We start from the raw sequence: 63,051 nt of genomic DNA on the forward strand, positions 1-63,051 counted from the left end.
ATTTTGTAACAAAGAAGAAAAAACAAAACACTGGGGAGGTATGGGGCAGGGGCAGGGAGGCATTAATGACCTGTTTTTAGAACTGTTTCTGGAAGCTTCCTCCTCTTCATGAGGGAAAACTCCCCATGCTGCCTTTCCAAGATCGAAGCGGGCACTTTGAATTCAAACTGACTCCTGAGCCAAAGCCACATGGGGCCAGCGCTGACTGTGGCACCCACAGCTGGCTGGCTCCAGCCCCCTGCGCTCTGTACAGCACACTTATAAGTGTCCACACACATGAGGCAAATGAAGCCATGTCACTGACAAGCAGAGCTGTTTGGAACTGACTGTCTCAAAGTCTCCCTAAAGCCGAGGACTGAATTGAATTTATCTGGACTGGACTGAGAACCCTAGCATGGGAGGTCCCAGCATGAGAGGGCACATTGCGGCACTGCACTGCTCACCTATCCTGCCTGGCCCACGTATGTCCTGCTTGGGATACCCTAGAATTGTAAATTATGTTTCAAGGGGTGGCATGCACACCCTGTACTTCTTAGGGGTTTACCTTGACTACCATGGAACTGCCCCGGCCCTGGAGTCTCCAGCTTACCGGCCAGAGTTGTGCTGCCCTGAACTGATGCCTCAGGCCAGAAACAAAAGGTTTACACAGAAATTCAAGGAGGAAGCCACCTGGCTTTCTAAAATAGACCTTTATGGTTAATGAGGTTCATTTTAGCTGGCTAAGCCCACGACCCCTAATAGGGATAACTGCAAGTGAGTTCCACCCTACTGCATGGGATCCTACTGATAATTTTTCTACACACCTCCCTATGACAACACTTCACATGTGTTGTCACAACTCACTGCTAAGAAAGTTAGCCATGTCCTGTGTGACTTCCCGGGGAGAGAGCTCTGGACTTGGTTCCCTCTGGACTTTGCCCCATGCACCCTTCTCTTTGCTGATGTTGCTTGGTATTCCTTCTCTGTAAGAAATCATAGCTGTGACTACGAATGTCTGAGTCATGTGAGTCCATACTAGCAAGTCATTCAACCTTGAGGTGGTTTTGAGGACACCCCAACATATATGCTAACATTCCAATGGCCAAAGCAAGTTCCACAGCCAAATCTAAAGTCAAGGAGCTGGAAAATATACTTTACCATATTAGTGGGAGGAACCGCAAAATCTCATGGCAGACAGGCTACCAAGAGAGACAAAGGTCGGGACCATTAATTCTACCTACCACCATTCGTGTAAATATATGAAGAAATTAGAACAACCCTTGACAAATTGACAGTGTCGAATAAATTATTATTCTACAAAGCCATCCCAGATATTTCTCTTCTATGTTGATTTTTCCTTTCTCTTATCTTTTTTCAACAGTTGTTATTTACCTATATGACAGACCTTAGTTTTTCAAGTTCCTTACAAAAAAGATCGTATCCCCCAACAATGCTGTCAACCATTAAGGTAAAATATCCGACTCACTGAGTTTCTTGCCACCATCTGAGAGCCTTCCCACGGCTAAGTCCAAGGAGAGCTGACTAGTTTGTCAGACAAGGTGTCATGGAGCTACAGTCTCCAACTTTGTCTTCATTCCTCCAATAAATGTTTATCCATGTGCAAGAGGTTTTTCAGATGCTAAACAAACAGTAGAGAACAAAGCAGAAACAACTGAGCTAACATTCTAGTGGTATTGACCAAACCACATATTGATAAAACCCTTCAGGACTAAGGCATTCTAAATTCTAACCAAATCAACAAGAACTCAAGATATAAATCAAATGTTCATATATCATTTACAACAGAGATGTACCTTTCCAGTGATCAACATATCCCCATTAACATATTTAAGATTAAAGTACAGATCCAAGTTTTCCTAAGGATGCAGTATAGTGCTTAAGAGTATCAGCCTCTAGTGTCAACTTGCCTCAGTCAACTTCCAGCTCCACCCCTTACTAACTGGGCCAGTTAACCTTAGGCAAGTTGCTTTCATCTTTTTGAACCACCTCTCAGGAAAACTAAGCGAGTTAAAGGAAAAGATGCAGGCAAACATCTTAAAACAGCGCCTGGCACATAATAAGCCCTTTAAAAAAATGGCAGCTGTTACTAATTATTGTTACTTAAAGACCACTTAGTTCTCAGTAACGCCCAACCACTCAGCTCCATTCTGTGTCCAATGCAGATTCTTATTCCATCAGCTAGCCAAGAAGTATGTATTTTCTTTTTGAATTTTACACATTCCTACGTGTGGTTCAGAATAAGTTTTTCTTTTGATGACCTTTTCTGACCACCCAAGGAGGCAGCAATTGTCTCTCGGTTCTTTGGGTCCCCCCTGAATATAGAGAATGAGGGGCATCTGCTAACCCAGATGCTGTGGTTATCAGTCGCAGTCCTCAGTTCCCAGATGACCCCCCTCACCTCATTTATTCTTCCTTCTTTTCAGCCCTCCTGAATCTTCCACTTTCTTTTCAACTCAGCTATTTATTTTGCTAGGATCACTCAGTCTCTTCTAGCTTTCTTCCCCCACCAGTATCTAACAGAACAGCTCTATGCAGCACAGGCACACTAAGGCAATATACTTCATTTCAAAAAAACTTTTTTTTTTGGAGACAGGGTCTTGCTGTCACCCATGCTGGAATGCAGTGGCAAAATCATAGCTAACTGTAGCCTTAGACTCCTGGGCTCAAGTGATCCTCCCACCTCAGCCTCCCAAGTAGCTAGAACTACAGGCACCTACCACCATACCCAGCTAATTTTTTTAATTTTTGTAGAGACAGCGTCTTGATATGTCGCCCAGGCTGGTCTTGAACTCCTGGCCTCCAGCAATACTTTTGTCTCTGCCTCCCAAAGTGCTGGGATTACAGGCATGAGCACTGCACCTGGCCTAATTTCTTAAATTTGGAATACATAAGCGAAACAAAAAGTATAAACATATTAACAGTTTTGTACTAACCAAATAAAATGTACAGAGATAATCACATGCCTGGCAAAAGGGTACAAGCAATTAGGTGTTTATATAATTAACAACTTTATAAGAAATCAAAATAGCCAGGCACGTTAGCTCACGCCTGTAATCCCAACGCTTTGGGAGACTGAGACAGGCAGATAACCTGGGGTCGGGAGTTCAAGACCAGCCTCGCCAACATGGTGAAATCCCGTCTCTACTAAAAATTACAAAAATTAGTCCAGCATCATGGCAGGCACCTATAATCCCAGCTACTCGGGAGGCCGAGGCAAGAGAATCACTTGAACCTAGGAGGCGGAGGTTGCAGTGAGTCGAGATTATGCCATTCACTCCAGCCTAGGTGACAAAGAGCAAAACTCTATCTCAAAAAAAAAAAAAAAAGAAAAATCAGGCCGGGTGTGGTGGCTCACACCTGTAATCCCTGCACTTTGGGAGGCCGAGGCGGGGGATCACAAGGTCAGGAGTTCGAGACCATCCTGGCCAACATGGTGAAACCCTGTTTCTACTAAAAACAGAAAGAAAAATTAGCCGGGTGTGGTGGTGTATGCCTGTAATCTGAGCTACTCCGGAGGCTGAGGCAGGAGAATTGCTTGAACCCAGGAGGCAGAGGTTGCAGTGAGCCAAGATCTCGCCACTGCACTCGAACCTGGGCGACAGAGCAAGACTCCGTCTCAAAAAAAATAAAATGAAAAAATTTAAAGTGTTTTGTGCTAACCCCAAATGTGTGAAAGACATAGGTATTCACGGGATGATGGGGGCTCCATTCCAGAAAACTTAAAATACTATAAAATCTCTATAAGTACATCTTCATTTTTGGTCAGAATTTTCAATCATATTATTAATGATATTTTGTACGTTTTTCTTCTATTTATTTTCCTTAATTTCATGTGTGGTTGACGCATGCTAGGTTTATTAAACGTTGAATTGAAACAAAGCTTTGCTGCTTTGAATGTGCTGAATATTTCTATCTTAATTTTGATTCTAATGTTTATACTTAGCTTCCTATCACGTGTTAAGACTTTTTTTCAATTTCTCATATTTATAAAAAAAGAATAAAATGAGTTAAAAATTTCTTTAAATAACAAAGTTTTTTCCCCTTTGCCGAACTTTTAGTATCTATAAATAACACGTGTAGATTAGTCTTTCAAAATTTAATCCTCTACACACACAATTAAAAGATGAATTGATTGCATTTGCTGCCCCAACAGCCACTTCCTGTGCTTTACCCACTTGCACCATCCATCCATGTTCCTCCCTTCCATTCTTTGTCTCCATCCCAATCCCAGCAGCAGTATATCCAGCTGCTCTTATTTTTTTTTTTGAGATGCAGTCTCACTGCCACCCAGGCTGGAGTGCAGTAGCACGATTTTGGCTCACTGCAACCTCTGCCTTCCAGGTTCAAGCGATTCTCCTGTGTCAGCCTCCCGAGTAGCAAGGATTACAAACCACCACCACCACCACCCCCGCCCCCCACCACCACTACCCCCAACTAATTTTTGTATTTTTAGTAGAGATCGGGTTTCACCATGTTGCACAGGATGGTCTCGAACTCCTGATCTTAAATGATCCGCCTGCCCTCCGCCTCCCAAAGCGCTGGGATTACAGGCGTAAGCCACCGCGCCCAGCCCAGCTCTTCTTAAAATGAAGTGGCAATTCCAGGTTTGAGGTAATGTAAAAGTTGAAACAGCAGAAACTCAGGGACCTGAGGCAGTGAATGACAAGACCAGGAAGAAAAAGCACCACCATCACCCCGCAGACGCTGCCGTCAGGGCTGGAGTTGAGACAGAGAGAAGCAGCTGGCCAGAGACAGGCTGACAGGTGATAGGGCAGGGTTGGCATTCTCAAAATCCAGGAGTCAGATAAAGGAGAATGGAAGGAAAAGGTCAGCTGATTATAAGATCTTGAGCTCAAAATACTGAGATTAGGATGGGAATAAGCCTGTGGGTAAAATGGTCCACTAACAAATGACACAGAAGACACCTATGGTTAAATGAGCTTATTCTACTGAATGTGAAACTGAATGTTAGTTGCTTTTGTGGTCTGCTGCTATCATTTTCAACTTTCCTGGGCCAGGCCCCCTTTTCCAAGGGTACAACCTGGTTCCCATCTTAGAACTCAATTTCCATTCAGGGGTACTGTTTTTAAGCATACTTAAACGCACACCTGAGTGTGCTTCACCATCCCACACACTCCACAGCCCACCCACTTTCTGGAACTATTCAGCCCTCGGTAGCCTTGTAGCAAACCAGGAATGGCAAATGTTTCCACCACTCCCTTTTCCTCCAATACACCAGCCCCACCTTAAGGATCCTCGCTTTGAGGGGAGGATCAAACATAAGTAATGATAGCCCGAAACACCAACAGCCAACCGTATTTCACTGTTTCACCCAGAGCCAGCCCGGTTTACTTTCAAATATATGCAACTGCATTTAAAACTGTCCAACTCTGCTTAAGGAGTCTTCAGTCATAGCCATAAAATGTAACAGTGCGTGCACAATCAGTGGGTTCTTGGTCTCACCGACTTCAAGAATGAAGCCACGGACCCTCGCAGTGAGTATTACAGTTCTTAAAGATGGCGTGTCCAGAATTTGTTCCTTCTGGTATTTGGACATGTTCAGAGTTTCCTCCTTGTGGTGGATTCGTACTCTAGTTAGCTTCAGGAGTGAAGCTGCAAACCTTCTCGGTGAGTGTTACAACTCTTACAGCAGCGCACCTGGAGTTATTCATCCCTCCCCGTGGCCTCACGGGCCTCACTGGCCTCAACAGTGAAGCTGCAGACCTTTGCGGTGTTACAGTTCTCTAAGGCAGTGCAGCTGGAGTTGTCCGCTCCTTCTAGTAGATTCACAGTCTCATTGGCTTGATGAATGAAGCTGCAGATTTTCACGGGGAGTGTTGCAGTTCATAAACGCAGTATGGACCCAAACAGCTAGCAACAACAGGATTTAGTTGAAAGAACAAACCACCGACACCCCCCTCACCACAGAAACAAACTCCAACAAGTTACGTGCTAGCTCGCTCAGCCTGCTTGTATTCCCTTATCGGGCCCCACTCACATCCTGCTGATTGGTCCATTTTACAGAGAGCTGATTGGCCCATTTTACAGAGAGCTGATTGGTCCGTTTTGACAGGGTGCTAATTGGTGCATGTACAAACCTTGAGCTAGACACAGAGTGCTGACTGGTGCATTTACAATCCTTTAGCTAGACACAAAAGTTCTCCAAGTCCCCACTAGATTAGCTAGACACAGAGCACTGATTGATGTGTTTACAAACTTTGAGCTAGACACAAGAGTGCTGATTGATGTGCATTTACAAACCTTTAGCTAGACATAAAAGTTCTCCAAGTCCCCACCGGACTCAGTAGCCCAGGTGGCTTCCCCTAGTGGATCCTGCGCCCTGGCCAGAATTGCCCACCAGTCCCGCGTGGCGCGCCGCCACTTGCTCAGCCCTTGGGCGGTCCTCAGCCCTTGGGCGGTGGATGGGACCGGGCTCCCTGGAGCAGGGAGCGGCGCCCATCGGGGAGGCTTGGGCCGCCCAGGAGCCCACGGAGAGTAGGGGGCGGGGGCTCGGGCATGGCAGGCTGCAGGTCCCCAGCCCTGCCCTGCGGGCAGGCAGCTGAGGCCCGGCGAGAATTCGAGTGCAGCCTGGGCGGGCCGGCAGTGCTAGGAGACCCAGCGCACCCTCGGCAGCTGTGGGCCCAGGTGCTAAGCTCCTCACTGCCCAGGGCTGGCGGTGCCAGTCGGCTGCTCCGAGGGAGAAATGACAGCGTGCTGGCAGTCCTCACAGCCCTCGCTCGCTCTCGGCGCCTCCTCTGCCTGGGCTCCCACTTTGGCGGCACTTGAGGAGCCCTTCAGCCCACCGCTGCACTGTGGGAGCTCCTTTCTGGGCTGGCCAAGGCTGGAGCCGGCTCCCTCAGCTTGCCGGGTGGTGTGGAGGGAGAGCGGGAATCGGGGCTGCACATGGCGCTTGCGGGCCAGCTGGAGTTCCGGGTGGGCGTGGGCTGGGCGGGTCCCGCACTCCAAGCAGCCGGGCCGGGCAATGAGGGGCTTAGCACCCAGTCCAGCGGCTGCGGAGGGTGTACTGGGTCCCCCAGCAGTGCCAGCCCACCGGCGCTGCACTCGATTTCTCACCGGGCCTTAGCTGCCTTCCTGCGGGCAGAGCTCGGGACCTGCAGCCCGCCATGCCTGAGCCTCCCACCGCCTCCGTGGGCTCCTGTGCGGCCCGAGTCTCCCCGATGAGCGCCGCCTCCTGCTCCAGAGCGCCCAGTCCCATCGACCACCCAAGAGCTGAGGAGCGCGGGTGCACGGCGGCAGACTGGCAGGCAGCTCCATCTGCAGCCCAGGTGCGGGATCCGCTGGGTGAAGCCAGCTGGGCTTCTGAGTCTGGTGGGGACGTGGAGAACCTTTACGTCTAGCTCAGGGATTGTAAATACACCAATCAGCACCCTGTGTCTAGCTCAGGGTTTGTGAGTGCACCAATCGACACAATGTATCTAGCTACTCTGGTGGGGCCTTGGAGAACCTTTATGTCTAGCTCGGGGATTGTAAATACACCAATCGGCACTCTGTATCTAGCTCAAGGTTTGTAAACACACCAATCAGCACCCTGTGTCTAGCTCAGGGTTTGTGAATGCACCAATCGACACTCTGTATCTAGCTACTCTGGTGGGGCCTTGCAGAACCTTTGTGTAGATATTCTGTATCTAACTAATCTGGTGGGGACGTGGGGAACCTTTGTGTCTAGCTCCAGAATTGTAAACGCACCAATCAGCGCCCTGCCAAAACAGACCACTGGGCTCTACCAATCAGCAGGATGTGAGTGGGGCCAGATAAGAGAATAAAAGCAGGCTGCCCGAGTCAACAGTGGTAACCAGCTGGGGTACCCTTCCACACTGTGGAAAATTTGGTCTTTTGCTCTTTGCCGTAAATGTTGTTACTGCTCACTCTTTTGGTCTGCACTGCTTTTACGAGCTGTAACACTGTAACACTCACCATGAAAGTCTGCAGCTTCACTTCTGAAGCCAGCGAGACCATGAGCCCACCGGGAGGAATGAACAACTCCAGACGCGCTACCTTAAGAGCTGTAACACTCGAAGGTCTGTAGCTTCACTCCTGAGCCAGTGAGACCACGAACCCAGAAGGAAAAAACTCCGAACACATCCGAACACCGGAAGGAACAAACTCCAGGCGTGCCACCTTAAGAGCTGTAACACTCACTGCGAGGGTCCGTGGCTTCATTCTTGAAGTCAGTGAGACGAAAAACCCACCAATTCAGGCCATACGAGTGCGGAGCCCGCCCAGCTCGCGCCCACCCAGAACTCGCGCTGGCCCTCAAGGGCTGCGGGCAGCCTCGGTTCCCGCCCGCGCCTCCCTCTCGCTCCACAGGGAGCCAGCTCTGGTCTCTGCCAGTACACAGAGGGGCTCCCACAGTGCAGCGGCGGGCTGAAGGGCTCCTGAAGCGTGGCTAGAGTGGACGCCAAGGCCGAGGAGGCGCTGAGAGGGAGTGAGGGCTGCTAGCACGTTGTCACTTCTCGATAGGTACACCTAAATACTGGTTCATTATTTGACCAAAGGCGGGATTCTACGTCTAGACATGCATACCCACCTACATTCTCTTGTACACAGTACCATGGCCATTTCTAATATGAAATGGAAACTTACACATCAAAACAATAGCTATAAATATGTGGTGGGTGTGGTCTGTTCCTTAACCCTACTAAGGCCTTCATCTGAGGAAGCAGATCTATATTAAAAGAGAGCAGTATTTCCCAAGTAGCCCTTGAGGTTTTTTTTTCTAATTTTGTTTTCTAATTTGGCCTTTGATTTGATTTTGTTTTCTAATTTGGCCTGAGATCATCAGCCAATATGGTCACCATATTGAACAGCACAGATCTAAAAGGATTTCCCGAGTATGGAAAATCTCTGTGGGTGTCTAGGATGGTTAATTTTGTGCATCAACTTGACTGGGCCATGGTGCCCAGTTATTTGGACAAACATTATTCTGGATGTTTCTGTTAAAGTGTTTTTGGATGAGATTTGCATTAAATTGGGAAACGTTGAGTAAAGCAGACTGCCATCCATAATATGGATGGGCCTCATCCAATCAGTTGACGAGCTGAATGCAACAAAAGGCTGACCCTGCCCTGTGCAAGGGGTGATTCCGCCAGTAGACAGCCTTCAGACTTTACATGCAATATTGGCTCTTCTTTGTTCTACAACAGCTTTTGGACTCGAATTACAGCCTTTCCTGAGTCTCCAGCGCACTGGCCTCCCCCCATCAGATTTTGGACTCGCCAAGCTTCCACAAGCACAGGAGCCAATTCCTTAAAATAAATCTGTTTCTATATCCATATATACACATCCTATTCATTCTTTATCTCTGGGCAACCATGACTAGCTAATACAGTCTCTAAATCAAACTGTGGTACCTTCTTTACTAAGGAATTCCTTCTAATAGCTCTATACCCATTGGTTTTCACAACATGAATCAGCGTTTGAAATTTCTGCATATTTTTCTCAGATCTGCTCCAGGCGACTTCCTTTCCCATGGCTAGTTAAATGGGGACTGGAGAAGGGGGAGAAATACTCAAACACATTTTTAAAAGATTACAGCTAATTATGTAGACACACTGGCCCTTAGACCTATTTTACCTGGCATTTTATAATTTCCCTTTCACACAATATAATTTAATTCATATTTGGGGGACAGGAATATTGATCTACACTGTAACTTGTCTAGTTTCTGGAATGATAAAGAAAATAAAACTTCAAGCATATAAAATATGTTTATACTCTAAATTTTTAGTTTTTTCCCTAGTATTTGTATGTCTAGATATAATTACAAAGTCTATGTGATGTGTTTTTTATGTGACGATCCAATACAGTGCGTCCCTGAGCCCTTAAAAAATAAAAAAAATAAAAATACAACTTAAAGAAACAAAAACTCCCTACCGTAGCCGCTACAAGGGAGGCTAAGGCGGGAGGATTGCTTGAGGCCAGGAGTTCGAGGCCAGCCTGGGCAATATAGTAAGACCTCCGTCACAAACACAGAAACTCCCAACCCGGGTTCGAGACCAGCCTGACCAACATGGAGAAACCCCGTCTCTACAAAACATACAAAAATTAGTCAGGCTTGGTGGCACATCCTTGTAATCCCAGCTATTCGGGAGGGTGAGGCGGAGACTCGCTTGAATCCGGGAGGCGGAGGTGGCGGTGAGCCGAGATCGCGCCATTGTACTCCAGCCTGGGCAACAAAAGCGTACTCCAGCCTTGGCAACAAAAGCGAACTCCGTCTCAAAAAAAAAAAAAAAAATCACCTCCCAACCGTATGGACCACGCTGACATCCTGCCATCAGAAAGCAAAGCTTTCCAGCGTCCCCCAAGCGCTAGGGCCGCCTTCTGACTCTTCCGCCCCGCCTCCGCCCCCTGCACTCTCCCAACTGGCGGGAGGAGGGCGCCCTCCCAGCCAATCAACGTCCCACAGGGCCCGCCTCCCGCGCGTCTTTCAAAGGTCTTCTAGGAACCAATCAGCGATTAGAGGCCGAGTCTTCGGCCACCCAAAGGCGGAGTAAGAAACCAGAAGCGGATCTGATTGGTTGCTGGAAGACGCCGCGCCCACCTCACAGAAGGACGAACCAGTGAGCTAAGCTGCGGGGCGCGGGCTCGGCCGGGGCACCGGTGAGTCGCCGGCGCTGCGGAGGGAGTCGGCACTGGTCTCGACGTGGGGCGGCCAGCGATGAAGCCGGTGAGTTGGACGTGCTGGGGCTTGGAGGAGCGAGGCGGCAGGGACGCAAGCGGTCCCGGGGACCCGATCCTGGGCCGGAGGGCAGCCGTAGCCTGGTAGCAGTGCGACTTGCGCCGTAACCGTTCTGCGGGTCGGGGAGGTGACTCTGCCCCGCACGGGCACGAGAGACGAAGGAGCAGGGTCGGTGGCCGACGAAGGAAAGACGGACATTCGCTGTGCACCTGCTGTGGGCTGTCACCTGTCCCCTGCGGGGTCTCATAAGCCTCCCAACCGCCCAGCCAAAGAGGGCCGAGCCTCGTTGTACCGAGGAAACCGAGCCGAGGAGCTTGAGTGTCAGCGATGAGTGGGCGCGATACCCCAGCCCCGAAGGGTGGCCGGGCGCTGCCTGCGCCCACAGGGCCTGGCGAAACCTTGAGTACGAATGCCACGCCGCGGCTTGTGGGCGACACCACCGCTGTCACCATGCCCCAGGGCCACCTGGCAATGCTGCTCTTTTCCCGTGACGTTCAGAATCACAGGGCCTGGGGAAGCAGAAACGTCCAGCTCTGTTAGGATTAATAAACCTGGTGAATGGGCCACACAAATTTGAAATATGAATCATCAAAGTTGCTTTAAAGAAAAAACAGATGCAGGCAAGGATCTGAAGATCCCCCACCTAACCCATATTTCCTACTGCCCGGCTTGACAACCTACTGGAAGCCTTTCCTTTGGGTGCAGTTGATTATAATACTTCAGATAGAGCCAAAGCAACAGAAATCCATAGCCTAGGTCCGGGTGGTGGCTCGCGCCTGTAATCCCAACACTTTGGGACGCCAAGGCGGGCGGATCACTTGAGGCCAGGGGTTGGAGACAAGCCTAGCCAACACGGTGAAACCCCGTCTCTACTAAAAATACAAACATTAGCTGAGCGTGGTAGTGCACGCCTGTAGTCCCAGCTACTCGGAAGGCTGAGCCACGCGAATAGCTTGAACCCAAGAGACAGAGGTTGCAGTGAGCTGATATCACGCCACTGCCCTCCAGCCTGGGCGACAGAGCAAAACCCTATCTCAAGATAAAAGAAAGAAAGAAAAAAAAAAATCCGTAGCCTAAATTAGCCGTCCTGTGATCTTCTAGTACCAAGACCGTTGTAGAATATAGCTTCAGAGCTAGAAAGGGCATTAGGTGGTTACAATTGCTAATCCCCATGTTGCCATGTGGAGGGACATCAGCTTTCCTTCACTCCTGGCCTCTTTCTCCACCTGTCCCCATTGAGTTATCTGATCCCCGAGTTTGGAAGGAACTGAACACCAGTATCTCAACTTTTTCTTTCCTTCTTTCTTGGGATCTACCTGCCTGCCTGCAGAAGGTGCTTTCTGGTCCACTCTCTGGCACACAGGAGCCCCAGACTGTCCATGGCCACCTGTGACTGGGTGGATACATTTGTCTAATTCTGGAGTGAACAAGGGGCAAGCCCACGTGGCAACAGCTTTAAGCTGCATACTCCATTTGATATACAATAATAAAACTCCATTTCCTTATCTTTCAATTGGTTTCAACTAGGGAGTGAGAAAAGGGTATGGGTTTTGTTCTGTTTTGTTTTTGTTTTTCTTTTTCTTTTGATTCCTTAAAATTTCAACAAGGAGTGTAGAAGTCTTCCATGTCAAAATGCTGCAGGATTAAGTTCCAGCTGCTTAGATCAGCATACGAAGTCTATCTCAATCTCTCTAGTCTAGTGATTCATAAAGTTGGAGGCAGGTTATTTCACCTACACCACCCCCACCAAACTACTAGGCCATGTGGGGATGTTTTTTGAGAAAAGGGGTGGGCAAAACTACTTCTTCATCTCCTCTACTCCATCTCTATTTTGATATCACAGTTCCTCAATACACAAGCCCTTGGCTTAACTTCTTTCCTTTCTTTTTTCTTCTTCCTTTTTTTTTTTTTTTTTTTTTTTTTTTTGGCAGAGTCATGCCCTGTTAGCCAGGCTGGAGTGCAGTGGTGTGTTCCTGGCTCACTGCAACCTCTGCCTCCTGGGTTCCAGGGATTCTCCTGCCTCAGCCTCCCGAGTAGCTGGGATTGCAGGCATGTGCCACCATGCCTGGTTAATTTTTGTATTTTTGGTAGAGCCAGGTTTTGCCATGTTAGCCAGGCTGGTCTCAAACTCCTGACCTCAGGTGACCTGCCCACCTTCGCCTCCCAGAGTGCTGAGATTTACAGCCATGAGCCACCGCACCCTCCCTTTCCTATCTTCTTTAAAACCTGCTCTTCTTTCAAAACCCAGCTAAAGTGTTTCCTCTGTGAAGCCTTCTCCAGCTACCTACGTGGTCACTCTCTTCTCTGTTCCACAGTGTATAGTTCTGCTTCCATTTCAGCACTTATATAATACCTTTCTTCTGTAATCTATGCACACATCTGTCTCTCCAGCCATACTGAAGGCAGGCTATTTATCTTATAGATCTTTTGCATTTCCAGTGCTTGGCAAATGAAGGTGGCCAAGAAATATTTGTGAATGAATAAACCTCCTCACTTTATAGTTGAGGAAAATCGAGATCCAGAATCAACTGAAGTGGCTTGTCAGAGAGTATACAGTAAGTGGCAGAACCAAGATCAGAAGCCAGATTTCTTGGTTCCCAATCCAACTCTCTTTCCACTATGCAGTGCTATAATTATTAATAGGAAGGTAAATAGCAGTCATTTATTATTAATATTGCTGATCTCATTGATATTCTGGATTGATGGCTGAATACATTGCAAATATGAATTCAGTGTGTGTTTAGACAAGGATTAGCTATCCTAAAACTACAAAAAAATTCTTTACAGTTATTTAACATAACATTTCTTTTGAAGCCCAGTTCAATACAAACAAGTGAGTTTGACTCATCAGATGAAGAGCCTATTGAAGATGAACAGACTCCAATTCATATATCATGGTATGTTAGCATTTCTGATCAATGATGAGCTAAAATCACAATCTACATCATAAATGTAAATTTAGTTACATCATAATCTTAGTAGAATATAGTTCACATATTGAAAATGTTAAGGGATTATCCCCGTCTGATTATATAATTCTAATCATTAAAGGATCTTCTAACTCCATGATTCATTTACTATCTATAATACAGAATAAGACCCTTTTTTTTTTTTTTTTGGCCCTTCTTTATACATTCTAACTCCATGATTCATTTACTATTTATAATATAGAATAAGACCCTTTTTTTGTTTTTGGCCCTTCTACTAACTTAGTAGAAGGAAGTAAGTAGGAAATAGAGGCAGGATTGAAATAATCTCCCATTTAGTATCAAAATCTACTTATTCTTTTATGACAAAAGAATAATATACCAAATATGAGATGAGATATTTAATCATTTCTCATTAAATCAAATCCTAGGTAATACTTAGAAGTAATGTCACAGTAATGCATCTATCAACAGACTCTGTTTAAGATAAAAGCCACATCAATGCAATAACAAAAAGTTTCTACATAAAATCAGCCTTTTAATCTTGGCAAGTGACTTATGGTTATACCAGATTCTTTACAATGAGCAATCAAATGCTTTCTCTCATCACTGCAAATATAATAGTCTCTCTTCTTAAGAAAGCACTATCCCTACTGTCAGAAGAGAAAGAGTGTCCTAAAGGTCTTTTGTCCTGCCATCAAATAGCATTACTTTCCATTTCCACTTAAAACTCCCATTTAAACACAAAAATTCATCTAATTTTCAAAGTCAGGTGGTATTTAGATGATGCCTCCTGTTTTCCTTTAAATCATCTTCTGACATGCAGACAAGGTGAGCCTCTGTCCCTGAGTACTGCAAAGTGGGAATATGATTTCTTCACATTATTTCTTTTTAACCAAAAACCTGTGGTTTTCATCATATGAAATTATATCTGTTAAGGAAGCTCTATTTAAAAAATCTTAAAACAGTAATGTAGAATAAATGCTGGGGAGAAAATTGTCCAATAGTCATTTTCCAATTCATTTTCCTAAATCACTAATGCAAATTATCTCAGGTAATATACCACAGGATAACATAAGTACACCATATACTACCGGTTGGCAATCTAGGCATTATTATCTTTAAGGTAAATTTAAATTAACTTGGTTTTTTGTTTTCTTGTTTTTTGTAGAGACAGGATTTCACCATGTTGCCCAGGCTGGTCTTGAACTCCTGGACTCAAACAGCCTGCCTGCCTTGACCTCTCTAAGTGCTGGGATCATAGGCATGAGCCACTGCACCCAGCCTAACTTGTCATTTTTAAGACTTAAATAATAACAAAGCAAATAAGTCCCTGTTTTAAAACTTTGTCTTTCTATGTTTTTTTTTGTGACCAACATATTGATACTTAACTGTGAATTCTTACTTTGTGACTACTGTAAAACTTTAACACAACTTTATTTGGTGGCAAGCACCCATATTGATTAAACTGAATTTCCATTTATAACTTTTTAAAAACTTAACTAAACATGATAAATTTTTCTTCTTTTCAGGCTACCTTTGTCACGAGTGAATTGTTCTCAGTTTCTCGGTTTATGTGCTCTTCCAGGTGGGTAACACAATAATGGGCTTCCTATCAATATGTATATATTTTTAAATATATTTTTATTGCAGTAGCTTTTGGGGGGACAGGTGGTGTTTGGTTACATGAATAAGTTCTTTAGTGGCAATTTCTGAAATTTTGGTGCACCCATCACCAGAGCAGTATACAATGTACCCAATGTGAAGTCTTTTATCCTTCATCCCCCTTCCACCTGTCCCCACCAGCCCCCGAAGTCCAATGTATCATTCTTATGCCTTTGTGTCCTCAAAGTTTACCTCCTGTTTATGAGTGAGAACATACGATGTTTGGTTTTCCATTCCTGAGTTACTTCACTTAGAATAATAGTCTCCAGTGACCGGGTGCAGTCACTCACACCCGTAATCCCAGCACTTTGGGAGGCCGAGGCGGGCAGATCACGAGGTCAGAAGATCGAGACTATCCTGGACAACATGGTGAAACCCCGTCTCTACTAAAAATACAAAAATTAGCTGGGCATGGTGACACGTGCCTATAGTCCCAGCTACTTGGGAGGCTGAGGTAGGAGAATTGCTTTGACAGGAGGCAGGGGTTGCAGTGAGCCGAGATCGCACCACTGCACTCCAGCCTGGCAACAGAGCGAGACTCTGTCTCAAAAAAAAAAAAAAAAAGAATAATAGTCTCCAGTTCCACCCGGGTTGCTCTGAATGCCATTTTGTTCCTTTTCATGGCTGAGTAGTATTCCATGGCATGTGTGTGCGTGTGTGTGTGTGTGTATGTATATCTCACATTTTCTTTTTTTATTATACTTCACAACCCCACTTTTTGATGGGGATGTTTGGTTTTTTCTTGTAAATTTGTTTAAGTTCCTTGTAGATTCTGGATATTAGACCTTTGTCAGATGGATAGACGGCAAAAATTTTCTCCCATTCTGTAGGTTGCCTATTCACTCTGATGATAGTTTCTTTTGCTGTGCAGAAGCTCTTTAGTTTAATTAAATCCCATTTGTGAATTTTGGCTTTTGTTGCAATTGCCTTTGGTGTTTTAGTCATGAAGTCTTTGCCCATGCCTATGTCCTGAATGGTATTGCCTAGGTTTTCTTCTACAGTTTTTAGAGTTTTAGGTCTTAGGTTTAAGTCTTTAATCCATCCTAAGTTAATTTGTGTGTAAGGTGTAAGGAAGGGGTCCACTTTCAGTTTTCTACATATGGCTAGCCAGTTTTCCCAACACCATTTATTAAATAGGGAATCCTTTCCTAATTGCTTGTTTTTGTCAGTTTTGTCAAAGATCAGATGGTTATAGATGTATGGTGTTATTTCTGAGGCCTCTGTTCTGTTCTATTGGTCTATATATCTGTTTTGGCATGTGTACCATGCTGTTTTTGTTACTATAGCCTTGTAGTATAGTTTGAAGTCAGGTAGCGTGATGCCTCCAGCATTGTTCTTTTTACTTAGGATTGTCTTGGCTATATGGGCTCTTTTTTTGTTCCATATGAAATTTAAAGTAGTTTTTTCTAATTCTGTGAAGAAAGTCGATGGTAGCTTGATGGGGATAGCATTGAATCTATAAATTACTTTGGGCAGTATGGCCATTTTCATGATATTGATTCTTCCTATCCATGAGCATGGAATGTTTTCCCATTTGTTTGTGTTCTCTCTTATTTCCTTGAGCAGTGGTTTGTAGTTCTCCTTAAAGAAATCCTTCACATACCTTGTAAGTTTTACTCCTAGGTATTTTATTATCTTTGTAGCAATTGTGAATGGGAGTTCACTCATGATTTGGCTCTCCGTTTGTCTGTTATTGGTGTATAGGAATGCTTGTGATTTTTGCACATTGATTTTGTATCCTGAGACTTTGCTGAAGTTGCTTATCAGCTTTGGGCTGAGACAATGAGGTTTCTAAATATACAATCATGTCATCTGTAAAAAGAGACAATTTGACTTCCTCTCTTCCTATTTGAATACTCTTTATTTCTTTCTCTTGCCTGATTCCCCTGGCCAGAACTTCCAATACTCTGTTAAATAGGAGTGGTGAGAGAGGGCATTCTTGTCTTATGACGGTTTTCAAAGGGAATGCTTCCAGCTTTTGCCCATTCAGTATGATATTGGCTGTGGGTTTGTCATAAATAGCTCTTATTATTTTCAGATACGTTCCATCAATACCTAGTTTATTGAGTGTTTTAAGCATGAAGGGGTGTTGCATTTTATCAAAGGCCTTTTCCAGATCTACTGAGATAATCATGTGGTTTTTGTCACTGATTCTGTTTATGTGATGGATTACATTTAATGATTTGCATATGTTGAACCAACCTTGCGTCCCAGGGATGAAGCTGACTTGATCGTGGTGGATAAGCTTTTTAATGTGCTGCTGGATTCAGTTTGCCAGTATTTTACTGAGGATTTTCGCATCGATGTTCATCAAGGATATTGACCTGAAATTTTCCTTTTTGTGATGTCTTTGCCAGGTTTTGGTATCAGGATGATGCTGGCCTCATAAAATGAGTTAGGGAGGATTCCCTCTTTTTCTATTGTTTGGAATAGTTTCAGAAGGAAAGGTACCAGCTCCTCTTTGCACCTCTGGTAGAATTCAGCTGTGAATCCATCTAGTCCTGGGCTTTTTTTGGTTGGTAGGCTATTAATTACTGCTTCAATTTCAGAACTTGTTATTGGTCTATTCACGGATTCGACTTCTTCCTGGTTTAGTCTTGGGAGGGTGTATGTGTCCAGGAATTTATCCATTTCTTCTAGATTTCTAGTTTATTTTTGTAGAGGTGTTTATAGTATTCTCTGATGGTAGTTTGTATTTCTGTGGGATCAGTGGTGATATCCCCTTTATCATTTTTTATTGTGTCTATTTGATTCTTCTCTCTTTTCTTCTTTATTAGTCTGGCTAGTGGTCTATCTATTTTGTTAATCATTTCAAAAAAACCAGCTCCTAGATTCATTGATTTTTTGAATGGCTTTTTATGTCTCTATCTCCTTCAGTTCTGCTCTGATCTTAGTTAGCTCTTTTTTTTTTTCTTGAGACAGAGTCTCGCTCTGTCGTCCAGGCTACAGTGCAATGGCACAATCTCGGCTCACTGCAAGCTCCGCCTCCCGGGTTCATGCCATTCTCCTGCGTCAGCCTCCCTAGTAGCTGGGACTACAGGCACCACCACCACACCCAGCTAATTTTTTTGTATTTTTAGTAGAGACGGGGTTTCACCATGTTAGCCAGGATGGTCTCGATCTCCTGACCTCGTGATCCACCCACCTTGGCCTCCCAAGGCGCTGGGAGTATAGGCATGAGCCACCGCACCCGGCTTGATCTTAGTTATTTCTTGTCTTCTGCTAGCTTTTGAATTTGTTTGCTCTTGCTTCTCTAGTTCTTTCAATTGTGATGTTAGGGTGTCAATTTTAGATCTTTCCCGCTTTCTCATGTGGGCATTTAGTGCTATAAATTTCCCTCTAAACACTGCAGATTCTGGTACATTGTGTCTCTGTTCTCATTGGTTTCAAATAACTTCTTTTTTTCTGCCTTAATTTACCCAGTAGTCAGGGGCAGGTTGTTCAGTTTCCATGTAGTTGTGCAGTTTTGAGTGAGTTTTTTAATCCTGAATTCTAATTTGATTGCACTGTGGTCTGAGGGACTGTTTGTTATGATTTCTGTTCTTTTGCATTTGCTGAGTAGTGTTTTGCTTCCAATTATGTGGTCAATTTTAGAATAAGTGCGATGTGGTGCTGAGAAGAATGTATATTCTGATGATTTGGGGTGGAGAGTTCTGTAGATGTCAATTAGGTCTGCTTGGTCCAGAGCTGAGTTCAAGTTCTGGATATCCTTGTTAATTTTCTGTCTCGCTGATCTGTCTAATATTGACAGTGGGGTGTTAAAGTCTCCCACTATTATTGTGTGGGAGTCTAAGTCTCTTTGTAGGTCTCTAAGAACTTGCTTTATGAACCTGGATGCTTTTATGTTGGGTGCATATGTATTTAGGATAGTTAGCTCTTCTTTTGCATTGATCCCTTTACCATTATGTAATCCCCTTCTTTTTCTTTTTTTATCTTTGTTGGTTTAAAGTCTGTTTTATCAGAAACTAGGATTGCAACCCTTGCTTTTTTTTGCTTTCCATTTGTTTGGTAAATATTTCTCCATCCCTTTATTTTGAGCCTATGTGTGTCTTTGCACGTGAGATGGGTTTCCTGAATACAGCACACCAATGGGTCTTGATTCTATCCAATTTGCCAGTCTGTGTCTTTTAATTGGGGCATTTAGCCCATTTACATTTAAGGTCAGTATTGTTATGTGTGAATTTGATCCTGTCATTATGATGCTAGCTGGTTATTTTGCCCATTAGTTGATGCAGTTTCTTCATAGCGTTGATGGTCTTTGCATTTTTGTACGTTTTTGCAGTGGCTCATACCAGTTGTTCCTTTCCAGGTTTAGTGCTTCCTTCAGGAGCTCTTGTAAGGCAGGCCTGGTGGGGACAAAATCCCTCAGCATGTGCTTGTCTGTAAAGGATTTTATTTCTCCTTCACTTAGGAAGCTTAGTTTGGCTGGATATGAAATTCTGGGTTGAAAATTATTTTCTTTAAGAATGTTGAATATTGGCCCCCACTCTCTTCTGGCTTGTAGGGTTTCTGCAGAGAGATCTGCTGTTAATCTGATGGGCTTCCTTTTGTGGGTAACCTAACCTTTCTCTCTGGCTGCTCTTAACATTTTTTTCCTTCATTTCAATCTTGGTGAATCTGATGATTATGTGTGTTGGGGTTGCTTTTCTCGTGGAGTATCTTTGTGGTGTTCTCTGTATTTCCTGAATTTGAATGTTGGCCTGTCTTTCTAGGTTGGATAAGTTCTCCTGGATAATATCCTGAAGTGTGTTTTCCAACTTGGTTCCATTCTCCCCGTCACTTTCAGGTACACCAGTCAAACATAGGTTTGGTTGATTCACATAGTCCCATATTTTTGGAGGCCTTGTTCATTCCTTTTAATTCTTTTTTCTCTAATTTTGTCTTCACACTTTATTTCATTAAGTTGGTCTCCAATCTCTGATATCCTTTCTTCTGCTTGATCGGTTCAGCTATTGATACTTGTGTATGCATCACGAAGTTCTCCTGCTGTGTTTTTCAGCTCCATCAGGTCATTTATGTTCTTCTCTAAACTGGTTATCATAGTTAGCAGTTCCTCTAACCTTTTGTCAAGTTTCTTAGTTTCCTTGCATTGGGTTAGAACATGCTCCTTTAACTTGGAGGAGTTTGTTATTACCCACCTTCTCGAGCCTACTTCTGTCAGTTCATCAAACTCATTCTCTGTCCAGTTTTGTTCCCTTGCTGGCGAGGAGTTGTGATCCTTTGGAGGAGAAGAGGTGTTCTGGTTTTTGGAATTTTCAGCCTTTTTGCTCTGGTTTTTCTTCAACTTCACGGATTTATCTACGTTTGGTCTTTGATGTTGGTGACTTTTGAATGGGGGTTTCTGTGTGGGCGTCCTTTTCGTTGATGTTGATGCTATTGCTTTCTGTTTGTTAGTTTTCCTTGTAACAGTCAGGCCCCTCTTCTGCAGGTCTGCTGGAGTTTGCTCGAGGTCCACTCCAGACCCTGTTTTCCTGGGTATCACCAGTGGAGGCTGCAGAACAGCAAAGATTGCTGCCTGCTCCTTCCTCTGGAAGTTTAGTCCCAGAGGGGCACCTGCCAGATGCCAGCTGGAGCTCTCCTGTACGAAGTGTCTGTCGACCCCTGCTGGGAGGTGTCTCCCCGTTAGGAGGCATGGGGTTCAGGGACCCACTTGAGGAGGCAGTCTGTCCCTTAGCAAAGCTTGAGCACTGTGCTGGGAGATCTGTTGCTCTCTTCGGAGCCAGCAGGCAGAAATGTTTAAGTCTGCTGAAGCTGTGCCCACAGCCATCCCTTCCGCCAGGTGCTCTCTCCTAGGGAGAAGGGAGTTTATCTATAAGCCCCTGACTGGAGCTGCTGCCTTTCTTTCAGAGATGCCCTGCCCAAAGTGGAGGAATCTAGAGAGGCAGTCTGGCTCCCGTGGCTTTTCCACACTGTGGTGGGTTCCGCACCCAGTTCAAACTTCCGACTGGCTTTGTTTACACTGTGAGGGGAAAACTGCCCACTCAAGCCTCAATAATGGTTAATACCCCTCCCCCCACCAAGCTGGAACATCCCAGGTTGACTTCAGACTGCTGTGCTGGCAGTGAGAATTTCAAGCCAGTGGATCTTAGCTTGTTGGGCTCCGTTGGGGGTGGGATCCACAGAGCAAGACCACTCAGCTCCCTGGCTTCAGCCCCCTTTCCAGGGGAGTGAATGGTTCTGTCTTGCTGGCATTCCAAGTACCACTCAGTTGGAAATGCAGAAATCACCCGTCTTCTTTCTGCATTGGTCTTGCTGGGAGCTGCAGACCAGAGCTGTTCCTATTCAGCCATCTTGCCCGGGAATCCCACATTTTCTTTATCTACTCATTAATTGATGGGCATTTGGGCTGGTTTTAAATTTTTGCAGTTGGAAATTATGTTGCTGTAAACATGTGTGTGCAAGTATCTTTTTCATATAATGACTTCTTTTCCTCTGGGTATATACCTAGTTGTAGGATTGCTGGTCAAATGGTAGTTCTACTTTTAGTTCTTTAAGGCATCTCCACACTGTTTTCCATAGTGGTTGTACTAGTTTACATTTCCACCAGCAGTGTAAAAGTGTTCCCTTTTCACCACATCCGTGCCAACAATATATTTAGAACAAGTATTTGGTCAACTAACACATCATTCTCTATACTGGGCAATAAGTAAATTTCACAGACCATCAGCACTGGGGAACACACTGCGAAGCCCTCATGGTGGACTATAGTTAAAGGAACATAGATCTACCTTTCAGCCCTTCCAGATCTGCAGTCACAGCCCTACACTTGTACTTTGCCAATCTTAATAAAGCTTAAAGCCTGGAGTACAAATGAGGCTGAGGACTACAACCAGGTACTTGTTACAGAAGAAACACAGAATACAGAATCCTTGATTAGGATGAATCCCTGTAATTATATTCCTAGAAATATAAGAAATTGAAATTCATATTCAAAATATAATTGAAACATATAAATGATTATGTGAACTGACTTTATAAAGTAGCTATATAAGTGTTTAAACATACCTGTTACATATGACGAAAAACTGACTTTTTTACTTGCTTTATTATTACTTATAGGTTGTAAATTTAAAGATGTTAGAAGAAATGTCCAAAAAGATACAGGTAGGTGTAATATCACGCAACCACACTCATGGGTTTTTTAAATAAATAGCATTGAAAATCTCTCTGTCAAAAAGAACAAATCAGTTTATTTTTAATATAGCAATAAGTTTTCAATATTGTGTGAAGTTCTAAACTATAGACTTATTCTGATATGTAAAGAGGTATTTGTGAAGACCATCATTTACCTAACCATGGAGTTGCTTTTCACTGATTGTTGTAGTTATATTATACATATAAACTACATTTGAGGTTAGAATGTAGAAGTTGGCATGAAAAAAAGTATGTAAATAGAAAACTGACATATTGCTCCCCCCAGGTCTTTACTGTTCCTTGCAGACTTGACTGTGGTAGTAGAAATTAAACATGAGCTAGGAACTCCAAGTTAGCAGTGAATTTGTGAATCCTGGATGGAAAATTTTGAGAGCCAGCATCTAGATGGAAAAGACAGAATGGGAACTGGTTGTTGCATGCTCAAGGATGTTCATACCATTATAGCCACAAGTCTAATAATCCTCATAATCTGCCCCAATTTGGAATTTACATATTGCATGATACTAACAAATGTGGATTTTCAAAAGATTTTATTCTGATTGGCCTGGAATGTCTCAAACCTACTAGTCCTACCAATATCCTTATAGTATGGCAAATTAAAATGTATATATTGCTTGATTCTAACCAGTATAGATTTTCTGAATCTTAAAAACTTTTCGTGGTTATTCTAGAACATCAGTTTGCTAATGTACTTTTAAAAATTTATTCCTGGTCAGGTGCAGTGGTTCACACCTGTAATCCCAGCATTTTGGTAGGCCGAGGCGGGTTGATCGCTTGAGCTCAGGAGTTCGAGACCAGCCTGGGCAACAAGGCAAAACCCTGTCTCTGCAAAAAATACAAAAATTAACTGGGCATGATGGCGCGTGCTTGTAGTCCCAGCAACTTGGGAGGCTGAGATGGGAGGATCACTTGAGCCCAGGAGGTCAAAGCTGCAGTGAGCTGAGATGGTGCCGAGATCACAAGGTCTTGCTCTGTCACCCAGGCTGGAGTGCAATGAGCTGAGATTGCATTACTGCACTCCAACCTGGTGGCAGAGCAAGACCCTGCCTCAAAAAAAAAAAAAAAAGTATTCCTTACCTACCAAAAAAAGACTTAAAGACAGTAATAGATAGTTGACCCTTGTAGTATTTATAAAACTTTTCTGCTTTAGACACACCCACCATGCTAGGAAATTTCTATTTGGGGAACATTTAGGTCATAAGCAAAATATATGTAATTTAAATCATTGGTTCAAAGTCAGTCTTGTACATTTTGGAATGTCATATTCATTTAGCATTTTCTATAAAAAACAGTTTCCAATTTTTTTCAAAAAACTTTTTTTTTTCTGCAATGAAATCTTAAATGGAATCCAGTACATAAAACAGGTCAATATGTTTGATTGGAGACCTAGAATCTCCCTGCAGCAGTTCCTGAGATACTTTCTTAGCCCTTTCTCAGAAAGTTGGAAAATCACTGGATAATAAAAATTACCAAATGTGTACAAAAGGCAAATAGATGTATAGTACTGTACATCTCAGGGATTAGTTCATGAGAAGGTACTTTGTACTTAAATAGCTACATGTCCTTGGATTTAAGGGACAGGGAGAGGGCTGGAGTTGGGAGCACTTAGATCATCCAGAGTTATTTATTTTAAACCAAATGCTCAATAGTTAATATTGCCATAAAGAAGTCCTAGTGTATAGAATGCCTATAGTATTCATATCATTATAATGAGAATAGCTAGGTCACAGAAGTTTAATACAGGTAATGTTTTATTTACTGGCGACCTAGTCTATAAAATTAAATACACAAGGATGTGTTACAGTGCAGATATGAGGGAGAATACTAGCACTCTGACACCATGGCCATGCTGGAGATTTTATATACAATACTCAGAGTCAAGCAGACAGCTAAGTGATGAAGTAGCAGACATGGTTGATTTTGTGAGAAAAAGAAAAAAAGTGCTATCATCCTTAATTGAACATAGATCTATCATACCTTAATTGATAGCACTTTTTTACTTTTTCTCACAAAATCAACCATATTTGCTACTCAATTTAAAGTGTTTTAAGAGTTATTTTATGCCAGGCATGGTGGCTCATGCCTGTAATCCCAGCACTTTGGGAGGCGGAGGCGGGCAGATCACCTGAGGTCGGGAGTTCAAGACCAGCCTGACCAACATGGTGAAACCCCGTCTCTACTAAAAATACAAAATTAGCTGGGCGTGGTGACACATGATTGTAATCCCAGCTACTTGAGAGGCTGAGGCAGGAGAATCACTTGAACCTGGGAGGCAGAGGTTGCAGTGAGCTGAGATCGTGCCATTGCACTCCGGCCTGGCAACAGAGCAAGACTCCATCTCAAAAAAAAAAAAAAAAAAAAAAAAGAGGGGGGGTTATTTTAAAGCAGTATTCATTGCAAAAAAATTTTTTTTGCAAGAACAGCAATTGACTTATTTTGAAATTCAGTAAAAGGCATTTTGACTTGTAATATGAGGTTTAATTCTAGACACCTTTTGATTCAGACATATCAATAGGCACTTCAGATTTATAGATTGTCATTTGGTATTAGTTTGGCTTAAGAAACTTAACTTCATATTCTCCCTCTTGATGGTATTTAAATGTGTGATGTTTTCTATGTGTGTGTGTCTGTGTATCCTGGTCTATTGGCAGAAGAACTAAAGAGCTGTGGTATACAAGACGTATTTGTTTTCTGCACCAGAGGGGAACTGTCAAAATATAGAGTCCCAAACCTTCTGGATCTCTACCAGCAATGTGGAATTATCACCCATCATCATCCAATCGCAGATGGAGGGACTCCTGACATAGCCAGCTGCTGTGAAATAATGGAAGAGCTTACAACCTGCCTTAAAAATTACCGAAAAACCTTAATACAGTACGTTCTTTTCTCCATACACTATGTGAGAAATGTCTCAGTCAAAATGATTTCTGGAATTATGGTAGCCCTATTCAGTTATTACCTATTTCATAGTTTGTTGTAAGGATTAAAAGGTAATAATGCACTAGAAAAGCACTGGCACAATGTCTGGTACAGGGTAAGTAGTCAAATACGTGCTGTTATTACTTTTCAAGAGTAGGGACAATAAATGAGTAGATTTGGAAATTATTAGAACAAGGTTACAAGCTTTTTTTTTTAATTTCTTTCCTTTAGTCTTAGACCTTTAGTTGCAATTTTGGGACCCTCCTTTCCCCTCCTCACCATCACTGCCTCACTTATTAGCTTTTCAATTGCTTAGTTGCTTTCAATAGCAAGAAAATCAATTTTTTGGCCAGGTGCAGTGGCTCGCGCCTGTAATCCCAGCATTTTGGGAGACTGTAGTGGGTGGCTCACTTGAGCTCAGGAGTTCAAGACCAGCCTGGGCAACATGGCAAAACCCCATCTCTGCAAAAAATATACAAAAGAACATGCCAGGCATGGTGGTACGTGCCTGTAGTCCCAGCTACTCAGGAGGATGAGGTGGGGGAACTGCTTGAGCCTGGGAGACAGAGGTTGCAGTGAGCCAAGATGACAGTACTGCACTCCAGCCTGGGTGACAGGGAGACCCCATCTAAAAAAAAAAAAAAAAAAAGAATAAAGAAAGTCGATTTTTTCAAAATTAGCTACCAAAAAAGTTACCTCTAAGTAATAAGCAATCCTAAAAATATGACTTGAAAATTACATTTGATGATATGACTCTGCTAACAGATTGAAAGAGGGCCTCTTATTGTGTGTCAGTGGCTATAAAAACGCAAGCTGCTGGTGTGAAAGTTTAAAACAAAAGAAGATGGGTTAAGGAAAGGGGACAAAATGAGGAGGAAAGAAAAGCAGCTTGGAGGAAGGCCGGAGAGAGTGGCAATGGGCAGTAGATAGTAGCATGGCAAAGATTTAAAGGGGCGATGTGGATAAAAAACAAGAGATGCTCTGCCAGAAGTGAAACACACAAAGCAACAGAGAGCCAGCCATGGGGAGGAAACTGGCCTTTGCTGTGCATAATGTATATTTCATATTCTAATAACCTGCTTAATCCTTTCTGGAATAAGGTAGGGTATTAAATAGTTTACGACCTCAAAAGCCCCAAGTTCCTTAAGGGCATTGCTTTGAGCTAGAAGTGTAGAAATTATATCAAATAGCCATGAGGTTCTCAGGGCACCTAGTCATAGGACAAGCCCAGCCAACTTCTCCTCTTAAACCTATAGCCCAGGGGCCTCATGCCAACACTGTCAGTTCTGAAGGCAAACCAACTAGTACGAGGGTCTTTGGGGACACACACCTGTTTGTGGCCAAACTGAACTCTGACATACAGAGAAATATAGTTTGCAGAATATGCAGTAAAGAACTAGAAGCCATTCTACATCCTATTGTTTCCCATCTTCCTCTATGGAAAAAGCATAGTCACTTAACCAGTACTAAGTATAAAAGCTAAATTTCAAATAGATCCAGTTGTTGATGTGAAAGTTTCTGATACATATAGGTAAAATAGTATTAGATAGTTAAATGTAGCTGGGGAAAAATATTTTCCAACATAGGGCCCTATTTTTCAAACCATTTTGAGATCTTTTTTTTTTTTCAAATAAATTTTTGAAAGCAGCCTCTACTGAAAAGTTTCCAGAAATCAAACTAGCTCTGTTTAGTGAAGTGAAGCTTAACAAATTCTACTGTAGCTGGTTCTGGCAACCCAAATGCTCTGATGTTTGTGCAGAGTACAAACAGGATAGACAGTAGATGGGTGACTTTGCATATGCTGAATGTTTCAGTCTCCCATAAAATAAAGCATCTGACAACTGGCATTTTTCATTGTCCTAGAGCTTTCGAAGGTGTCCTACAGTGACTAGTTTATTTTCTATCCATTCTGCCATCTTTGAGGACCCACACTTCTAGACAGCTATAGAGCTTATCCTTCAGCAACAGGATCTGGTAAACCTTTTTCACTGTCCTGTTGTCTACCAGTGCTGTCTCACTGGTTCTGCCTGGACATTTGCAGCCCTTTATAAAATTAGTGAACAACACTGCTTGCCTACTGTATTTTGTAGTTTCTTGGGGCTATTGTAACAAAGTACCACAAACCAGGTAGCTGAAAACAACAGAAATTTCTTCTTTCCCATTTCTAGAGGATGTAAGTCCAAAATTAAGATGAGAGCAGAGCCATGCCCCCTGAGACTGAGGAGAGTCCTTCCATGCCTCTTCCTAGCTTCTGGTGGTGGCCATCAATCCATGGCAGGCCTTGGCTTGCAGCCGAATCCCTCCAGTCTGCCTCTGTCATCACACGCTTCCTCGGATGTCTGTGTCTTTGCATGGTGTTGTCCTTGTGTAAGGACACTAGTCATCTAGGATGAGGGCCTGCTCTAATTCATCTTAACTTGAATATACCTGCAAAGACTCAAATTCTGAATAAGGTCCCACTCACAGGTACAGGATAAGGACTTCAGCATGTCTTTTAGGGGGACATAATTCAACCAGTAACACCTACCGTGTACCACACGCCGAGACTACCAAAGGAGGCACAGTCCCCACCTTCGAGGAACCTATAACTAACACTACCATTTAACTGCAATAAGACAGGAGAGGCAGCACACAGGAAAATGATCCTTTCTGTAGGAGCACAAAGGCATTTTAGGAAATGAAATTTGAGGTTTTAAAAGATGAGTAGGAATTCATCAAATAGAAGAAAAAAGATGAAAATAGCAAAAGGTATAAAATAGTATTAATCTTGCAAAAAGACACTGAAGTGTTCTATCTTGATCTTTTTTTTTTTTTTTAATAAGGCAGTTGTCTCTCTCTGTCACCCAGGCTGGAGTGCAGTGGCACTGTCATAGCTCACTGTAGCCTTGAACTGCCGGGCTCAAGCGATCCTCCCACCTCAGGCTCCTGAGTAGCTAGGACTTCAGGTGTGCGCAACCATGCCAGGCTTTTTTTTTTTTTTTTTTTTTTTTTGGAGAGACAGGGTCTCACTTTATTGCCAAAGCTGGTCTTAAACTACTGGACTCAAGCAGTCCTCCCACCTTGGCCTCCCAAAGTGCTGGGATTATAGGCCTGAGCCATCATGCCCAGCCTCTACCTTTATATGGTAGATCCAGATCTCTGAAACAGTTCTATGTCTGGAACACTTTGTGGAAAGCAAGTTCACGAGTAAGACTAGGGGTCAGTACCTATTCAGTCCTCTATTTCACATCCTAAAGCAAAATATATATCTACAGCTTTACCTGCAATACAATACAATTCAGTAATTGATGTCCATAACGATAAGTCATCCACACTAAATTAGGCTCAGTATACCCTCTAAGTACATTAGGAAGCATGTAATACATTTTTTAGGATCTTTGAAAATGACTTAAATGAATAGTTTTGCTACTGAGGATTAATCTCCATTTTTCTGGAAAATCCAGTTATACAAAACTGCTAATTTCTTTACAGTGCTAGATAACAGCAGCTAATGCTCATTTACTTCTTACTCTGCACAAAGCTGTGTTCTAAGTCCTTGGCAAATGCTCACTCATTTGTGAGCCTCATTTAATCCTCACTCTGATGTACATACTATTGCTATCACCATTTTAAAGGTGAAAAGGCTGAGTCCCAGAGAGATTAAATAACTTGCTTAGCTTTACACATCTAATAAGTGGCAGAGCCAGGACTGAAGCCCAGGCAGTGGTGCTCCAGAGCCCATGCTCCAGACTTCGGTGATACCCTATCTCTGGACTCCTTTAGATACATGAACGGTTATTATCTACATGGCATTTGTCCAGTAACCACTCAGATTTTGTTTAGACAGAGGAATAATCAAAGTGACAGTTGGTAAAAGTCTGATTTCTATCTATTGGTAACATGCTCCATTTCTCAGATGTGGATCTTGGAACCTAAAGAGGTCAATAAGAAGACTCCGCCTATCTTGATGCTTAGAGGTGTTCAGAATTCCTCCCAACAAAGAAATAAGCACACCTTGCTCTCAGTTGATTAAATCAAAAATATTTATTAATCTTCGTGTGCAAGGCACTGTGCTAGGCATTAGAGTTGTAAATAGAAGGCAGAAAGAGCAAGTCTTTAGTTGTAACTAGGGATGGAATGAAATGTACAAACTTCAAAACTGTATTTCCCTTTCAGCTGCTATGGAGGACTTGGGAGATCTTGTCTTGGTAAGAAATATATTTCTATTATTTTTTTAACCGCCAAATAGACAAACTTCTGTTTCCAGACCATATGTTCATTTTGTATTAAAATGGAACCAAGCAAAATATAAGTTTGCTAAGACTCAAAGGATTGCTTAAGGCCCTAAACATGGTGTTCCCTGGAAAGCTTGGGTGGGAGTGGGAGGTATTTTCAGCATTGTTCTGGAGGATTCTGGCAAAACATCATTTACAAGTCTTAACACCTGCATTCTTATTTTTTAACATTTTTTGATGTTCTTCCTGTGGAGGTGTTATAATAGAGTAACTTCCAAATAGTTTCCATGGGTAACTATTTATGAATACCAAAGTTAATTACTATATGTTAATTTAAAAAATTTTTTAATGTACTAAGGAAAACAAAAAAGAGTTCGTGAAATGCCACACTGGAGTAGTAGTTATTTTTTTAGTGTTGGATGATATCAAAATTGAAAGCTTTTGTGTTTCAAAGAATACTATCAAAATGACAAGACTACCCATAGAATGGGAAAAAATATTTGCAATCTATATATTTGATAAGGGATTTGTATCCAGAATATAAAAAGAACTCTTACAACTCAGTAATAAAGATAGGCCGGGCGTCGTGGCTCATGCCTGTAATCTCAGCACTTTGGGAGGCCAAGGCAGAAAGATCACCTGAGTTTAGGAGTTTGAGAACAGCATGAGCAACATGGTGAAACCCCATCTCTACAAGAAATACAAAAATTAGCCAGGCATAGTGGTGCATGCCTGTAGTCCCAGCTCCTTGTGGGACTGAGGCTGGAGGACTGCCTGGGCCCAGGAGGTCAAGGCACCAGTGAACCGAGTTTACACCACTGCACTCCAGCCTAGATGACAAAGTGAGATTGTCTCTCTCAAAAGAAAAAATAATAATAATAAACAAACAACATAACTGAAAAATGGGCAAAGTATCCAAATAAACCTTTCTACATGCAAGATACACATATAGTCAGTAAGCACATGAGAAGATGCTCAACATCATCAGTCATCAGGAAATGCAAATCAGAACCACAGTGGATACCACTTGACACCAATTAGGAAGGGTATTATAAAAACATGAAAAATAACAAGTATTGGCAAGGATGTAGAGAAATTCGAACCCTCATACACTGTTGGTGGGAATGTAAAATGGTGCAGCGGCTTTGGAAAATAGTCTAGCAGTAGTTCTTCAAACAAGTAAACATTAACATATGACCCAGCAATTTCACTCCAAAGTATATACCCGAAGACTTATATACAAATGTTTATAGCAGCATTAATCATAATAGCCAAAAAATGGAAACAGCCTAAATGTCCATCAGTTGACGAACGGATAAACACAATGTGGCATATCCATACAATGGAATATTATTTGATCATAAAAAGGAATTAAATACAGACATATGCTACAATATGTATGAACCCTGAACACATTATGCTAAGAGAAGTCAGACACACACAAAAAAATATTGTATGTTTCCGTTTATGTGATTGCTCAGAATAGGCAGATCTACAGAGACAAAGTACACTAGTGGTTGCCTATGGCAGGGGTTGATGGGGAATAGAGGATGACAGCAAAAGGGTACACTTCTTTCTGAGGTGATGAAGTGCTTTAAAATTGACTGTGGTGATGGTTGCACATATCTGTAAATATACTAAATCACTGAATGGATGAACACTTTAAATGGATGAAAGAATGAAGCCAGTGTTAAACTCTAATTCAACCATACTGTCATTTAAGATCATAATTTAACTGTCAAAAACACACACTAAAAGTCTCAGTCTTTTAATTCATTTGGAACAATTACACCAGTCTTCTGTATCAACAGAAGTCTTATTAAATATAAAATGCTGTACCCTGTCACTAGTTATTTAATAACATATTATTTTTCTGTCATGTTCCATTAGTAGCTGCTTGTCTCCTACTATACCTGTCTGACACAATATCACCAGAGCAAGCCATAGACAGCCTGCGAGACCTAAGAGGATCCGGGGCAATACAGACCATCAAGGTGAGGAGGTGGGCGGTGCTTGCTTGGTTGTGGTTGGGGTCGTTGTTACAAATACAGATTCATGTGTAACCAAAAGGTTACATATGAAAATCCAAAAGGGCAGTGAAATGAAAATCCAAAGCACTCTGTTATTCAAATACCACTTGCTTATGCTTTTAGTTTTTAAAAATTTACAAGTAAATATAATCCAGGTAGTCTAAAAAAGCACACAGGATTTCAAACAAGATAATGAAAATTTGAACTTCCTGGTTTACTTTTCCAGGATCTACCTACTTCTCAGTTTTTGCCCCAGTCCGTTTTGGGAATGGATCCTCTCACCTAGGACAATGAGATGGTTATTGTTAATACAAACTTGGTACGTTCTTGGGTAGATTCTTGGCCAAAAAAAATCTATGGAAGATCTTGTTATATCACCAAAACATTTAATAAAGACAGATGAATGACTATAATACAAAAAATGGAAAGCAGTGCTAATTATCCTTTGCCGTAGATAACTGGGGACATCTTCCACATGTACATTCCCCTAACACTTCAAAACACTGCACTAGCAATGCCAAGGATGTTGCATTAATCATGTTACTGAAAAGATTCTGCAGATGTCACTTCATTTTGTAGATCTGTAAAGCTAATGTGCCTTCTTTTCAGCAGCGTGCCCTCTCAGCATTAGAATCCGCTCATCAGAAGAGTGGGCACCAAAGAATCCTGGCCGTTAGGCAGCTCCCTAGACTTGAGAGCCCATCTTCCCAGGGTTGGAGGTCTAATCCAGTGTCATTAACAGTGAATTATCATAATTACTGATAAATTCACCAAGCAACCTGATTCTTAGGGCTTAAATAAGGTCATTAACGGGACAATCCATACAGGATCCACTCCACTGTACAGGTCTGAAACAGACAACTCTCTTTATGTTAAAATCAAACGATGCGGCCAGGCGCGGCGGCTCATGCCTATATCCTAGCACTTTGGGAGGCTGAGCTGGGTGGATCACTTAAGGCCAGGAGTTGGAGACCAGCCTGGCCAACATAACGAAACCTTGTCCCTGCTAAAAATACAAAAATTAGCCAGGGTGGTTGTGTGTGCCTGTAGTCCCAGCTACTTGGGAGCCTGAGGCACAAGAATCACTTGAACCTGGGAGGCAGAGGTTGCAGTGAACCGAGATCACACCACTGCACTCCAGCCTGGGCGACAAAGTGAGACCCTGTCTCAAAAAAAAAAAAAAACAAATGATGCTTCAAATCCAAAAAGTTCACCTCTCTTCTCTTGAAAACAAAATACATGGCCATGGCCAGATGTATATATGAATATCCATATGTTTTACATCTTTAACATTGCAGATAATTAAGTCCATATTACTACAGACTCAGTTTATCACCTCAGCATTCTGTGGCAAACAGGCTTGCTGGTGTTAGCAATGCAGTTTCCACATCTCAATAAGGATATGAAATGAGATGATTGGCAGAGTAAGAATATCTTTTGGGAGGCTATTAAAACTCCAGATAAATTATTTAAAGCTTTTATTTTGCTTATCTGCTGAGATTAGCAATACAGTTTGTTTTTAAAAAATATTGTCTATGAAAATTATCCCTAGTGCATTATGTCATCACAAAAAAGCAGAAGACTAGGGCTTCTATAAATTGAGAAATGGATTTTGTTAAATATACCAGTTACTTGCTACAGAAAGTGCTCTGTCCTTCTTACCAGGGGGGAAAAATGTTAGCAAAAATAATGCCATTATGTACTGTTTTAATCTTATTTGGTCCTGTAAGTAAAGAAAGGATTTTAGACTTAAAACATATCCATCTACATTTCATTTCACCTTCTGATTTTGAGACTTGTAGAACAATAGTTTTTCACACTATATGGCTTTACTAAAAGATAAAACTTCCCCATGATGCAAATGCTTCCTTACCCGAAAAGATGTAGAATTGTGCTTAGCAAGTATTTTTTTTTTATTCCCGATACCTGCTAATATTGTGCCCACACTGATAACTAGTTTTCTACAGTGTATTCCAATGTATCTTTACTTTTTTCAGCAATACAATTATCTTCATGAGTTTCGGGACAAATTAGCTGCACATCTATCATCAAAAGATTCACAATCAAGATCTGTATCAAGATAAAGGAATTCAAATAAGCATATATATGACCATGTCTGAAATGTCAGTTCTCTAGCATAATTTGTATTGAAATGAAACCACCAGTGTTATCAACTTGAATGTAAATGTACATGTGCAGATATTCCTAAAGTTTTATTGACAAAACTCGTTGTGTCTCTTTCATTTCTTATAGGAATAGGAAAATTGGGATAGGAAAATTGGTATGCAATTTTCCTTTTAGAAATGAATTGGTTGTTCTGGTATATTTTACCTGGAGGTAATGCTGAAAACATGCATTTGGAAAAATATTTGAATGCCTATTTTTAATACTTAGTACTGCATTTTTACTTCATTTTACTGTTTGTAACCACTGGGTAGCATGTGACAAAGTAGTAAGTATGAGAATTGGTATGAGTGCCCAAACTTACTTTTAAATGATGTCCCCCTCCCTCTCTATTCCTCCCAAAACTTCTCCGCTTTTTACTTCATAGACCTCCGGAATTGAAAAGGATCCTGTGAGTCTTCCACTCGCCCCCTCCCAGTACTGGATCAGCCCCAAGGGTGTTTATTCACTATGTGCTGGAACATTTTCAGAGACGAGGAATTCACTGGTTCAGACAGCTGCTCCACCTTTTTTCCGCCCTAGGAACTACACGGAATGAGCTTAATCCTTTCACATTTATTTCATAAAGAATTTAGCTACAGATTAACAATTTCCAACTCTCTCACTCTTTCACTTCCCCCTATACTATGAAACCTATCTTTTTTCATCTTTAAATTCAACTTTGAGTTACCCAAAACAGTCATTTGGGCTGTAGACAAGGATCACACACAATGTGTCAAACAAACACACTTGTTTTAACAGTGGTTTCAGTAGGTTTCAGAAATATGTATTCAGTACGTTTAAGGTTGGCTAAGCTATGATGCTTGGTAGGTTAGGTGCATTAAATGCATTTGCAACTTACATTTTCAACTTATGATGTCCGGAGATAATTCCATTGCAAGTTGAGAAGCATATATATTATCATTCTCTCAACATAAATACATAACTTATTCATGAATACTTAGAAAATTGAGAGAAAATATTGGCATGGATTAATCAAATACTTTAATAATCAACTGAATTTTGCAAGTATTTGCATCTCTCAATTCCCACGGCAAGTGCTATTTAAGCCTCTACATTTAAAAAGCTTCAGTAGGCCAGGCGCAGTGGCTCATGCCTGTAATCCCAGCACTTATGGGAGGCTAAGGCAGGCAAATCGCTTGATCTCAGGAGTTCGAGACCAGCCTAGGCAACATGATGAAACCCTGTCTCTACTAAAAATACAAAAATTAACCAGGTGTGGTGGCATGCATCTGTGGTCCCAGCTACTTGGGAGGCTAAGGTTGGAGGATCACTTGAGCCCAGGGAGGTAGAGGCTACAGTGAGCCATGATAACACCAATGCACTCCAGCCTGGAAGACAGTGAGACCCTGTCTCAAAAAAAAATTTAAAAATTTTTAAAAATGCTCGACTAAACTACTTTAATATTAAGTATACGGGAAAACATCAACTATTCTATAACAAAGAAACATGAGATGTCAATTACTAAAATATAATTGTCCAGTTAAACACTCCAGCATTCCAGGGAAAAGTATTTTCTCTACCTAACCTGTGTGATATTCCCCAAAACAATGAGGAAAGAGGGCGGAGAGAGAATCAGAGTCCTGGTCATTCACAAACTAGTGGCATTTGAAATTGAATTAACACACAGACTCAACCATTATGCATAAACTACACAAGGAAACATTTAAGATAGCTTTTATTAAATACAAAAGCAAAATAAGCTCTAAGGAGTAAGGTAGGGCTACTTAAGGGCGTTTTCTGTGGACGGCGGATACAGCACCATTAAGGTTAGCTTAGATTTTAACAAACCATGAGCAGACAGCTAACTACATGTTATGTTTCTCTTAGTAGTTTTAGGGTCTGCCTAGTAATCAAGAAATTTTACTTCTCCAGAATACATGAACATGGGAACCAAAGAAATGTAAATATTTAGAAAAAGCACTACACAATAAAATTATGAGATGCAATCCTTACGCATGTCAAGATGTTCTCCACATCTTCTACAATGTGCATTAACAAAATTAATGCAGATAAGACCTTCACTCCAACCCCAAAGATCTTACATGGTTAATACTATTTTCCAAAATCAGCAGAACAAGCTGCAGTTACTTCTTTTAGACATTTAGCTTTAGAACTTTAAATTTCAAAGTAAAATTGTTGTTAAGAAAGTTAGTCAATATATTTAGCAATAGAACCACTCTTTTACTTTTGATATCATTCTGAGGTATTAATTCAGAACCATCTTCCAAGCTATACTGGTAGCACCACAGACTTACTAGCTGCTGGTCATACTGCAGATCAATGATTGGTTTGAGCAAAGGAGCTTAAAATGATCTAAGGCTAGCATGATTAATAGTTTCCAAAAAGGATGAACATGAGTACTTTTATGAGCAATGCTAGATAAGGTATCCATGTTTTTCTTTCCCCTAAAGAATGTTGTTTTAGAATATTCTTGCCATCAAAATTTCTGATTTACAATCATGATATACAACTGAGAGATGTACATTTATGGATGTTAAATGACATTTATGGATGTTAAATGTACATTTATGGATGTTAAATGACATAAATAAGTAAACTAGACACATACTTTTAAATATAGATCATTATTTGAGTGGGCTTGATACACTGCTAGGATATAACCACACCTAAGGTGAAAGCTCACCCCTACAGGGTATAAGTGATACACAGAAGTCATTATTTATACTATGGCAATATTCCACGAACTCTATTCATAAACATAGAAGGAAAAGAGGTGTTGTACAAAGGAAAGTATTTTGCTGGTTTCAAAGCACATACAACTTTATTTCCTTTCTATGTAAATATTTGACATAGCTTCAAAATATATTGATTTGGTGAGCAGAGAAGAGCTCTATGAGAACTGTTTGCAGGAGTGGTCGTCAAGGTGAAAACACTGAACTGGCTTTAAAAGAGACACATACTGCAAACTGCTGTGTACTTTGTTGCCATGTGAGAGACCATTATCTGGGTACATGAACTTGACTGGTAGGTCTGTCAGTTCATGGTACAATCAGTGAGGCTAGGAAACTATTACTTATACTCGATCCATACTCAAGTCAAAAGTGGATGGTCTTGGTCATTTCCTATCACTTCCCTTTCCCATGAAAAATAATTCAAACTTCAAACAAATTAGCAGTTTGTCCATAGCCTGGGACCAAACCCTCCTCTACCCTGGAATGAGGAGTGAGGAATATCATTAAGCACTGAGAAAAGTGTCAAACATCATTAATAACATTTGGATATGAGTGTTCAAATAATTCCTACACCATACCTCCTTAGTATTAAAGGGCCATACTGCCACGATATAGTATTATTACTCAGTAAAGTAACGGCTAAACAGACATTTATTATGTTAGGGTTTTAATTCAGGACAATCTGTGGTATCCATAGCAACAAAAAGTTGTTGGTATAGATATAACCAGAGTGTTACACAAGATGCAATAAAATAGACACAAACGGGGAAAACAATTTCCTAGAGCTAGAAAGCTTTTAAAGATAAAGCACATAATACCAAAAGTAACTGTAATAAGGAGAAAAAAAAAGAGTACCTAAATGAACAGCTATTGCTGCACAGGAAATGTTTAAGGTAAACTGAATTATAAACCCAGGCTAACCATGCCTCAGCTGAACCCACAGGAATAATAGGCTAGGGCCACCCCAAAGAGATTGATGTGGAAAATAAATCCAGAGCAATGAAAAGAGCCAGTCGGATATTGTCAGATTCAAGTATTTCGTTTCTGCTTTCTCTTGGTAAGTGATCTAATTCATAAAACACTGACATGGTAAAAGTGGGTAGATATTAGGAGAGCAGGTACTCAATCTTTTAATCACTTACATGCCTAGGAACTAACAAACTACCACAAAGATGGGTGAAACTCCCTGTCAATCATCTTTGAGGAATCAGCTGAAGACTACATACCTTATTTGGGAAACATGAGAAAATGGCTTCCACAAATCCCAACCAGTAAACTTACTCCTGGAAAATATTCTGGAATAGATTATTAAAAGGATGTTTGTTAACACTTATGAAGTAGTGTTTGCTAAGAGAGGCAGGGTTCACGAAAATATTTTGACAGGAATACTCAAGTAACAGCCCCAGGAAACCCATCTGGATTATAGAAGACTTGGCCAGGTCTTGCATGATCAAAAGTCCTTGTGAACAAGAAAGAAAACTAAGTGCATGCTGATGTAATCAGGTGGACTGGAAACTAAATGACTGCCTGTGCTCAAAGCATCAATCTTGAGCGCCCAGCAAGTACTCAATAATTTGTTACATGAACTGACCAAGAGTCAGATCCCTCTAGTTCTCCAGACTGTAAAATACAAGGTCTTTAAAGCTTTCCTTGTTATGGAACAGTTTGAGTCTCTTCACTCTTCTGGTTCTAAATCTCTTCCTCAACATACTCACCCCCATTACCCAGAATAGTTAACAGCTACTCTCTCCCAACCATGGGAAAGCACTGAAATAAAGCACTTTTCACTTAGTAGAGAATAAAACAGCATCTAATCCAACAAGTTCATAGAGTAAGATTTCCACAAACGCATCCATAAACTTCCTTGATCATGTGAAATTTCTATATATTGGTTCTCTTTCTTTTGATCCTCTTCTCAAGAAACTTCCGAACCACTTATTTTATTTTCAACTGCCTTAACTTCCTCATCCCAAATAAAGCACAAGATTTATTTATGCTTATGAAAACATGCAAGCCATAATTTACCTGCCTTACAAGCAGCAGCAAAAACTCAAATTTACAAGCCATTTTACCTTAAAACTGACTGTTCCAAAAAAGAAAAATCAAAGTAAAATATTTTAAGTGCCACCATAATTTTTCTTAATTGGTAAGAGAAATGATGATGCTATACCATCCACGTTTATGAATCCTGTCAAATGACAAAAGAGGTTAATGTGCTCGGCATTTAAAAATTTTCCTTTTTAGATCTAGGCATGGTATTTTTCAGAAAAACCATAATGTAGTACGTCACTTTTTAAAAACGACAGCAACATGTCTTTAACATGGATTAAGCAAGTTTAAGAAATACTATTTTTAATCTCAAACAATGCACTGAAAGTGAGTCTTAATTTCAGAGTTTTATTGTATTGCACTAAAGGAACAGCAGGATGGTTATACAATTTTCTCTCATTCAGTTTTGAAAATCTGTAGTACCTGCAAATTCTTAAGAATACCTTTACCACCAGATTAGAACAGTAAGCATAATAACCAATTTCTTAATAAGTAATGTCTTACAAATAAAAACACATTTAAAATAGCTTTAAATGCATTCTTCACAAGTAATTCAGCATATATTTTTATATCATGTTTACTTATGCTTAAGAATTAAAGCAAGTATATTTATTACTCTGATGGAAATATGGGAAATCTCTCATTCATGCAATATACAGGGATAATATTCAAGCGAAGGGAAAATTCCCGCTTTTTATTTTTGTAAATGTATCCATATATAATCATCTACATGACAGATGAGGAAACCCATGAAGTTTCCCACTAGTCAGATATACATTTTCACTTCATCAGAAGCACCTGATATCTACAGCTAATTTATAATTAGATACTGTTTCAATGAAACCAAAATGAGCCCTACAAGTTCCTATAAACAAAAGCTTCCAATGTACTAGGACAGTCAGTAATTAATGCATCATTCAGAGGATTATGGCTGTTCCTTAAGAAGTGCAAGTTCAAACCTGTCAACACCAGAGGTAATCATTTTATATTAATTTATACGTAATACCATTTAAAATCTTTATCCGAGTATAACATATGAAAACATTCTTTCCACAAGCAAAAATGTGGAAACATTTAAAAAATAAGGAGTCATTTTTTAAAGTAACTGATCAGATTCCACAGGCTACTCTTGGACAGGATCTTGCTGGATAGAATCCCTTCATTTGGTGGCTTTTTGCATGCACTTAACTGGACCAATTCTTCTGTGTGTTGTTCTAAGAGCTCACCAAAACATAGATCATGCTGAAAAGAAGAAAAAAGATGTTAATTTGAACATTACTAATTATTAAAAAAAAAACTCAGAGCATGAGAGAGTATGCTTTATATAGCAAACTAGTATCACAGAAAATGACAAGACTAATGACAAGTTCACAGTGATTTTAATTTGCATTTATGGACTTTTGCCTAACATAGGACTTGGCTCAGTGCATATGCTGTAGTTGTCCCCTATTCCCTTCCAATTTTAGCAAGTAGAACGGCACAGCTGAAAGCTTAATGGCGGATCAGAGCTTAGAGAAGCCATCCAAACATCACACACTCTGGAGTCGTGTCTAATAATAGAATGAGTATCTCTGGAGGGCTCACTTCACGCCAGGCCCTGTTAGGTCTTTTATATACATTACCTTGCTTAATCCTCCAAGCAGTCCTAGAAGGCAGGTACCATGTGTATCCCCATTGTATAGAAAGGAATGATCAATCAAGGATCTTTCCCATTACAGAAAGGATCTAAGCAATAGCAACTTTTAGGAAGCGGTTAAAAAAGAAAAGGGGGGAAAACAGTAAAATAAAAGGCAATGACCTTTTGATTTAGGTTTAAGAACTGCCAAGGGCAATTCTACATAGAGTGATATGGGAACGGCATAGGGGCATGATTCAAAAAGCACATATCTCTAAACAGAAATACAAAGGAGTTGAACAAGCTTGATAGACAACCTTAAAACAGAACAAATGTCCTGGTGCTACCATATCCTGCTGAATATTTTCCCACAACTGCACATCTCCAACTTTATCATTTATTCAATCATTCATTTCATTTCTTTCATTCAACAAATATGTTTGAAGTGCCTATCATACACCAGCCCGTTCCAGACATTTGCTATGGAAACTTACGAAATGAAAATTAACAGGAAATTAAAGTGACACATAGAATTTCACTTTTCAGAGCACTTCTTTGTTTCACAGATGAGTAATATCTGCATATGCACTAAAGGATACTCATTTTCACAGTAATAGCCTCTAAAGGCATAAAAATACCAAAAATACCTTTTTCCTAAATTTCAGTCTAACCATTCATCTTTTCTATGACGGAAACTTATGTATGAAGAGAAATATGAATATAAGCCTATCTTAGCAAGTTTTCAAGTAATGAAAAAGAGAAGGGAAGCTTATGCTGTTTTTTTAAAGCTTACAGCTTTTTTGGAAATATTCTGAAAATCAAGGAGAAAGTCCTCTCTAGTTGAGTATGTATTAATAAAAAATGAGAAAGTATTTTATGTAAGTGATTGTAAAAGTATATTCACATAGCTTAAAGAAATATATAATTCTACATTTAACAGTGTCCTTTTCTAGTTTTAACAAGCAGTCATTTCACTGTACCTACAACACACCTACAGCAGTGGTTCTCAACCAGGGCAATTTTGCCCCTCAGGACATCTGGCAATGTCCAGAGACATTTTTGGTTGTCATGAGGGGGGCAGGAGGGTGCTAATGGCAACTAGTGGGTAAAGGCCAGGGATGCTGCTAAACGTCCCATGATATACAGGACAGCTTCCCACAGAAATTCCCACACAGCCCAGAAGCGTCAACAGTGCTGAAGTTGAGACACCCTGACCTAGAGGAACAATGAGTCCATGAGAGTATAAAAGGAAAAAAATCAGGCTGGGCGCGATGGCTCACGCCTGTAATCCCAGTACTTTGGGAGGCCAAGGTGGGCGGATCACCTGAGGTCGGGAGTTCAAGACCCCTGGCCAACATGGTGAAACTCTGTCTCTACTAAAAATACAAAAATTAGCCGGGCGTGGTGGTGCACGCCTGTAATCCCAGCTACTCAGGAGGCTGAGGCAGGAGAATTGCTTGAACCTGGTGGGGCGGAGGTTGCAGTGAGCAGAGATCACGCCACTGCACTCTAGCCTGGGCAACAGAGACTCCGACTCAAAAAAAAAGAACAAAAATCGGAAACTGCACCACCCTGTAAGGTAGAACTACTTCTTTCATTCATACCACTCAAATCAAGCAAATCAGAAAATAAAGGGCAGAGCACACGACTTATGAAGAATGATAAGGAAAAAATGAAACATAATGTCTGGAGAGACCCTGAAGACAAGCAGAAATTTCTGCAAACTCACACATCCCTATCCTTCAATGACATCACTTTGCCATGGAGAATGAGGACCATCCTTTACTGACTGAATGTGTCTGAAAACTTATGAAGCAGCATCCCTGACCAAACCTTCTGCCTCTGATGGCAGGCTGGTTTACTGCCTTGACAAGCACCAGTGTGGGCCACACTGAATGTGTGCGAATTTGCTGGTGTGCACCATGCACACTTAAGACACTAAGTTATTCTTCGAATGGATTTTGAGGTGTGAAAACCATAATGCCTGCAAACTTTTAAAGCAGCAAAGTGAAGGCATATTTCATTTTACCTTTTCAACTTACCCATATAGGTAGTAAAAAAATGCTAGAAGATAAAAAGCTAATTTGCACCATCCTTCCTTCTGACAATATGCTAGAATATCTGCATTCATGATGGTTGTAGGGTCATAGAGTCCTGGGCCACTCATCACTGGTCTACTCATATACCTGGAATAAACACAGTCTATTAGGCATTCAGAAAGGGCAGTAAATGTTCAGATAAGAAAGCAGGTCTTTCTTCTAAAACATCTGTTACGAGAGGTGGTCCATAAAGGGAAGCATTCTTTTACTTATGGGTAAAATGCTTTCCTTTTACCATCTTAATTTTAAAAGTAGAGCCCCTAAATGAGCAGAATGAGATAGCTAAACAAGTTTCTTCTAGTCTCTGCCTTTTCAGAAATCCAAGAAAAATAGGAAGAACTGTAAAAAGAAAATAGGTGTTTTGTTTTTACTTATCTTGGCATAATTTTAGACTTACAGAAAAGATACAAGAACCTTTCACCCAGATATTCCAAATGTCCATTTTTACTATATTTGCTTTCTCCTTCTCTTTCTCATTCTGAGTACTGGGTTTTTTTGGTTTTTTGTTTTGTTTTTTTGTTGTTGTTGTTTTGAGACAGGGTCTTACCCTGTAACCCAGGCTGCAATATAGTGGTGCAATCTTGGCTCACCACAATCTCAGATTCCTGGGCTCAAGCAATCCTTCTGCTTCAGCCTCCCAAGTAGCGGGGACTACAGGCACACGCCACCATGCTTAGCTAATTTTTTTTGTATTTTTTTGTAGAGGGGGGTTTTGCCACGTTGCCCAGTCTGTTCTCCAACTCCTGGGCTCAAGTGATCCACCTGCCTCAAACTCTCAAAGTGCTGGGATTACAGACATGAGCCACTGTACCTGGCCCTGAGTAAATTTTTTTTTTTTTTTGAGACAGAGTCTCGCTCTGTTGCCCAGGCTGGAGTGCAGTGACACGATCTTGGCTAACTGCAAACTCTGCCTCCCAGCCTGAAGCAATTCTCTGCCTCAGCTTCCCAAGTAGCTGAGTTTATAGGCGCCCGCCACCACTACTGGTTAATTTTTGTACTTTTAGTTGAGACAGGGTTTCACCATCTTGGCCAGGCTGGTCTTGAACTCCTGACCTTGTGATCCACCTACTTCGGGCTCCCAAAGTGCTGGGATTACAGGCGTGAGCCACTGCGCCCGGCCAAGTACATTTTTTTCTGAATCATTTCAGAGTCCATTGTAGACCTGATACCATTTTACTTCTAAATATTTCTTCAGTATATGTCTCCTAAAATCAAGGGCAATAAGGTTTTGACATGCCTATTTAAAACAAAAACTTCTAACTCTATATACGGCAGATATTACTATGGAAGTTATAAAATATTATCTTTTACAAATAACCAAAATTAGTCATAAACACAGAAAGAAATTAGACACATACTGTACATTTTGACTTACCTGAAGTTCAAGGACAAGCAAAGCTAATCTAAGTTGATAGAGGTCAGTGGTCTTGGGAGGTGTGGAGGGTAACTGACTTAAGATGGGGCACAAGTGAATGCTCTGGAGGCTACAACTGTTGTGTATCTTGATCTGGGTGGTGGTTTAACAGGTGTATACGTATGTAAAAATTCATTGAGCTATATACTTCAGACTTGTGCACAACACTAAGTTATACTTCACTTTTTTAAAAAAATTCCCTTAAAAATAAAGTAAGCTCTATATGAGGTATTGAAATAGTTTTTGTTCATCCACTTGATTTTTAAAAAAATAAATGCCAACTAATCTTCCATTTTTATGTAGGTGACTAGCATGTAAGATAACCGTATCAACCACAGTATATTTAAGTTTTAATTTAAAAAAATATTAAAAGTGTATCTAAATATTACCTCCAAATATGATATGCCAAGAGGGGCATATTGAGACCCAGTGTAAGCCACTCTGCTGCACAAAGAAACATGACACAGAAGAAAGCGTGGATGAGGTACTCTGGGAGTACAAGCTGGAAGGAAAACACAAGCCAGTTATCAAAATGCCTCAGCATTAAGTCAACTACTAATCTGGAAAGCAGGTGGCAACCAAGTTTCCGTAATGAAAAATCACTGTTTTCTTAGACTCAGAAATAACAGATGCTACTGAGTTTTATTTCCATGTTTAACTTTTTACCAAAAGTAGGATTACAGGCAAACTGACCAGAGCATATAGCTTGCACTAACATAGTAAGATACATGACTTAAAATTCAAAGCTCAAATTCTTAGAGTAACAGATCAAATTATATAAAGTTACCACCCAGATTGTTAAACAATTTGCTAGTCAACTAGAATACTTTTCACCATTCAACAATGATAGAAGTACAAAAATGAGAGATCACATGCAACATATTAAAAATTCCACAGAAACAAAACTCCCCTTTAGAATTTTACATATCAGTGTTTTTAAGCCTTTAACAAAAACCAGAAATGCTACATACACAATATTTAACAAACCACATTGCATTCCCACAGAAGTAATTTTTTAATGGAAAGCCAATCAGCCAATAATCTCAGCACAGTGAGGGGAAGAACACTAATATGCACAAATGTAAAAGATTCGCTTTCTGCAATGTAGGAGGGAAAAGACTGAGTTCTTAACCATGAAATTAAGATTTTCCAGGTTCCCAAGTTCTCATTCTTAGGTGGCCTTTCCGTTTCTTTACTCCTGCTTGCCAACAAAATGCTACAGACACAACAGAAGACCAGTAGAAGCTCAGAACCCAAAAACAAAATAAACCTTTTGGTAGTAGGTAATATTAAGTGAAGAAAAATTAATTCGAGCAAAATGCTTTTTATAAAATGACCAGGAGTTAATGCTTTATGTTAAATTATCTTTCTCATCCTAAAGATTTCAGCCTGAGGACTTTGTTAAATAAAAATACCAAAACCTCTCATTGCAAGTTTCAGCCGAAGTATCTCCTGTAAGTCACAGCTACAAAGCCAGTTTCTCAAATGTTTACTTCATACCAAATGGAAATCATATGAATACTTATCATCATCAGATCACTCCTGAGGGGAAACCATGGCTGTAGATATTGTAATCACACTACATACTCAGGCCCATTTTCTCATACTCCCAAATTACTGTTTCCAATTTAAAGCTGTAGAGGGGACTTTCTAATGAATACTATTTAAAAAAAAAAATCCACGTAAACAACTCATCTACACCACTAACCAAATATTTTCTACAAACTTAAGCAATACAATAACAAAGGATAAACTCTGCATATGTACCTAAACTTCTAAGTAACATTTAAGCCAGCATCTATTTAAGATCAAAGTTCTCTAAACAAGAAAAGGGCCATAGGACTCTGAAACTCAAGGACTATAACCAGGACAAACCAAGAAAAATATACATTTTATTAAGAATTCCACTAGAGTTGCTTTTATAATACTTGTTTAAATTACAGATGTTGTCTTTAAAATATAAGCCTATTTCAGCCCTAAAAAGCCAACTGATACCTAACAAACAAATCCTCATGCAAGGTTTTATCCTACACTTACAGACTGAAGTATGGAAAGAATGATTTTGAAAGCATGACCCCCTCCCGCTCTTAATATTACTTTAATAAAAGTGTTAATAAAGATAATCTACAACTCTACCAGTTCTAATATGAAACAATGCCATTCCCTCCCTTCTCCTCAAAAGGAGTCCAGAAACATTTACTACCCATCTCTCTTAAAAACCAACCCTCTCCAAGTATTCTTTAATGACAAAATTTCCCAAGAGACACAAAAATTATTCAATTTAGGAACCAAGGTTCAAACAGAAACTAGTATCCAGAAAAAAAACCTCAAGCAAATATGGCTGAAATGATAGCATTTAAACATGCAAAATATAATATTCTCTTGTTAAAGTTCACAATTTAAAAAATAGTGATATTTGTCTTCCCCCATACTTTGGCAGAACTGTCAGAACAAATTTAAATAGGGAAAACTGTCAGATGCACTGCTATTCAGCCAATTATTGGCACCCTATCCAAAAGGCAACCTGTGCTGCTATAAAAATGTCCTTCAACCTCCTGCAGCATTAGGATGTCCCAAGCACATGTCTCTTCTCAGTGAGAATTTCTTTCCATTAAGAAAAGCCAGGAATCGCACATTACCTGTTAAAATGAAACCTGTCCCTCCTAAATTTACAATACATTAGGAAAATACAAGAACTTGAGCTTCAAAAATTAGGCTGCCTTGAGTTCAAGTTCTGACTCTATCTTAGCTGTATAACATTCGGCAAAGTGCTTTAACCTGGAAAAGCTTCAGTTTACTCTCCTATTCATGAGATAACAATATACCTACCTCAGGATTGTCATGAGAATTAAATTTAAAAATTCAGGCAAAGTGCTTATCACAGAGCCTAGCACCCAGGAAAATCCTCATCTGATTTCAAATATTTTTACCTTCATCATCATTTGGTTATTTGAAGTAATGAAAAGGCAAACAGCACAGAATACTATTAATAAACAGCTATCAAAAGGAGAAATTTCAGTTTCTTCATTTCCTGGTAACAACTTCAACTACTTAGGTTAAGATGTTTTACAATTAACACTTAATGCTTTCCAAGAGAAGGCAAATTCATCTTCTTATGTCTTGTTTCATAAGAGCAAAGAAACAGCTAATAAGTTAATACTTTTAATTGTACCTACATCAACTCTTACTGTAACAGTTCTCTAAAGACAAACTAGAAATCTCTTCCACCATCCACATTTATCTGGGAAACAATAATAAAGTACCAAACTAACTTTCTAGATGCTTTTCCAAATAAAATCCCTCTAGCACCTAGTGCTAGTACACTAGTATGCTAGACAATTAAAATCTACACAAACTCTCCCCTTCGTTAAGTAATTTTTAAAGCTGAATTACTGTATTTTATTTCTTGAAGACATACCCACTGCTTTCTTATAAACAACCAACCTTTCAATTACTGACCAGTCAGGCAAAATCAAATACACAGGCTAAAGGAGTATCTTCCTAAATGCAGGCAAAAATACAAAAAAACAAACTGGGTACCCTGGTGTGTGCCTGTAATCCCAGCTACCCAGGAGATTGAGGCAGGAGGATCACTTGACCCAGGAGTTTGATACGAGTCTGGGCAATATAGAGAGACCCCCATCTCAAAAGAAAATTTAAAAATACATACATATATATTTTTTCAAAAACCCTAAGCACAATGGAGCTACATTATCACTAAATTCATGATGGCTCAGAACTCAGTGTAATTCAGGCCTGTTTTAGAAACAGAAAGTAGATACACACTAGAAATAACCACATAGACATTTGTATACAAATTGTTATCTACAAAATTATGGCACCCTAAGTCCAAAGAATGGCATTGCTGTGAGATCCCAGAGCCCCCAGAACAGAGCTATCCACCTAACAGGCTCTGAATAAACATCAGCTGAAAGAATGACTCATTTATTCCAGAATATGCAAACCAAAGATAAAACTAGATATGGCAGATAAGTCCATACTAAAGATTTCACTCACATACTACCTCACAATAAGTCACAACCCGAGAATCATCTCACCATCTATTAGTCATTTTATGTTAACCAACTTTCAAGTACTGCACCAAATAATTTCACATAGAAGTGCCTATGGCTATAACATAAAAAAACGCATACGCATTTAACAGCTTTCCCTACTTGACTGGGCCAGCAAGCATATATTTGCATAAAATATGAAATTTCATGAAATCATAAACCTCAACAGGCATATGAACGAGCACACTGAACAAAACGTTACAAATACAAATGCCCTAACCCTCCCCATGAAATGAATATAGCATTAAAACATTTAACTAAAAAGCAGTACACACCTTTAATGCAATTTTGACTCTTTTAATCTTTTTGACCTTTTCAACTGTCTTTGGCCGACAATGTAAAAAGCAGATTGGAAGAATGTTAGTATGACAGCTGACAAGATCACCAGCAGATTAATAATAGAATAGTCAAGCACGACAGGAGAAAGAAGATTTTTTAAATTCTGCCTACTTCAAAAAGTACAAATATATTATGCTACTCAGAATACTGGCCATTTTCAAATTACATCAAGTTAAAAACAAACATATTTTTAAAATCTAAAGATAAATCCTATATTATAACTTACGGGATTCAGTGTATTACACTGGTCTATAGGATTCTTGTAATCGGTCTTCAGCTCATCAAATGCTATAATCTAAAATAAAATTAAAACAGTTAGGACCACTCACTTTAATTAAAAGCAGCAACAAACCTGCCCCATCTTCAAATAATTATTAAAGTTAATAAAACAGGAACAAAAGTACACCAAGATCACAAATACCAATTTACAGTAAACTCATATATGACAAAAAGAACCAGAATGCGATTTAAAGTGAAAACACTCTTATCTCAGTATCACTAAAATTTGGTATTACTGTAATAAATACCTTCAATTTTCAATTTCTTCAATGCCTCTGCTCAAGTTATTTCAACTTATCTCTACTCGAAATAATCTTCTGACTAGAAAAATAATTTCAACTGTTTATCCAAATTCCTCTTTATCCTAAAAAAAAACAAACCTTCCTAGGTCAACTTCTTTCTGCAGGCTTTCCTAACTCCTTTGGGCAGAAGTAATTGCATCCTTCCCCACATCTCCACACAGCATGGGACTCTATAATGCCATCGATATGGCTTGTCTCACACTGGAGTGTGGTATTTACACACAGGTCTGTCTGCCCCTCTACACTCTCAGGGAGAAGGACCATTTTTATTTATCTGTGCATGCTCCTCCTCCCTTGGCACAGTGCTCAGTGGGACACTAGAGATGGACTCGAACTCTTCAATGTGTTGCCATTGGTGCCCAAACACATACATTTCTAAGGATGCTTTTGTCCGCACTCTGGAGGAATGTGGCTTCAACCTCAAGGGTCACTAGAATGTACATTAAGAGTCAAAATAGGGACTCTGCACCACTTTGTGGCATCATTTCAGGTGACAAAGAAAGAAAACAAAGGCAGCAAGTTGATGGGGGAGCCATTTTAGTTGCTAACACTACTCACCCCAGGGACACACAAACTAAGCTACCCTTCCCTTAATGAGTTAGGAATAGTATCTTTATATGTGAAAGTGTTGCTCAATATTATCAGTAATCAGTAAAGTTACATATTTCCATCTTTTAACATGACTGTTTATTTCCCTGTTAAAATTTAGATTCATAAAAAGACGGTTTTTTTAATTTCTAGAGTTCTATAAAATTCACCAACCTGCCCTAATAAAAACTCCAACCAAACAACAATAGAAGGAAAATAATAAAACATTAGAATGTAATCTCTGAAAGAACAAAGATTGTTGTATTTACTATTATGTCCCGGGGCCTAAAATATAAAATAGTGCCTGGCACATAGTTAAGTGTTCAATAAATATTAACTGGAAGGAGGGGGTGAAAAAAATAGCACTAGGGATTAAAAAAAAAAAAGGCAGAACTCACCAGGGGGATTTCCCTTGGCTAATGACACCTAACACAAATGTTAAAAACATAAATGTGTAATTAGAAAATACTAATTTCTGATTACTTATGGACGTTATTAGTCTGCTACTTGACGTCAGCCGTGGTCTATAACCCCAATGCATTTTAGTAATAAAGCTCAAGACAAGGATGATAATCGTAAGTACTTGTCTATAACAAGATCCAACTTAACAGAATACAAAACTTGTCTTTAAAACTGACATTTAATTGGACATTTTCTTCAGGTGACTTCAAGGGAATTTTTTTTTTTTTTTTTTTTTTTTCTTGAGACAGGGTCTTACTCTGTCACCCAGGCTGGAGTGCAGTGGCACAATCTCAGCTCACTGCAACCTCCACCTCCTCAGCTCAAATGATTCTCCTGCCTCAGCCTCCGGAGTAGCTGGGACTACAGGTGCATGCCACCATGCCTGGCTAATTTTTGTAGTTTTTGTAGAGATGGGATTTTACCATGTTGCCCAGGCTGGTCTCAAACTCCTGAGCTCAGGTGATCCACCTGCCTTGGCCTCCCAAAGTGCCGGGATTACAGGAATGAGCCACTGTGCCTAGTCACAGGGATTTTTTAACTATGTTGTTGAATGGGTTTCTCTTTGAGTGCTATAGGCTAGGGTTTTCGAACCTCTTCTGAGAATATTCTTAATGATTTTCAAATCTTTTTGCAGCTATGTGGCTGAGCAAAGACACCCACAAAATTTCCCACAGAAGTATAACAAAAATAAAACAGATAAATCCCTAAAGATGCCCAAGTACACAATTCAGAATACCTTCCAATTTGATACACATCTTTAAGGAATGACTTTTAAGCTTTTAATTTTTCAAACAATCTATGCTCCCGACTCTATTCTCCACAGAGCATCAATGACATGAATTAGGACTAAATTGACAGATATAATCATCAGCATAAAAAACATTCTCTAATACAGTGATTAATGTAAATAAGATTTTTGGAATGTAATTTAAAAATTGTAAAATGAGTCTTCTGAAAGATACTTCAACTACCTGCTAGAGTTTGGTTTAACTCCTCCAAATCTCAGGTTGAAATTTGATCCCCAATGTTGGAGGCGGGATCTAACGGGAGGTGTTTGGGTCATGGGAGCAGATCCCTCATGAATGGTTTGGTGTCATCTTGGAGGGAATAAGTGAGTTCTCCTGCCATTAGGACCCAAGAGAACTGGCTTGTAAACAGCACCTGGCACCTCCCCCTCTTTTTCCTTTGCTTCCTCTCACTATGGGATCTCTACACACTACTCCCCCACCATGAGTGGAAGCAGGCTGAGACTTTCACCAGATGCCCAGTCTTATAGTCAGCAGAATCCTGAGGTAAATAAACCTCTTTTTTCTTTGTAAATTACTCAGCCTCCCGTATTCCTGTATAGCAACACTATAAACACTATAAAGGAATGGACTAAGATACTACCTAAGATGATAAACATAAGGTTATATGGGTAATAGAAAAATTAAAACTATCTATTTATTTAGAATTGTTTCCAAAAGGATACTAACTCTCTGAATGAAGAAATCCCTAAGCATAAAAGCTCTCCACAAATCTGCGGTATAATTTTTTTTTCATTGTATAACACGACTTAAAATTATTTACTTCACCCAGACACGCATTTGTTTAAGCTGAAATTACCCGTTTTTTGAAAGTGCGGTTCAGGTTTTCCTTAAGCCAAACACAACCTGGTTCAAAACGTAAAAATGTGAAAAAGCCAACCCCACCACTCTAAGAATCCCCATCATCCCAGAAAAAAGGAACACCCATCAAGCAGAGTGACTTAAAGCTACATCTACAGATGGAATGGAACCACACACTTTCTTTCTTTCTTTTTTTTTTTTTTTTTTTTTTGAGACGGAGTCTCCGCCCAGGATGGAGTGCAGTGGCGCCATCGCGGCTCACTGCAACCTCTGCCTCCTGGGTTCAAGTGATTCTCCTCCACCTCAGCCTCCCGAGTAGCTGGGATTACAGGCGCCCACCACCATGCCCGGCTAATTTTTTTGTATTTTTAGTAGAGACGGGGTTTCACCATGTTGGCCAGGCTGGTCTCGAACTCCTGACCTCGTGATCCTCCCGCCTCGGCCTCCCAAAGTGCTGGGATTACAGGAGTGAGCCTCCGCGCCCGGCCATGGAACCACACATTTTCATCAGAGGCCTACTAAGGTTGAGCTAGTCTGTATCCCAAATTATCTTAGGTATTGTTCTTCCATCAAAGCAGGGCTGAAGATGCTCTTCAAATTACTGCTCCTACTGACAAGCATTCTGAGGTAGCAGTTATTTCTGACACAGTTAATAGCCTACATAAGTATTCCTGATTACAATAAGCAGTCAGGTCCTAAAATAATTGTAAACATAATCACACTGCTTAGCAAAAAGGAATGGATTTGTGATATACTTCCACTTTCGAGACTTTTTTGCACAAGACGCTGCTGCTGTTTAATCATTCTGCCCCTCCGTATGTTTCATAGAAATCCTTGTTACTGGCATGATGAAACCTGACTTAAAATCTACGTAAGAGTTAACGTGGTCATTCAAATTAAAAGCAACATTCCAGAAGGCACTGGAATATGGGGAAAAGAGAAGCAAGTATGAGATAAATTTTTAATGAATGATTTCCAGAAGGCTCTCAATGCTTTTAATTTTGTGCTAAAGCAACAGAAATTCTTATCTCTGTAGAACTATATCACAGGGAACTTACGACTTTTTCCTTAGAGGGACCAGTAAGGCTGTGCTTCCACCCTGCAATAGTGATGATGATGTGTGTAACAGAAATAAATACTGCCCCAGAAAAGCTTAAGGTTTCTGAGCATCTCAAAATCAAATGAAAACTGCCTCTACTAAATCAAGCAATCCTGAATATAAGGGTGGCTTGGAAAGCTGCCTGTTGAAACTCCAGCGGTCAAAGTATGATTTGGGGGGGAAACGCGCACATGCAATCAACAAAGTAATCAACTGAACTTGCATCAAAGTTCACCAGGAAACAACAATCTGGAAAAAGAGAAAAAAAGTGATTTGATCTGAAGAGCACCCAACAAGTGCTGAAAAGTAGAGTTGGAAATTCACCCTAAGTAGGTTACATTTTGGCCACAGTTCTGTGGAAACCCTAAAAGAAAGCCAATCTATATTAACAAAAATTCGGAAAACTTCATTCACACTACGCCCGTCCCACCGCGCCGTCGACATCCTCCCCGGGGATGCAGGGCCGCGGGCCGGTAGAGGTCGGTGCGAACGCAGCGCGGAACCGCGGGCGCCCGCCTGGACCGCGGCCGCCCCACCCAGTCGGGGAGGAGTAGCGGTGCGCGCGGCCTGTGCCGAGACAACGCGGGCGCATCCACCTGGCGACTGCGCGCCCCGGCTCCTCCAGTACCCGCGGCCCCTAGACCCCTCGCCGCGCGGCCCGTGCCAGCCGGGCCGCATCCCCGACGCGCAAAGCCCCGGCGGCCGTGGCGGCCCGGACCGCGGGCCCGGGGCGAAAAGAAGCTGTGTTGCCGCCTCGCCCTCCTTTCCCCAGCCCCAGCTACTCACGTGCCAAATGGCGAAGAAGATGAGCGCGGCAGTGAGCAGCAGCGCCAGCATGTAGCAGAAGGCCGCGAACGTGAACGCCATGGCTGGGGAGGAGGAGCGGGGAGCGGCGCCGTTGCCAGCGGAGAAAGGCGGCGCAGGGCCCTCTGGGTAAAACCATTCACTTCCACCGGCCACAGCCGCGACCGCCACCGCTACCGCCGCGGCGCCAGCCCTCTCAGCGCGCCTGCGCACCAGCCCAGCCGCCCCGGCGCCCTCTGATGGCCGGAGTCTGCGTTGCACTGACATTGTCCGCACAGTTGTTGATTGATTTTTCCTTCCTTCTTGCGTTTATTCTTTCAACAAATATTTATTGAATGAATGCCTAGTTTGTTACAGGTACCGCGCTTCTCGCTTCAGATACAAAGATGAATAAGATAGTACCTGCACTGAAAGAACTTAGTATAGTGCCGGAAATGAACACCTAAATAAATAATTACGTTATTATAACCCCGTAAACGGATGTGTGTGGGATGCTCTGAAAGGTCAGAGAAGGACAGCCAGCCCGCCCTGGAGCATTTAGGCAGGATTCCTGCTGTAGGTGTTTCCTAAGTTGGCCTTAGATGATGATAAGTTCTCCAGGCAAAAAGAAGGTAGAACTGGCAGTCCAAGGAAACGGTTCAGAATGAGGAAACGCAACAGAGATGGAAAAAAGAAAAGAAAAATAAAGCTTCGTGTCTCAGGTGAAACCAGCAGCAATTCTGTATTAAGGGAACCTAAGTGCAAGACAGTGGTGAGACTTAGAAATGAATTAGCAAGGGATCAGATCATAGAGGGCCTTATAATGCTTCATTACGGAGCTCAGACTTCTTATCTCATAAGCCCAAATTTTTTGCTCACCACACACAACTAGAAAGATGTTTTTCATTGCAACCCAGTGGAATATCATACAGACATCAAGTTATGAAGAGGTGGAAATCTAGTTATAGAGGCAAAGAAATATAGATATGACCAAAACAAAAATTTCACAAAACTGTACTAATGATCCATAAGTACTTTCCCTTCTACTCTCTTTTGCTACTTGTTTTTAATGCTGGTCTTAACACACAAAATTGATTCAAAATTGATTTAACTTTCCATTACAACCATTTTTAAAAGAAAAAAACTCTATTAACTGATTGCTGCTGATGGAAGAGAAAATCATTGAAGGCTTTTGAGCAAAAGAAGACCATGTTTAGATTTGCATTAAAGATCGTTCACCTAGCAAATTGCGTAGAATAGTTTAGAAGCAGGGTCTGTCCAGTGCTGTGCAATAGAACCTTCTGTGATGGTGAAAATTTTCGATACCTACATTGCCCAATACAGTAGCCACTAGCCACATGTGGCCATTGGGCACTTGTAAATTGTCTAGCATGACTGAGGAACTGAACTTTAAATTTCACATCACTTTAAGTAAAATGTGGCTAGTGTATTGGACAGTACAACCTGTACCACCAGGATTATGTGGCACCTGTGTGCAAATTATCAAGTTACTTTTGGCTAGGCACAGCAGCTCATGCCTGTAATCCTAACACTTTGGGAGGCCAAGACAGGAGGATCACTTAAGCTCAGGAATTCAAGACCAGCCTGGACAAGGTAATGAGATCTTGAGAGGTGACAGCGTGCTGGCAGTCCTCACAGCCCTCGCTCACTCTCGGCGCCTCCTCTGCCTGGGCTGCCACTTTGGCGGCACTTGAGGAACCCTTCAGCCCACCGCTGCACTATGGGAGCCCCTTTCTGGGCTGGCCAAGGCCAGAGCCGGCTCCCTCAGCTTGCAGGGAGGTGTAGAGGAAGAGGCGCGAGGGGTAACCGAGACTGCGCAGGGCGCTTGCGGGCCAGCTGGAGTTCCGGGTTGGCGTGGGATTGGCGGGACCCACACTTGGAGCAGCCGGCCGCCCCTGCCGACCCCGGGTAATGAGGGGCTTAGCACCCGGGCCAGTGGCTGCAGAGGGTGTACTGGGTCCCCCAGCAGTGCCAGCCCACCGGTGCTGCACTCGATTTCTCTCCGGGCCTTAGCTGCCTTCCCGCGGGGCAGGGCTCGGGACCTGCAGCCCGCCATGCCTGAGCCTCCCACCCCCTCCATGGGCTCCTGTGCGGCCCAAGCCTCCCCAGCGAGCGCCACCCCCTGCTCCATGGCGCCCAGTCCCATCGACCACCCAAGGGCTGAGGAGTGCGGGCACACGGCGCGGGACTGGCAGGCAGCTCCACCTGCAGCCCCGGTGTGGGATATGCTGGGTGAAGCCAGCTGGGCTCCTGAGTCTGGGGGGGAAGTGGAGAACCTTTATGCCTAGCTCAGGGATTGTAAATATACCAATCGGCACTCTGTATCTAGCTCAAGGTTTGTAAACACACCAATCAGCACCCTGTGTCTAGCTCAGGGTTTGGGAATGCACCAATGTGCACTCTGTATCTAGCTTCTCTGGTGAGGCCTTGGAGAACCTTTATGTCTAGCTCGGGGATTGTAAATACACCAATCAGCACTCTGTATCTAGCTCAAGGTTTGTAAACACACCAATCAGCACCCTGTATCTAGCTCAGGTTTTGTGAGTGCACCAATGGACACTCTGTATCTAGCTACTCTGGTGGGGCCTTGGAGAACCTTTGTGTGGATGCTCTGTATCTAAGTAATCTGGTAGGGACGTGGAAAACCTTTGTGTCTAGCTCAGGGATTGTAAACGCACCAATCAGCGCCCTGTCAAAACAGACCACTCGGCTCTACCAATCAGCAGGACAGGGGTGGGGCCAGATAAGAGAATAAAAGCAGGCTGCTGGAGCCAGCGGGGACAACCCGCTGAGGTCCAGTTCCATGCTGTGGAAGGTTTGTTTTGTTTTGTTTGCTCCTTGACAATAAATCTTGCTACTGCTCACTCTTTGGTTCCACACTGATTTTATGAGCTGTCACACTCACCACAAAGGTCTGCAGCTCCATTCCTGAACCCAGCAAGACCACGACCCCACAGGGAGAAACGAACAATTCCAGACGCGCCGCCTTAAGAGCTGTAACGCTGCGAAGGTCTGTAGCTTCACTTCTGAGCCAGCGAGACCACGAACCCACCAGAAGGAAAAAACTCCGAACGCTTCCGAACATCAGAAGGAACAAACGCTAGACGCGCCATCTTAAGAGCTGTAACACTCACCACGAGGGTCTGCGGCTTCATTCTTGAAGTTAGACCAAGAACCCACCAATTCCAGGCACAATCTCATCTCTATTTCTTTTTTAAAATAATAAAATCCAATAACATTTTTTGTAAAGTTACTTTCTGCAGATGGACAGAGGCCCACCCCAGAGTGTAGGAACACAGGCTATACTTCAGCCCCACCAACCCTGGTCGTGCACCTATGTGCAGTGCACAAACTGCCCAACTGTGCACAATGACCCTGATTAGAGGAGTGTTAGATTGGAAATGGGGTCCCACAGCAATGGTCCAAGCAAAAGTTGCTATGGATCTGAACTAGAGCAGCGGAAGGTGGGAAGGAAAGGGGTAAACATGTTTGACAGTAGTTGGGAGACAAGCTCAGCTGAACTTGATTAACTGGATGCCCTGGTGAAAGCGAGGAAGGAGGCAAATATGATTTAATTCAGTACTTAAGGCCACGGGCACGGCAGAACACAGCATCAGGCAATATTTATGCAAGAGAACTCAAAATCTAATGAAAGGCAGATGCAGCTTTCTGGGCTCGGGAGAGAGAGTTTGCAGGGAACTACTCAAGCCAAACCATGAAATCGAACCCCCTTTTTCTAGATGAATCCCATCTACAACTTGGGAAATGATGTTTCATCACCAGATACCAACAAATCCTACCTTTTGGCAACAAGCTTTTCTCCGGCTTCACTTGAAATGTGTGTTTTCCTTCTCTGCTGACTAGGCTAGCACCTTATCTCATAGAATGAAACTGTCTCCCAGGCACCCACCCTTAATTAGAAGGGGCTACCCCTATTTCACCTGAGGAGAAAGGGAAATTTGTAAGAGAAATTTTGCCTGCCTCAACCCCTACAGCGGTTACATAAAACCCAGGTTCCCCACCAACTTTCTTCAAGGGTAGCATTTTAGGTATTTCAACAAAGGTTTATTGAGCACCTGTTCTATGCCAGGTGGAGTGCTGACTGATTCACACAGTTATATAAGCTGCAGTGGGATGAAGCCCCCTTCACATATTACCAGAGCACAGTAGGTAAACTTTAGACTTGTGCTGTCTAATACAGGAGCCACTAATCATGTGACTATTTAAATTTAAATTAAGCTGGGCAAGGTAGAACACACCTGCAATTCCAACACTTCAGGAAGCTGAGGCACAAGGATTGCTTGAGGCCATGGGGTTGGAGGCTGCAGTGAGCCATGGTTGCGCCACTGCACCCCAGCCTGGGTGACAGAATGAAACCTTGTCTCCAAAAAAAATTTTTAATTAAAAAATAAAAACAAATAAAATTTAAAATTCAGTTCCTCAGCTACGCTAGCCATATTTCCAGCGCTCATATTTCCAGTATTCAATAGCCTCATGTGGCCACTATATTAGACAGCATAGATATAGGATACCTCCAACATAGAAAGTTCTACTGGGCAGCAGTACTTTAGACAATATTAAGCAGCTATAATCTGTTAGAGAATACACCCTTTTGAAACAGGATAAAGAGCTAGTTGGATCAACCAACCATAGACAAGGTAGTGAGGAAAATAATGAGTTTACTTGACATTTTGGAGGACCATTATAGACAGTGAGAAATCTATACTCTCTGTGTTCAACCAATTCCTAGTATTCTTTGGAATTTGCATTAATTCTTTTAGCCCATGGGAGTACTTTTGCAGTAAATACTGAATTAAGTTCCTGCTTTGACTTGCATGTATGAATGGGGCTGGATAATATTTCAAAGAAGGATTAATTTATATGCTTGTTCTCTCTCTCTCCCTCCTTCTTTCCCCTCCTCCCTCCCTCAAATTCCTTTGTTCAAATTCTTTCCATCAATTTTACCATCACTGCCCCCACTAGCCATGTTCCCAATCTGGACAGCTAGACACAAGTCAGCTGCTTGGAGCCCTGGAAAACAAAGCCCGCAAATACAAAGCATCTAGTCTAAGAAAAACTTCAGATACACAGAAAAAGTTCAGATACATACCTGAGAAATTTTCCAGCAACCCCCCCCCAACCCCCAACTAGATAAAGCTGGTATTGAGGAAGGGAAGGGGGAGGCGCTGAGCAGTTAGGAGAACGTGACCTCAAGAAACTTGCAAGGCTCTAAGGAAACAAGCACCACCTTGCCAAACTCCAGGGAGTTGCTTGGCAGCTCAGCTCGGGGTTTCTGCCAATTGACAGCAAGCCATACTTCACCACTGATCATCCAGGTGGGAGTGAGGCTTGGCACTTTGCCCAGCACTCCTCCAGTGCCAAGGGCAGGGCAGGTGGGGGCGTAGGATGCTCAGAGACATGGTGGTAACATAAAAGGGAAAGCTCTGCATTGGTGTAAATTTATCCTCAACCAACTAACTAGTGAGGACTCCCACAAAGGGAGAATAATAGGAGAACATCTCATCCCAGTTACAAATGCCATATGCAATCCACTATGCTTTCGGAGGATCTGGGCCCTTGCCTTGAATAATGAGGCACTTCCAAGAGGAAAGAACCCTGGGCACAGAAGACTATAGGTCATCAGTCCCCAGTCTTCCAGAAGATGTTTGTGTAATTGGGGAAGAAGCAATTTCACCTGGTAATTAGTGGTGGTTGTGGGTGGGCTATGGATCTAGACATGTGACTCAGACATAAGACTTGGAAAGAATAGTTATGAAGCTGGGGAAAATGGGATGCGTAACCGAAAGTATTGGTTGCTCCCAAACCCACTCCCACTTCTTTCTTGTTGGCAGAGCTCAGAGTTTGTTCAAGGCTTTATGCCCCCTATGCCACATGCTCAGAAGAGAAGCCTTTCCCAGGATTCTCTTTTTTCTTTTTTTTTTTTTTTTTTGAGAAAAGGTAGCTCTGCCCCTCCAGAACAATGTGTGATTCTCAGTTATTTTCTGTATGTGGCAGAGCTGACAATGTGTTCATGTTTTTTTCTGCTCACTATGTACATTTCCAAAACCTTGGGTTACGGCAGCATGCAAGTAGAGAGCTTCAGGCTGTCCAGCAGGATGTAGTTTCTCAATATTGGTGGCTGTGTCATCCATTCTGCCCTTTGCACTGGGAGTGCCTGTTACACAACCATGATGAAGGGAGTTAATGTACAGAAATGACTTAGTCAACAATTTCATATGTGCAAAAAAAGTCACTTTGTTTTGTTTTGTTTTTGTTTTTGGAGACAGTCTCGCTCTATTCCCCAGGCTGGAGTGCAGTGGCACGATCTCGGCTCACTGCAACCTCTGCCTCCCACGTTCAAGCAATTCTCCCACCTCAGCCTCCTGAGTAGCTGGGATTTCAGGCACCCGCCACCATGCCCGGTTAATTTATTTATTTATTTATTTACTGAGACGGAGTCTCACTCTGTCCCCCAGGCTGGAGTACAGTGGTGTGATCTTGGCTCACTGCAACCTCCGCCTCCCAGGTTCAAGCAATTCTCCTGCCTCGGCCTCCCGAGTAGCTGGGATTACAGGTGCATGGCATCAGGCCTGGCTAATTTTATTGTATTTTTAGTAGAGACAGGGTTTCACCATGCTGGCTAGGCTGGTCTTGAACTCCTGACCTCAGGTGATCCACCTGCCTCAGCCTCCTGAAGTGCTGGGATTACAGGCGTGAGCCACCACGCCAGGGCTATTGTTCTTAATTTGTATGTGTCTTTCATAAGCCGCATAGTTTAAAGATGGTGAAATGCACAGATCTTAAGTGTATAATTAAAGGAGTTTCAATACACATATACACCTACGTAACCTCCCTCCTAAAGACAGAGAACATTTCCATCACCCCACAAAGTTCTCTCATGACCTACCCCCTAGGCAACAATTGTTCTGCTTTCTGGTACCATGGATGAGTTTTACGGGTCCTTCAACTTCACTAAATGGAATCATATGATATGTATTCTTGGTGTCTGCCTTGTTTTGGCTCAGCATAATATTTTGGGGTTTTCTCTTCAAAATTCATCCATATTGCTGCATGTATCAGCAGTTCATTCACTTTATAAAAATCAACTTTATTAAGGTATAATTTACAGAAAATAATATTTACCCATTTTAAGGGCACAGTCAATGAGTGTATGGAAAATTATACACTCACCCCCCCACAATCAAAATGTTCAACATTTACAATACCCAAAACATTTCCACCATGGTACTTCCTAACCCACAGCCAAGGCAACCACTCATCTGCTTTCTGGCATTATAGATTAGATTGGTCTTTTCTAGACCATCATATCATTGAAATTATATAGTATGTACTCTTGTCTGGCTTCTTTCATTCAGCATATTTCTGAAATTCACCCATCTTGTGTTTTCACAGGGTTTTTTTTTCATTGCTCTGTAACATTCCACTGTATGAATATATCACAATTTGTTTATCTGTTCTCCTATTTATGGACATCTGGGCTATTTTTAATCTGGAGCTATTATAGACAAATCTGTAACATACATTCTTGTACATGTCTTTTTCTGAATATGTATTTTCTTTTCTCTTGGGCAGATACATAGGAGCGAAACTGCTGGGTTATGGCAAAGGTGCTATATTCTTTATTATGTTTAAGTAACTTTATTCCAACTCCATTTCCCTTTCCAGTGGATTAGTGAAAAATTCTGTCTCAGGCATTATTGGTGGTCTCCCTTTGGAGAGTCATACTAGTGTCCTGGAAATGTATGTGATCACTGTAGCAGAACGGACAGATATTAGAATCTTTGCCAAGGTTGGGAACTCTGGTACCTCCTGGCACCCCAGGTTTGTCCTCTCTATGATGCCACTGCCTCCCCACAGCCTACAGAACAGGGGACGGATCCTTACTGCCTGCAGGACTCACAGATCTCTCTCTCTGATCCCTTCCCAGTTTAGGAAATTAGCTGCTCCCTCCTCTCTCCTAGACCCCCAAAAGCCTTCACTCACCATCCTCCCACTCTGGGACACCTAGGAAATTCTCTTCAGTGCAATGAGGGCTTTCACAGGAGGCAAGAAGAGCTGTCGATCAGATGGCTTCTTCTTTCTGTCCTTCCTGCAAAAATTCCCAAGGCAAGGAAGCCTAAAGGGATTCATCACTGTCAAAGTGTGGAGGGAGAGAGGAACACAAGGGGAAAACACCAATAATTAGTTCAAGAAATGATTTAGCCACCTTTTAAGTACCAGGGAGTACTCAATCTTATTTTTGGTAGTTTTGCACATTTGATTTCCTGAAGTTGTAAACTGAATGTCCTCTTTGTTGAATGAAAGAAGTTTTGAAATCTTTGAAAGAAACTAAATGATTCTATGGGACATATTGCTCTCTAATTTCCTTTATTGAAGATTTTACCATTTGATGTGTGAGTGGGTTAGTCAGGCTCATTGGGATTGCAAGGAAAAGAGTCATGCCCAGGTTTTATCGTTCTACGGAGGTAGACCATAAGGACACACTCAGAAGTAGAGGAGCTAGGAAGGGATTGCAGCCTTCGCAAATAGCCTTTTAAAAGACTCTGGAATGCCAGTGACCCAGAACCTGAGAGCCTCTGAGTGACTAGCATGTGTTGTCCCTCATTCCAGTGGCACATCCCTATGGTAACAACATTATCTCAGGCCCAGGGGCAGCTTTCAGGGGCCATAGAACTCAGAGAGTGTTGAACCCACATAGGAACCTAGACCCACCTTAGCAAACTTGACGTTACAGCATCATGCAGCAATTTCTGGGCTGTCTTAGTCCATTTGTGCTGCTACACTGAATAATTTATAAACAACAGAAATTTATTTCTCACAATTCTCGAAGCTGATAAGTCTAAGATTCAGGCACCAGCAGGATTGGTGTCTGGTGAGGGCTGCTGTCTCCTTCCAAGATGGCGCCTCATTGCTGCATCCCCTGAAGGGGAGAAACACTGTGTTCTCACCTGATGGAAAGAAAGGAAGGGCAAAAAGAGCCCAGGCTAGTTCCCTCCGGTCCTTTCATAAAACATGAATCCATTCGTAAAGGCAGAGCCCTCATAACTTAATCACTTTCCAAAAGGCCCCAGCTCCTAATACCACCACAATGGGGATTAAGTTTCAACATGAATTTTGGAGAGGACACATTCAAACCATAGCATGGGCTTAGGTTAAGCTGGCAGCCAGCAGCTTGCAGAGCACCTAAGATGAATGCCAAGCTTTCCAGAAACATTGATCCATAAAGACTCTGAATTTTAACATTGAACACATACATAATCAAAAACCTAAAAACTCTATGAATAATAAAAGCTTCTGAATGCCAGCCTTGTAAGTGGGAAATGAGACTACAATGTAGGACCTTCTAGAAAATCCCTAGTAGCTGCAAACAGAAAAATCAAGCTACCACCTAAACTGTTCCCCTAGCCACGTGGGTTGAGTCATCACCACCAGTTCCTTATTAAGGAAGAACTAGACATCGACCTTGAAACCAGATGTGGGGAAGCATTGCTGAAGGTTAAAAGGGCACCACTGGAGTCAAAAATCACTGCTCTACTCATAACTCTAGAGTGACCTTGGGGAAGTAACTCTGACTCTCAAAGTCTGTTTCATTTTCTGAAAAATGTGGAAGATAATAACACCTACCTCATAAAGTTGTTTTAAGGATTCAATGAGGTATAAAGGTGTTCAGCTCAGATAAATAAAAGTGTCAGTAATCCCTGCCAAGAAGACAACAGACTCAGTATGTTTGACGAAAGAAAACTTCAATGCAAAAGCAAAGGTAAAAAGGGAGGAGGTGAGATTCAGAGCCCAAGTGAAAAAAATGTATATT

The 63,051-nt window shown here is 41.6% G+C and overlaps 2 protein-coding genes across 3 annotated transcripts; one reads left to right on the forward strand and one right to left on the reverse strand.

Annotated features, from left to right (window-relative positions):
* The first annotated feature begins 10,564 nt into the window (after positions 1-10,564).
* Positions 10,565-33,834, forward strand: CDKN3 (cyclin dependent kinase inhibitor 3). 2 transcript variants are annotated; one of them, XM_063792738.1, is made up of 8 exons: positions 10,565-10,687; positions 13,514-13,596; positions 15,159-15,214; positions 22,351-22,395; positions 25,098-25,320; positions 29,521-29,552; positions 31,470-31,573; positions 31,836-31,910. In XM_063792738.1, exons 1-8 carry the CDS (start codon positions 10,679-10,681, stop codon positions 31,893-31,895), a joined length of 612 nt encoding a protein of 203 aa, XP_063648808.1. In that variant the 5' UTR covers positions 10,565-10,678; the 3' UTR covers positions 31,896-31,910.
* Positions 33,835-38,866: 5,032 nt separating this feature from the next.
* On the reverse strand, positions 38,867-53,659 carry CNIH1 (cornichon family AMPA receptor auxiliary protein 1). The gene is made up of 5 exons (XM_509955.8): positions 53,202-53,659; positions 48,305-48,373; positions 44,056-44,168; positions 42,196-42,339; positions 38,867-39,780 (listed from the first exon to the last, which is right to left on the reverse strand). The coding sequence occupies exons 1-5, from the start codon at positions 53,484-53,486 to the stop codon at positions 39,753-39,755; spliced, it is 639 nt and encodes a 212-aa protein (XP_509955.3). The 5' UTR covers positions 53,487-53,659; the 3' UTR covers positions 38,867-39,752.
* Positions 53,660-63,051: the final 9,392 nt, after the last annotated feature.

Source organism: Pan troglodytes, chromosome 15, assembly GCF_028858775.2.
Source record: "Pan troglodytes isolate AG18354 chromosome 15, NHGRI_mPanTro3-v2.0_pri, whole genome shotgun sequence".
Taxonomy (NCBI): Eukaryota; Metazoa; Chordata; class Mammalia; order Primates; family Hominidae; genus Pan; species Pan troglodytes.

Excerpts from the sequence above, each read along its gene's own strand:
- CDKN3 (XM_063792738.1), top strand. Across the intron at positions 13,597-15,158 it reads ACTCCAATTCATATATCATG|GCTACCTTTGTCACGAGTGA; the intron begins GTATGTTAGCAT and ends TCTTCTTTTCAG. Across the intron at positions 15,215-22,350 it reads CGGTTTATGTGCTCTTCCAG|GTTGTAAATTTAAAGATGTT; the intron begins GTGGGTAACACA and ends TATTACTTATAG.
- CNIH1 (XM_509955.8), bottom strand. The coding sequence starts at position 53,486 with ATGTCAGTGCAACGCAGACTCCGGCCATCAGAGGGCGCCGGGGCGGCT. Across the intron at positions 48,374-53,201 it reads TCTTCTTCGCCATTTGGCAC|ATTATAGCATTTGATGAGCT; the intron begins GTGAGTAGCTGG and ends ATTTTATTTTAG. Across the intron at positions 39,781-42,195 it reads TTTTTTTACTACCTATATGG|CATGATCTATGTTTTGGTGA; the intron begins GTAAGTTGAAAA and ends TCTTCTTTTCAG.